This window comes from Sturnira hondurensis, unplaced genomic scaffold, assembly GCF_014824575.4.
Source record: "Sturnira hondurensis isolate 20B ecotype Veracruz unplaced genomic scaffold, ASM1482457v3 Scaffold0001872, whole genome shotgun sequence".
Lineage (NCBI taxonomy): Eukaryota > Metazoa > Chordata > Mammalia > Chiroptera > Phyllostomidae > Sturnira > Sturnira hondurensis.
Window position 1 is genome coordinate 13,016,709 of NW_028074503.1, and position 59,267 is coordinate 13,075,975.

At 43.0% G+C, this 59,267-nt stretch overlaps 1 protein-coding gene across 1 annotated transcript; it reads right to left on the reverse strand.

The window, feature by feature from the left end:
• Window positions 1–312: 312 nt before the first annotated feature.
• LOC118980123 (uncharacterized) lies at window positions 313–24,277 on the reverse strand. The gene is made up of 7 exons (XM_037036546.1): window positions 23,608–24,277; window positions 23,189–23,330; window positions 20,397–20,934; window positions 10,875–11,166; window positions 8,317–8,742; window positions 8,010–8,157; window positions 313–5,919 (listed from the first exon to the last, which is right to left on the reverse strand). The coding sequence occupies exons 1-7, from the start codon at window positions 24,010–24,012 to the stop codon at window positions 5,381–5,383; spliced, it is 2,490 nt and encodes an 829-aa protein (XP_036892441.1). The 5' UTR covers window positions 24,013–24,277; the 3' UTR covers window positions 313–5,380.
• Window positions 24,278–59,267: the final 34,990 nt, after the last annotated feature.

The window sequence follows — 59,267 nt, forward strand, 5'->3', positions numbered from 1 at the left end:
ACATTCCCAACACCAGTGTTCAGTTACTGTCGGTCTGTAAGGTACACGTGCGTGGCGTGTGGCACAGAGCAGTGGTCCCAAATGTTTTGGCACGACTGGTTTCATGGAAGACACTTTCCACAGGGCTGAGGGTCGGGAGGAGGATGGAGCTGAGGTGGTAATGCAAGGGATGGGGAGGGGGATGAAGCTTCCCTCCGAGGCCAGCCACCCACTGCTCACCTCCTGCTGTGAGCCCAGCTCCCAAGTGCAGGGTGGGGGGACCCCTGGTACACAGAGTGGTGTCACAAATGGCGGAGGTTGACAGAGGCCAAATCAGGGAAGGCCATGCTGATTTTATTAACCTATATAATGCATAAAGTGTAAGTCTAGAATTTAAAATTACAAAGGCTTCTACAAATCAGTAAGAAAATACAAATAACCTTATTAATCAGGACAGAAAACCAATTTAATTATCTTAAACAAGAAAGGGACTTTATTGGCTCACAAAATGTTAAAGTCCGGAGGTAGGGCAGGCTTTAGGCACAGCTGGACTAGGGCCTCCAGAAAAACGTTATCAGAACTCAGTTCTCTTTGAGTTTCTCCTCAAACTCCGCATGGTACAAATTCAGGCTTACACAAGTCCTTAGTTCGTGGGATCTCCGTAGAGCCTTCTTTCCAATTGTTTCCGCAGAAGTTCTGTTGACGGCTCTGTAGCCTGGCTTGAGTAACATCCCTATTCTTTCATCACTGTGGCTAGGGAGCTGCAGAACTCAGGAAGGCCAGACCTGGTCAGGTACTCACCTAAGCCACAGGGAATGGGTTCCCCACAATAAATAAGGGTTCTGTTACCAGAAGATGGGGAGAGATGCTGAACAAACAAAAACATATACCCACACGTAACCCAATAGGAAAGCAGGAAAAGGATATGAACCACCTATGGTGACACTATAAATGGCCAATACACATGAGAATAACCTCAACCTCACCATTAATCAGGGGATGCAATTAAGGGTTCTTTTTTTTCCCCTCATCAGATAGAACTATCACATGTAAGTAAGGCTATATGGGGAAATGAGCTTTTCCATACAGTTGGTAAAATATAAAGTTATGAAGGCCTATGGGAAGGCTAAAATGGGTCTATCAGAGAGCACACCTTTGATGCAACAATCCACCCTAGACAACTCCATCCTAAAGAAATATTCACACACATGCACAAATATATATGAGAAAGGTTTACTTTGGCAATGTAATAGCAAGAGAAAAAAATAAGAAAACAGTTCAGTAATGGTATTTTCATAATATTGAACCCTATTCAACCATTAAAGAAATTTAAAATCCTCATATTAAGTTTTTAAGACACACACACAAAGCAAGCTGCAGAACAATACATATTAAGATCCTATTCATGTAAAAATAGCTTTTATATGTTTATGTATATTCATATGGGTATGTATGGAAAGGGGACTAGATGAATGTACACTAAACTGCGGACAGTGGAATGTGATTGGAAATACTACGAAGGGTCTCTTTGTTCTTATACCTGTGTGTATCATTTACATTTTGTACAATGAGCTGGTAGTCATTTATACTCTTATCATTAAAAAAACTGAAATGGGCAAACACTATTCACAACAGGAAATGCAAATGACCCATAAACAAATGAAGAAATGTTCCTCCTTATTAATAATAAAAAAGGAAATAAATTTTGCCTATCGGATAGGCAAAAATATTTGAGGACACAGGATTGGTGGGCATGTAGGCCAACAGGCGGTCGTACTGTTGATGGGGTTGTAAATTGCTACAATCTTTTGGGTGGCATCTCTTAACATGCTGAATGTTCACAGTAAGACCCCCAAAATCCACTTCTATTTATCCTACAGAAGTACCCACACAGGCAGCAAAACAGATGTACAAGGATGTTAACTATACCTTTATCCATGATAAAAAACGGGAAAGAACCAAACTATCCAGGGGTCGGTTAAATGAATTAGAGTATATTCATGCAATGGAATAGTACATGTAGCCATGAAAAACAAGGTCTGTATCAAACTGGGAAGGAGAGGAGGCAAATCTCAGTGCGTGTATGGAAAATGGGCATTATGTACCTACCTCCTATGTGTGCTGTGAGGATTAAGAGTTAATCCATGCTAGAGCACTTCAAACAGTGCCTTTATAGAAACCGCAAGTGTCAGCTATCAACACATTGTCGCTTAAATCTGTATATGCCTAGTCCTGGAAGAATAACAATGCAAGTAGTTATTATTTCCGAGTAAGACTATGAGAAGGAATGTCTTTTTTTTCACTTTACATTCTGTACTATAGAAAATTTAAACAAGCATATTTAATAGTTTTCACATTGTTAACTATAAAAGATAAAAGCATCTGAGCCATAAAAGGTAAAACCTAAAATCAAGGTTTAACAGCCACCACTCATGGCATTGTGGAAAAATATACGTCCGTGGAGTTCACAGAACTAGATTTGAATTTTAGCTCTACTTGGCCACATGCAAGCCTCACGGTCTCTGAATCCTGCTTGTCTAGTCTACAAATCTAAGAGAGATAGGTACAGTCTCTAGCCCAATGCCTGGCATGCAGATTATTTCAATACATATAACCTTCCCTTCAACTTACATAAATTACTAGATGTACTGCTAAATGATCAAGTGCCAACTGGGTGTAAGCACAGGAAGCTTAAACACCAAGAACACCAGAAAGAACTTCAGCAGTAATGAGCAAAAAGCTCAGTGGCTACTGGGTTGGTAGCAGCAGTCTGCATGCCATTAACACTGACAGCTCGTTTGCCAACCACACGGATGCCACTGCTTGTCAACTACCAGATCACCACTTCATCAGAGGCCGGGCGGCCCCCAGAACTGCTGGTCAGCTGTGTGGGTATAAGCAAAGGTAGAGAGAGATGAAATCGTAAGTCACTCAAGAGTTATTTTAAATCAATTTGTCTACTGGGGACATAACCTAACCAGAGCCAGCCAGGACACAGACCACCTCCTTTTCCTGCGCCCCATCAGCCAGTCCTTTGGATCCAGCCGTTTCCCCCACAAACCCTGCCTTAGCCTCAGAATCCTTCCCAAACAACCCCCAGCTATCAGAGCTGGCAGGGCAAACACGTATCTGCCAGCTCGAATACGACTTTTTCTAAGCTCTCACATTATACCAAACATCTTTGGCATTTCAGACAAATATACCACATGAAGTTTCTTCGTATACAGGAAAGACATAAAATCTAAAAAGGCATGAAATTTCACTCACTGAGAGCTTGATCCCTTCTCATCTACTGTGATATAAGAATCCTGGCAGAATTCCAAATATGCCACCTCAAAGCCTACCTGGAAAGGAGTCAGTTATAAATAAATCATCCAATAAACTCGAGACCCTTTTATCTCAGAGCAGAGGAGTCTACGCCTTCACTGGGCACCGATGTGTTTCCTCGCAGCCACAGAGAAAACAGACCCCAAGGAAGTCCCTACATGTTCTTGTATAACTTAAAATACATTATATCATTACTACATATTTATACTTCAATAAATCTTAATCTATAAAGCACATTTCTTATAATTAATTGTTATCAGAAAACCTATAAACAAGCTCCACCTGCCTCACTTCCCCACCAGCGGGCCTTGCGTTCGTTTATCACTACGCTTTTGCACAGGCTCGTGCAAATTTCACCTTCCACTTTTAAAATTTGATCCAAGCACCAGCTATCACCCAAATCACTGGAATTGTGAAATATTTGTATTCACATGGGTCATTTTCCACACAACGGTGCCCACTATAAAAACGCCTTTTCTCAGATTCTGTATTTTAACTTCTAGAGTTTCCCACTAAACAGCAGAACCACAGTACTTGGGATTCTCAGCCAAGGAATATATAATCCTACCACTACAATGTATTCCTTTTATACATTTTTAAAAATGTGTTAAGACTTAAAATAAAAAAAAATACTTCAATCAATTCTGATAGTTAATATACTACTTGTCAATAACCTAGTTATTTTTTTAAACAAAACAACCCTTTCAACTTAACATGTGAAGTACACCCTCAATGCTAGATTGATTAGTTTTTCTTAAACCCACAAACCCCTGAACTGTGATAGAATTTTGGACTCACTACCGAAGAATGCTGGAGAGATGGCTAGCTCTGAGTCTTCCTTTCCCCCAAATACGACATCCTGGTAAGAGAAGCATGGCTCTGAGAATTTCAGAGCTCACCTCTCCCAGGACTGCTCAGACATGGGCAAGAGGCTAACTCACAAGAAACAGCTTTGTACCAATCCCCAGAAACTTACAGTGGAAGAATTACCTATCTACTCACGGCAGGGTTACAGTACCTAGCACAGTGCCTTGTCGGTAGAAAATGTTTAGTAACAAATGAATACATGGCTGCTTTGTTAGCCTGGTGTTCAACCCTCTTCTTTCACCAAAAAAATAAAACAGCAAACCTGATACTTGTTACCCACCTGGTCAGAGATTTTTCTGTACTTAACAAAAATGAAGGCAAAATAAAAATGCATTGGATCTTCAAGTCTCTTGTTTTCTAAAATCCCAGGCAGACCATTACCCTTTACATTTGCCCTTCAACACAGTCGTTCACTGCAAATTCTCCCTAGTGTTATTTCTACGTTCCTAGTTTACGAGTATTATTTACTTGGCCCACCTTCTGATGAACCATGGGAGAACATTACTTTTATTGGTGGGATGTCTTCACATTACAGACAAGATGCGCCCTTTCTGAGTTTTCTTACAGGCAGATAATTGCATTTAGATAAATTCTTAATGTACTTCAATTCTTGGATCAAAGTATTTTTCTATCTTTCCCAATCTAGGCATCCCATTCACTTTTTGATGTTTTATCACCATCACTTCTAATTTTACCTTGAAACTTTTAGCCATCCTTTATCTTCTATTTTCTGAAATGCATATCCAAATTGGGTACAAAAGAAACAGAAGAGTCAATTTTGAAAAGGTGGCTTCAGTTTTCAGACTTCAAAACTCTTATGTTGACTTTTAGTGTAGAAGGGAATGTATCCTTGCAAAGAACAGTTCAATAATCAACACAGAACTCATGTATTTGTCTACAAAAGAAAATTTGAAGAAGGGGGACAAAGAATCAAGATTATTTGGAAAAAAACAGAATATAATCATCACATGGAAGATTTAGGCTTTAACACCTGAATTAAGGTTAAAATTTCAGTTTCTATGCAGGTATGACACCATTTCTTTCAAGATGAAATAATGATGGGGGGGGGTGATAATTTTCTCTATGTCCCAGTGGATTTTCTAACATTCTCATAGGGAAACCAAACTACTATGTATCATTCCGTGTTTTTGATTTTGTCTTCATTTCTGAAGAAAAAGACCTGAGTGCTGACTTTTTAAAAAACTTCTTAGACTTTCACAACATTCAGAAGTTTTTCTGCATTGTGTCTCCGCTGATGTCTAAAAAGATTTGAGCTTTGACTATAGGACTTCCCACACTGAACGCATTCGTACGGTTTCTCCCCAGTATGGATTCTCTGATGGTTAATGAGCCCAGAATTCTGGCTGAAGGCTTTTCCACATTCAAGACATTTGTAAGGTTTTTCTCCAGTGTGGACCCTCTGGTGCTGCACAAGGATGGAGCTTCTGCTGAACGCCTTCCCACACTCGACACAGCCGTAGGGTTTCTCTCCGCTGTGGATTCTTTGATGAAGAATAAGGGCTGAGCCCTGGCTGAAGTGTTTTCCACATTCATCACATATATGCTGTTTCTTTCTGGAAGGATTCCTCTTTCTTTCAAACCTGCCCTTCGGGAAACAGGCTTCTCCATATTTAAAAATCGGAGGAACACCTATATTGAGAGTGCCAGGAACTTCATGAGATTCTACTGCTGAAGGAACCTCCTGCTTTGGAGCTAACGCTCCATTTTCAGTCCTAGCATCATCATCTGAAATAAACAGAAAATGTAAATATCACTCACTCTCTATTCTGAGAGAAAGGAACCTGCAAAAAAAAGTTTTAATAGACTTAAAAGTGAAATAGACAGCTTGCATATATCTGTAACAGTACTCTGAAAAGTGGAGTCACGGTTGCCTACCTCAAAAGAGAAAAAAATGAAATGACTGATTACGAGGCTAATGAGGTAAATAACACAATGAGGGGTTAAACAGTTAAATCTGAATAAAGTAGTAACATACATTAGTGGGTTATAGATGGAAACGAGAAAACAGAGGACAGAAAGACGGGAGATTTTAAGACTGTTGGGAAGACACTGACAGTGACGCAACTAGGTCTGGATGGAACTTTGAAAGAAAAATAAAATAAGGCTGACATAAGAAAATCATCGTAATATTCTTTTGCTTTGAAAAAGAGAAATTACATCAAAATACAATGGTGTAAAAAATAAGCAACCAGTCAGAAGGTGGCTATTTTTTAAATAAGCAAGACAAAGCAGGTCACAGCCCAGAGTCAAACACAGGAGCTATCCTGACAAAAAGGGGCTGAAGATGAGCTAGGAGCATCCTGTCTGAACTCAGGTCACGACACTTACAAATTCCATATGCCCTTCATAAATCAAAGCTTTCCTGTGAAAGAAGCTTGCCCTATTCGGTATTTCTCAGGGCACCTAGATGACTTCCTATTTCTCAGCCTTAGAAGAGTCTAGTGAGAGAAAAGCTGAATTACCAGACGAGGTACCATCCCATCTGCGGACAGCTACGTGAACAAGCCTCATTTAAGACTTTCCTGAAACATCAAGCCTTGAAAAGTCAAGACAGTTACTACAGGGTGAGCAGCAGCACTCAGGAAAGGGGTAGTGAGTAGCCTACAATAAATGGTTAGGAAAGGGATAAAGTCAGGGGAGAAGGCTGAAGAAGAGAGACTGAAGGGGTGGAGGGGACTAGTGAGACCTGGAGACTTGAAGAACAGAGGCGTGGGAAGGTTAAGTGGAGACAAGTAGCACAGTGGGTAGTAAGTTTTCGAGTGTAGAGACCAGACTGCTGAAACGAGGTACTCTAAGATAGGTGAAAAGTATTCTAAAATTCAGGCAGGGGAGTTTTCTATGCAAGAAAATGCCACCTCCAAACCAAGGATAGTGGTTTGCAAACTTGACTGCACAGAAGAATGTCCTCTGAAACATTAAAACGGCAGATTCTCAGCACATTTCAGCCCCCACGCCCGAAGTTCTGCTTTATCAGCACGCTGCCCCTCCCCCATCAACCGGGAAGATCTGCTCAGACCTCACTCTGTGACACTCCAGTTTGACCTCCAACTACCTCAAGGAATGACCCCCAAAGCGGTCTCAAATAAAACTTCACTTCAGTTCATATAATATGAAAACAGATATCCAACAGTTTTAGGAATAAACTGGGCCGTATCATAGAATACAAACAAGCGGCATTCACTGCCAATATATTGGGAAAGACTAGTCTAATTTTTCTGTCATTTAAAGCTTATTATAGCAAGGCAGCCTATTTTTGCATAAATACACAGAAAAGGTGAATAGCTTTACCCAAATATCATTTCTACAGAAACTTCTTAGAAAAAAACGCCTCTAGATAGGATATTGGAGAAAAGAAAAAATAGAAAATTTAGGAAAACTTCAGTAATAAACAACAAAGAAAACAGACTTGGAGAGGCTTCAGGTAAATTTACTGTACCAGTAAGACTAGACAGGGGACTGAAAGGACATGGAACAGATGACAAATATGCAACACTGAGTGCAAAATACAGGGACCTGCTTCCACAGCTAGGTACTGGCTCAGAGTAAGGCAAATGCCAACCAGCCTGAAATTGCGAAGTTTTCAAGAGAGAGCTGAGAGGGAAGAAAAGACTGATGTTGATAACTAGGAATAAAAGACCTGAGGTCAGCAAACCAATTTTTGTAAGAATCAAGCTCCTACAATGTGTCCAGCCTCAGGAAATCTCTCTCTCTCTCTCTCTCTCACACACACACACACACACACTAGAATAAGCACAGGGTCCTGGACATAAGGCCCACTCTTTCACCCTCCACCCATATGCAATTCTGGTCCTCACCACAGTGCCTGAGGGAATGGAGCTCCCAGGATGCCCACTTCAGCTGGTTTTCCACGGCATCAAGCTCAGAACTTGGTAATCCCTGAGCTTCTTCTTGAGAGACAATCTCCTCTACCAGCACTTCCCGTTTTCGTCGACGGAGAGAAACCTGGAAATAAGATTTGGTTCAGTTGATAGGGAATTTGATGAGAATCAGAACTAACTGCACGTAACGGAAACCAGGCAAAACATATACTGCAGCTGAGTGACTGACTCCCCTACTGCTATGCCAGTGCTTCTGACCAGGAAGTGACACAACCAGGCTCACCGGCTGTCCAGGGTCATCTAGTTCACTCTCTAAATCCTCCAGCACCGTCACTGCCTCCTCTCCATTCTCTGGATTATGCTCTCGAACCCAAGTCTGCAGCTCCTTGGGGAGGATGGCAACAAACTGCTCCAGCACTACTAGCTCCAAGATTTGTTCTTTCGTGTGTGTCTCTGGCCTGAGCCACAGACGGCAAAGTTCTCGAAGCTGGCTCACAGCCTCACGGGGCCCAGGTGAATCCTGGTACCCAAACTGCCTGAATCGCTGTCGGAACACCTCCGGGTCCGGGAGATGGTTCCAGGGAATACTTGATCCCTCTTCACCATCAGGGTCCTCCTCCAACTTCACTCTCAGAATCTTCTCCTCTTCATCTGGAGTTGGGATGATAAGTATCGAGTCTTCTTCCACTGACTGCGCAGACATCCTGATTTATAAATACTTTAAGAAAAAATAGTCAGGGCAAGCAGGATATTAGGCCTCAGGGAAATACCTCGTTTTCTTCACAGGCAGTCCTAAGACACAAAAAATTTAAAAAACATGTAAATGACCAAATATTCTAAGAATCTGGACATACACTGAGATAAAGGAAGTTAAGACATTTCTCCTTTTACTGAGTTAAAAATTCCAATCAATAAACCACCAGAAGCTGGCAATCTACAGCTCAGGGCCAAATCTTGCCTGCTGTCTGTTTCTGTATAATACTTGTATTAATAGTTTTCACATTTTTACATGGTTGAAAAAATTAAAAGAATACTTCATGACATGTGAAAATGGTATGAAATTAAAATGTCTGTGTCCCTAAATTATTTTGTTCACAGTTCACACTACCACAGCAGAGTTGAACTGTTGCCACAGAGTCGATATGGCCTGAAAAACCTAATATTCATTATCTGGCCTTTTTTTTTTTTGAAGATTTTATTTATTTACTTTTAGAGAGAGGGGAAGAGAGGGTAAGAAACATGGATGTGCCAGCAATTGGTTGCAGGCCCCCAACTGAGGACCTGATCCACAACCCAAGCACATGCCCTGACTAGGAATCAAACCATCTACCTTTCAGTGCACAGGCTGGCACTCAATCCACTGAGTCACACCAGCCAGGGTACACTACCTGGCCTTTTAGAGAAAAAGTCTGACCTATAAAAATCAACACACCCTATTTCAAAAATCAAAAAATCCAAGTAAGAACCAGCCCACCTCAATGTTTTCTAAATGCATCTGATTCTGAAACACATTACTTGCAACTCAAGATTAGTGTTCCCTGACACACTTAGGATGACACACTCAGGGAAAACAAGGATGCTTTCTTATGACCTGCTTAAAGAAAAAAAGTTTATGACAAAAAATTTTTTAGTTAAAAAAATGTTTAACAACTCCCTAAAGATATATGTGAAAAATTATTCACTTGTTCATAAACAGATAACATAATATTGAAAAAAATAGCCTCCAGTGCCATACAATAAAAATATTATCCAGTCACTCACCACAGCATAATTACATTTAAATCAGACAGGCATTAATCTTAGAAAATTCTATGAAAGGCACTCTCATAACCACCTTGACTTCTTGCAGTCATCCAAGATCTTGTTGTTACACTGATGACTCACAATTTTCCCAGCTTCTTCTAAAAGGAAGGAAACCTTGCACTATTCCTAACCATTTCCTCAGTATCTGCACAGTCATGGCCATACCACTGCTTACAACAAACACTAGAAATGGACCGTGCAGCTACCCAATGTATCTACTCAGAGCCCAGAATCTGAAAAGCAATTAATTTAAGAAAAAACTTATTATAACCCTACCAAGATGGAAACTAGGATCAGAAAAGACCTTATCAGACAGGTAATATACAGAAGTTTAAGTACGCTGGAGTGTGGCAGCCTTATACATAAAGTTTAGCCAACAGATTTGTTTGTTCTTATTCCTACCTTGTCAACGGTTTGAGCATTCTATATAAAAACATTTTCTCTTATGTTCTCATACCGCACCCGGCTCGTGGACCGTGCACGAGCTGCCCAAAGGGCAGGCCCGTGGTCCCGACAGAGTTTGCGTGGGTAGCCTCGTTCGGGTGATCTCCCTACCTCACTCCTGGAGAGTGCAGCTGCGAACCCCGCCCCGGCCCCGATTTCCTCCGTCCTCGCAGCCCTCAACCCCACGGATTTCACCAAAGGCCACCCTGGCACGTTAACAGAGGGGCCACTGGACTTCCCCCGCGGCCGATGTAACTACAAGTCCCGGTAGCTCTCGCGCATGGCCTGCCCTTCCCCACCTCCGCCCGAACGGACTCCCAGAACTCTTCGCGAGACGCCAGGGCCTGGGAATAGAACAAAACCGGCTGATGGGGGAAGGGAACGAGAAGGGTCGAGGAGGACAAGGGAAAAGAAAGACCATCGGAGTATGCAGAAAGTCCTATCTGGCCCTTCGTCAACCCCTCCGCGCGCTGCAACTGCTGGGCGCGAAGATCGCGGCCTGTACCCCGCGATGCCCGTGGACTCAAGGAAGGTCCCCACCAGGTTTCTTCGCTGGCTCCTTCCAGGCCGTCTGCAGCCCCTACCCCAGCGTACCCCGCACACCCTTTCCTCCACTCTGGCGCAAACCTCCGGCCCGGGAACCGCAGCAGCTTCACTGTGCAAGGCAGACGCACAAACGCCACTCACAAGCTGTTTCCCAGAAGCCCCCGGCGCTGGCTGCTTCCGGTCTGCGGGCCCCAGGAGGCGGAGGGAGGCGAAGCCCCGCGTTGCCGTGGAGATGTGCTCCGCGCGGGGGAAGGGCAGCCCTCCGACAATGACCGCTTTGAGCCTTGGTTTGGCCTGGTGCCTCTTTCTTTCCTCGGGTAGCCCAGCGTTCTGTGTTCCGCTTAAAAGACAAGTTAAAGAAAGAGACAATTCTGCCATTAAGATAGCCTTTATGGTTTCACAAACCCTTTCACATGCATTTTCTCATGTGATCTTCACAGTAGTCCTCTCAAAGAAGTAATAAAAGCTTATATTTATAAATGCTTAATACATGGTGCCAGGCACTGTCACCAAAGTTTACATATATTGCCATTAAATTCCACAACCCGGTGCTGTAGGAACTTTTATTATCCCCATTTCACTGCTAACGAATGCAGAATAAATAACCTGCCAAGAACTCATAACTAACAAGCGGGAAGCAGGATTTGAAACCAATGCATGACTCCAACCTTTGGCTCCCACTAGCTATGTTACAGAACTTTATTTTGATCAATTTATATAGTAGGGAAACAAGATGAGACAGGTTGGAGCTTTGGGAATAATCTCATGTTGAAGTTGTAGAATTCATGGTCATCTGACTAATTTAGACTGGCCATTTTATACTACAAAACAGCTGCTGAAGTGATCATTTAATAACGTAAATCAGACTGCTTTATTTCCTATTTAAAGCCCTGATTGGTGTGGGAGATTGGGAGATTTTCTGCACAGTGAACAGTCAGGTTACAATGTTTCTCACATAGCTGTTTCTCTCCTCTCTCCTTCTCTCCCCCTCTCTCTAAAGTAAATAAATAAATAAAATCTTAAAAAAATAAAATAAAGGCCTTCACTGGATCCCCACTGCCTTAAGTATAACATAAAAACTTACTTCTGCCTGTCCCCTACCTTCCCTCTCTGAAAGCTGCGGCTCACCTTGGTCCAGGATCCTCAGCCTCACTGACAACCTTTCCTCCTGAGAGCCTTCCCACTTTATGTAGCAGTATTAAAAGTGATTCGGTTTATTCATTTCCATGTTTTTGTTTTGTTTTGTTTTGTTTTTGGATGCCCTAGAACGGCAGGAAACGTGTCTCTCTTGTTCAACATAGTATCCCCACCTAGTCATAGCATGCTGGCAGCTGGGTTTATAGAGAACTTAACAAATATTTGTTGAATAAATGAATGGATTGTGCGGGCTTCATTGGTGCCTTTGCTAGGTCACATGTCAGGCATCAGAAACCACACAAGAGTCTGTTGTTTAAAGTAGGTCCAGTCTTCCAGAAGCACTGCAAGTTCAAGTTTTGGTTTTCTTCCTCATTCAGAAAAGCGCCCTCTACGAAGTGCCGCCAGCCTCCGCTCAATTTGTAAATGAGAGCAAGTTAGGGAGCAGCTGATGGTATATCTGCATTTGGGTCATTTTGTACTGTGACCCAAACTTTATCTCCCCAGAACTCCTGGGGAGACCCTAACTCTGGTCCTCTTCCTTCTTTCTTTCTTCATTCAGGAGGATTCAGAAGTCCAGTAGAGGATTTTTCAATCCTCTACTTGGCTACTGTCACCAATCTGCTCCGCTGCTTTTATTACCTTTCCCTCTTTGGTGACCCTAAAGGCTCTCTCAAGGCATTTTTGTTTTGTTTTACTTGAAGAGTTTTTACATGTAATTAATGTTGGAAAACAGAAAAGACCATCAAACAGAAACACTTGAGGAAGTTAAACATGTTGCAAAATTTTACAAAACCCTTGGCTGGGATTCTGTTCTGTAGTTCCTAATTCTTTCTAAGAGAGTAAGTGGAAACCACAATGAGGTTTTCCTCTTTTGAGGGCAAGGGCTGACACCTCTTTGAAACACCACCTTCCTGAGCCCCACTGTGTGGGCTCTCTTCTGAATCGTGGTCCTTGAAGCCCTCTTAAAGATCTGGTCAAGCCCCGGTCTGGTAGTTCAGTTCACTAGAGCGGCATCCACATACACCAGAATTGTGGGTCACATACAAGAGGCAACCAGTGAATGCATAGATGATGGGGGAACAGAAAATTAATTTCTCCCTCTCTCAAATACATTTTTAAAAAATAGTCAAGATAGAACATCTTGATCCTATGAGCAACCTGAGTGTAGTGAATAGCTTCATGCAGCACTAGATAACCTTGGACATATCTACACAGGCCACATAAACAAGGCTTGAACAGCAGCTGGTCTGAGTCTTGGCAGAACACCTTGTGATCCTCCCAGAATACGAGAGCACGAGGGGTTTGCAAGTAGCTGCTACAGGGCCATTTGCCACTCAGTTCCCGGTCTTCCAAGGAAGAAGACAATTTCTCATTGCTTCCTGGGTTGTGATTAGGCTTTTTGCTTCCCACCCACCCCACCCCCTTCTGTACAGCTGCAGACTATGAAAAGGCTTAGAAGCAGCATGGCATCAGCCCCTCAGCAGCAAGGCAGTCCACAATTCACAATGCAGTCCTCTGGTTCCTTTTGTTTCAGTGTGCGAGACAGAATTTCACAAGGGGCTGATACTTTTAGCTAATCTTGTTTTCACTGTCTGTGTGAATAATCTGTCTAAATCTAAAAAGGACAGATTATCATTGTTTCTTTGCTAGACAAAACTTTCAACTTTGCCTTAAAACTATCTCACTCATTGTTTTAAATAAATCTCATAAATTGTTTTAAAAAACCAAGCAAAAAAAAAATAACTAAGCAAACAAAAAACAGGTACTACAGAGGTTCCAGAGAACTAAAGATAACTAAAATGAAATCATGATTTCTTCTTTTAGCATCACCATCTCCGTAAGGAAATAGACAAGAAAAAAAAGTGTTTACAAGGCAGTGGAGAAGTACCGCAGTAGAGCAGAATGGAGTGCGTGCAGGGAACCTGAATGAGGCAGTGTGCCGAGGAGTGAGGGGGGCACTCTGAGACGGAGGAAGGGAAGCACTGGCCTTCAGATGTGGTGTTATCAGTTTNAATCTCATAAATTGTTTTAAAAAACCAAGCAAAAAAAAAATAACTAAGCAAACAAAAAACAGGTACTACAGAGGTTCCAGAGAACTAAAGATAACTAAAATGAAATCATGATTTCTTCTTTTAGCATCACCATCTCCGTAAGGAAATAGACAAGAAAAAAAAGTGTTTACAAGGCAGTGGAGAAGTACCGCAGTAGAGCGGAATGGAGTGCGTGCAGGGAACCTGAATGAGGCAGTGTGCCGAGGAGTGAGGGGGGCACGCTGAGACGGAGGAAGGGAAGCAGCGTTTCCCTTGGAAAGAGAAGCACTGGCCTTCAGATATGGTGTTATCAGTTTCACCCAATAGTCTTTTCTAGGCTTTTCTCTAACAATTATTTGGGAGTTCTCAGTCCCACTCCACAGCTTAAAAGTTTTTCCCTCTGGGAACTTTAAGTACATTGGTTAAAGATTCCATTTTATTGTAGCTGATAAGTACAGTGCCAGAATCTTTTGTTTGCAAGTGACTAAAGACCTAACTGTGGCAGACATTATTAACTTCCGATACAAAGCCCTCCCATTACTTCTAATACACCCCGAGTTTTTTTGATTTGGGAGTGGGAGGCAGGCAACACTGCTCAGCCACAGGCGGGACGTTGTGATTGAGCTGAGCCGCCCGTGACCACTGCTTCCCTTGCCAGGTACTCCCTTTGCCTCTGTGGCAGCTAGGAATAGCCATATTATTCCATTTTGGTCAATGAGGTGTAAGAGGAAGTAGTTTTGTCTTTCAAGAAATGTATCTAATTTTCCTGGTTGGGTATCTCAGTTGGTTAGAGCATGGTCCCAATATGCCAAGGTTGTAGGTTCAATCCCTGGTCAGGGTGCATACTACAACCAACCCATGATTGCATAGATGGGTGGAGCAATAAATCAATGTTTCTCTTTCTCTTTTTTCACTCCCCTTCTGCTCTCTAAAATCAATTTAAAATATTTTTAAAAGAAATGTATCTAATTCATGTATGTTGTCAAATTTATTGGCATAAAGTTATTCATAATATTTCCTTAATATCCTTTTAACATCTACAGGACCAGTAGTGATGACCCCTTTCATTCCCGAAACTGGTAATTTGTTTTGAGGTTTTTATCAATTTTGCTTAAAATTTATAAATATAATTAATCTCTCAGAGAATCAACTTTTGGCTTTATTTGCTCAATTACTTGTTCTCTATTTTATGGAGTTCTGCTCCTTTAAAAAATCAATAAACAGCAATATCACCTTTTGGGACATATACTCTGAGTTTTAATGTATGTGTAGATTTGTGACACTACCACCAAAATCATGATAGAGAACGGTTCCATCATGCCATAAAATTCCCTCCGGATGCACTCACAAGTTCCCTGCATACCTAACTGGTGGCAACCACTGATTTATAACCCATCAGGATAGTTTGACTTTTCCATAAAACAACATAAATGAAATCATAAAGTGTGCAAGCGTTTACATACCTTGCACTCAGCAAAGTGCCTTTAACTTTTCATTCAGCATATCGACTTTAAGATTCATCTGTGTGGTTGCGTATCTCGATAGTTCATTTTATTGCTGAGTAGTATTTTACTGCAAGTGCCAGTTTGTCTACCCATTTAACCATCAAAGACTAAAAGACTTTCGGGGTATGTCTGGATTTGTGCAGTTATGGAGAGCTACTTGGATATTTATGGACAGGGTTTTGCACGAACACAAGTTGTCATCTCTCGAGAGCAAGTATCTAGAAGTGGGACTGCCGGGTCACATGCTGCTATGGACTGTAGTTTGTGCTGCTTTCCCAAGTTTACATATTGAACCCTGACCCCCACTGTACTGGTGTTTGAAAATGGGCCTTTTGGGAAGTAATTATGTTTAAATGAAGTCGTGCCAGCGGGGCCCTTACGATGGGACTAGTGCCCTTAGAAGACAAGATACAGAGATAAGGGATACATTAAAATGGGGTAAATTAATAAAATATTTTTCTGATATTCCTAACATCTTTGTTGCCTAACATCTTTGTTATCTAGTCACTAGCATAATTTAATTTTTCCTGCAAATTGAGATGTTCCAGGTTCTTCCTATGCCTAGTAATTTTGCATTGTATCCTGCACATTTTGAATATTATGTTCTCAAGAGTCTGAGTATCATCTAAACCCTAAGGAGAAAGCTGATTTGTTTGTTTTAGCAGGCAGTGGCCCTAGTTAGGGTCAGGCCACAAGTTCCGATCTGCATTGTGTGGGCTGCGGTTCCAAAGGAAGTTCTGTTTTCAAATATTTCCAGTGCAATTTTTAAAAAATGAATTTCTTAGAGTGGGGAAGGGAGAGGGAAAGAGGGAGAGAAACATCAATGTGTGTTTGCTGCCACCCACTGGGCCCTGGCCAGCAAATCAGGCATGTGTCCTAGACTGGGAATCAAACCAGCAACCCTTTGAATTGCAGACTAGCACTCAACCACTGAGCCATACCAGAAAGGGCGCCTGCAGTGTACTCTGGATCTGCCCTTTGTGTATGCCACACAACGGCCAGTCTGGGTGCTGGGTGAGTCTACTCTAGCTCAGTTCTCTATGCCTGCTGTCTGCTGTTTAGGGTCAGATCCATGCATGTGCAGTTTAGAGGTGAGCAGAGGAGTTCATACACTACTTTTGGGGATCACACTTGGTCTCCCTCCTCTTTACAATAAATCCAACACTTTCTGGCTTCCCAGGGCCTCCATTACTAGTCATCCAGTTAGAAAGGTGGAGTTTCGGTTTACCTACTCTGTCGTTTACTTCCCTCAACTATGTTTGCATCCTGGTCCAAACCGTGGATGACACAGAGAATAAAGACAATGGGGACTGGCACCACGCTCCTGGGACCAAAGCTCCTATGATCAGAGCAAAGGGTTCCCTTCCAAGTACAAGGAGCTTTCCCTGTGACCTCTGCCATTGCTGTATTGCTGCCACAGGATTCCCTGGAGGCCAGATTGGCAAGGAGAGAGCCCTCTTTCACTCTGAAGGGGAGAAGACATCATGGAAGAAGTACGGATAAATTGGCGAATTCGGTTGTAGGAGGCTGTTGGAGTTGCAATCTTTCCCTGTAATGCAGGAGGTAAAAATCATAGTCATCTGCCTGTGATGAAGAAGGTGGCCAGAGGAAGGAGTATGGCAACACTGTTGGTTGACCCGACATTGTTCCCATCCCCACCCGACCAGCAGCTTTCCCTCTACGGGTTAGAAACATTTACTTTACCAGACACACAACAAGAAAACGTAGGCAAAATTTTGTGGTGGTTTCTTGGAAAGCTTTTACTTTTCCCGGTAGACAGCCACGCCCATCCCCCCTTTCCACTTTCCTCCTGTCAGGACCCCAGACGTCGCTCCTGGAGCTGGGACGGCTTTCGTGCATATCTGAGGAAGCACGCATGACGTACAGACCAAAAAAGGGTACCGTCCAGCTGCCGACTGACAGCAGCAATTCACCCTCTAGATTTCTGCAAAGTCTTATTTGCTTAAGCCACAAAAAGTAGATTTTGCTTCCCAAAGCATTCCTGCTGCAGGAAGGCTTAATTTAAGGACAGTGATGGACATGTTTTCAGAAAGAACGGCAGAGAAAGAACATCAGATTACAGATATAAATAATATTGAAGGACCAGATGAAGTGAAATTCATTTAAAAAATAAAATTTTTCACTTCAGACTATATACTATCTGTGGAAAAAAATCAATCTAACATGGTACTAATATGATGCTAACTTTTATCAAGGTTATCTCAAGTCATAGTAATTCTCCATTTAGATACAGTTTCTCCTCATCTGGAGACCTCTGTAAGTGCAAGTTAACTTCAAGTACACAGCAACACCATTTAAAGATTCATCATGTGCCCTGGTTTGAGGTGGCTCAGTGGATTGAGCACCAGCCTGTGAATGAAAGGGTCGCCAATTTGATTCCCAGTCAAGCCACATGCCTGGATTGCTGGCCAGGTCCCCAGTGGGGTGGGGGTGCACAAGAAGCAACCTCACACTGATGTTTCTCTCCCACTTCCTCCCTCCTTTCCCCTCTAAAAATAAATAAATAAAATCTCAAAAAAAACCCATTCATGTATTTAGACAATACAATTCACCTCACTCCCTGGTGTTCAGGTTACCCACAGTGCAGAGAATGCAGCTCTGCAGTTTATGACAGCACCGAGAGAACACAGACGCTTCCCTCAGATCTACTTGGTCTGGATTGTCATTTTACTCACACAGTGCCCCGGAAACCGCCTTTCCACAACTGAGCAGTAATTCACAGTACTTCACATCTCTCAGGCATTTGCTGCTATAATAGATGGCTTATTCCTCTCTTTACTTAAGACAGCAAGCACCAAATAGACTCCCTACATTTTTTAAAGATTTTATTTATTTGTTTTTAGAGAGAGAGGAGAAGGGAAGGAGGAAGAGAAGCAGAGAAACATCAATGGGTGGTCGCACTCCCTTCTGGGGACCTGGCCCGCAACCCAGGCATGTGCCCTGACTGGGAATCGAACTGGCAACACTTTGGTTGGCAGGCCTGTGCTCAATCCACTGAGCTATACCAGCCAGGGCAGACTCTCTACATTTTGAATAATGGAACATATACAAACCCCAATATATATTCATATTCCCTAGAACTATAAAATAGAATCACTGTCAGAAAATTCTACAGTTGAAATTTACATTTATTTCTCCCCCTACTCATCTTACATTTATTAATATAATGACTAAACAAAGCACAGTAATGCCACATTTGTTTCTGGAGTTAATCTCAACACTAGATATAGCTGAGTTTTCTGATAGTGAAATGTTTGTACTTCATGAGTAAACTGCTTAGATGAAGTTCACTATGAGGCCCCTCTCCTCTTTGCATTCCAGGGCTCTCACTTCTTGTTTGCCTCCCTGTTGGGTAACAGTGGCACCAATGGAAACACAATAATACATATATTCTTGTAATACACAGTATTACCAAGAACACCAGTGAAGGGAAAATTATGTTGTATACTGTCAGGATAATTTTAATAACATAAAAATCAGTCATTTTATATTTAAACAGGGGATCAGACTGAATATGGATAAAACTTCGGTGAACTCTAAATTAACTTTAGTGTTTTCATTAGTACACGAACATAGAAATCCAGGGTCTCGCTTTGTGACAGCTTGTCTAGAAACTCACCATATTAAGAACGCACAAAACCCTGAAAAAACTGTCTTGTGATGCCCAAAACATGTTCACAGCCAATTTATGCCAGAAAGAGGGCCAGGAAGAACCCTGGCGGGTCGTCATCAGCTGTTCATGGTTTTCTTCCCCAGGTAAGTCATGGGATATTTCTCTGTGGCACAGGGCACTTGCCAACATTCGCATTACCTTGGTCGGTCTCACTTGGACAGTCTTTTCTTCATCTCCCTTTTCCCTCCATATTAAGGTGATCGATCACCAACCTTACATGGGCCCTCATAGACAACCCAATTTATTACCAGAACATTCCTTATGTCTAAGCCACTCCCTGAAGACATGTTGAGTCATCTTAATGTTTTTACTGAGTTATCTACAAATTACATTGTAAAAGAGATTATTTTTTTCCTATACAGGAAATGTCTTAGTCTTATTGGTAATGTGTAGGGTCTTGTGAGTTTTCATAGAGATTAAGCTCCTTTACTCACCTACCTCCTGACAATGACCCTGAACATTTCAGCCTAGATCTTATGGAACAAACTCTTTTGGGCCTCTTCCATCCTATTCTCATATTCTGAATCTGGTAACAGAAAAAATGGGAAAAAAAATTTTTAAAGTGCTTTTATCTTTGGCCTGAGAACTCCAAATCTCAATGGTATGAAATGGAAGAGAATGTCAGTATTTTTATACTGAGTAACTCACCTTCCTTCTCAACAGGGGAAATGTACTTGTTTAAAAAGAAGTATATAGTGGTCCCTCAGTATCCGCAGAGGATTGCTTCCAGGGTCATCTACCTCCCCTTCCCCTCCCAACTCTGCAGATGTTCAAGTCCCTTATATAAAATGGGGCAGGACAATGCATAAAGTTGGCCCTCTGCACCCACAGACTCCCAACCGCAGATCAAAAATTCTGTTTTCAGTCTGCGGGTGGTACAAATCTAGGGATTCAGAGGGCCAACTGTGTACTTATTTTTCAAAATCTACATGTAAGTAGAACTGTGCAGTTCAAACTAGTGCTGTTCAAGGGTCAGCTGTACCATTTCGTCATTTGTGCTGAGTGGGACTAGCAGAAAATGTCTGAGAATTTCTTTTCAAGAGCTACCCTAGGGATGGAAATCTCAATTAAGCTTTAGAATCTTAAACATCTGAAATGACAAGGTTTTGACAAGCAAAAAACCAAACAATGCTGACATAAGGTAGCCTCTATTCCCTCCTGTGGCTTTTATGGCCATGGAAAGAAAACCAGTGCTCATTAGAACCACTGATCTACACTAAGAAGTTGTTTGTGCCTTTTGTCTTCTTCTTCTTCTGTTGAAAAAGCTCTGAGGAAATGCTTCGATTCCCTCACAACACTGATGGGACTTCTTCCTCTAGTGTGGCTTTTTCTGTGTCTGAAAAGATTGGAGCTCTGACTGAAGGCTTTCCCGCAGTCGTGGCACTTGTAAGGCTTCTCCCCGGTGTGGACTCTGCGATGCTGAATCAGGACCGCACTTCGGCTGAACGCCTTCGCACACACGTCACACGCATACGGTTTCTCTCCGCTGTGGATTCTCTGATGTAGCAGAAGGGCGGAGCTCTGACTAAAGGTTTTGCCACATTCGTCACACTTGTGTTGTTTCTTCCGAGAAGGATTTCTATGTCTTCTTTCAAACGTGTCCCTTTGTTCGCCAGTTCCTTTAGATATGAAACCCTGGGAAGCATTCATATGAACGATGTTAGAAACATCGTAATGCAGTTCTATCCCCGAAGTCTTTTGCTTTGAGGCTGATTTCACATTTACAGTCCTAGTGGCTTTATCTGAAATAATACACAGAAAAGCAAATGTCACTCATTCTCTGTTCAGAAGGAAAGAAAGGAAAATAGAAAGATCCGAATGAAACACACATGGATCACTTATTAGCTAGCATGTTTGGAAACGACCATCACAACGTGGAGGATGGCGAGCATAATGCAGACAACACTGAAATCATTGCGTGAGAGAAACTTGCAGTCTGAGGAGGCAGTCAGGTAGAAATAAGAAAAGCTCTAAGTAAAAGGCAGAACGGTGAGTCGGGTAAAAAGACATGTCAGAGGCCGAGGGAAGTCTGGACAAAAACAAAGAGCTTCAGTGAGGAGGAATTTTTGGAGAAACAGAGGAGCAGCTGGAAGAGAGGACTCAGATGTGGCAGTAGGTAGTAATAAACCGGAGTGTCAATCAACAAAACAAATTTAATAATGATAAATGAATCAATAATTAAGCAAAGGAAGGAAATGAAGAAAGCCAAGGGGTCAAAAGGAATATGGAAAATAAGGTCAGATAACACAAGTAAGGCAAAAAAAAAGCATGGTGGGAGAATACAGACTAGGATGACACCTCTAGAAATCTAGGGTAGCACAGAGTACCCACCCACAAAAACTCTCTTCTCTTCTATGTGTTTTATACTTCTAGTTGAACGGCATTATTACTGGTTTAAACAGAAATCATCTATCTTAGTACTTGTAAGAAACTCCTTCCCAAGAGACCTCAGTGACTAGGCACCACTATCACATCCTGGTGACAGGCAGCACTTGATAGCACGGAGGCCATGACCACCTGCAGAGGCTCTGATTTGACTCGGTACCACAGCAATCACGCAGCAGCCTTAAGAGATGCTTCCAGTAGCCTATCAGGATTCTGGTTTTCTCTGCCTTGAATTAAAAGATCCTGGGCCTTCTACTCTTGGTTTCAATTTCTATGCATCTATTTGCAAAGAAATCTGAAACAAAATTTATGCAAATAGAACTGCATCTATTTGCAATTTGGTTTCGAATTTCTAGTCCCAGGTAGAACCTGGTTCTGGCCAACAACAGGAGCCCAGTACCTGTCTCTGTGGCTGATCGCTTCTCCAGTCATCAGCACACACAGCTGCTGAGGCCAGATGGTTTCCCACGCCACCCTGGGCAAGCGTGGAAAGCCCCCCACTTTTCCTGCTTTTCTCCTCGTTAAAGGCAATTCCTAGACTGACAGTGCTAAGTGCTCAGTACAAGCCTCTTGGGAGTAGATGTTTTTTCAAATAAGAGTGAGAAATCTTTTCTACACGTCTCTCTAAATTTGGGGGGGGGGTTCCTGTAGTTTCTTATCAATACTCCCTTGAAGAAACTAACCTTGCTAGTGATCAGCCTCCTCTGGAACACAGGAGCAGCGGTGGGGGAGAGGGCAGTGCCCCCACAGGTGGGGTTTCCCTCTTTATCTCTGGCTCCCATTTTATCGAGGATGATCGTCTAGGTAGGGCTCTGCTCAAATGTCACCTCATCAGAGAGGCCTTCCCTACCGCTGTGTTTAATAAAAGCCTGTCCCCACTTCATTCGGCCCCCTTATCGTGCCTTGTTCCCACCCCCACCGCACTTATTTTGTAGTATCTGCAACGGAAGAACAGGTTGCTATGCCGGCCACTTCACAGCACTTCTGTAAAAATAACGCAAGGAACAACAGAGGCCAGTTTAGAACGGGAAGGGGCAGAGAGACACATTGAAAGCACTGTCAGAGGGCAAAGTCATCTCAGCTGCAAAATGGCAATTTTGATACTGGATCTCACCAGTGACTGAGCAAAAAGTCACACAGAAAATAATGCAGACTAATGGTCTTTAACTGTAACTTTGGGGTCCTCAAGAAGGACTTCAGGCCTCCTGGCAATAAAAGGGATCAGAACAAGGCCAAGTTGGAGCCCTTGTGGGCTGAAACTGTTTGTCTTGCTTCAGTCAGAGTAGCTGTCTCTTTATCTATTTTATATAAGGGAACTCCATGTTAATGTCCTTTGAGAAAAGGGTCTTGCTACTTTAAAAAGGTTTGAAAATCCTGATAGAGATGATGGCAAGAATGTTAAAAATCTGCAGATTTTATAAAATCTATGAGAAAGAAACAAGAAGAAAACACTGAGCATGTTCATTAGCACGACATACAGTGGTAGAAATTCCCACAGGAAAGAGGAGGCCCAGTGGAGATCTGAGACCTCAGGCGGGGAGCAGCTGAGAGGTGTGTGGCGGGCTGAGTCTGCCTTTGCCCTGCACCGGTGAACTAAATCCCACCCCTCACCGTCTGGTCTGGAAGGGTGGAGCTCCTGGGGTGCACACTGCAGCTGCCGCTTTGCAGGCTTCAGCGGGCCACTTGGTGACTCCTGAGTGACTGCCCACACTGCCATTTTCTCTGCAAGTATGTCTTCATTTTGTCCCAAAACCTGGAAAAAGTTAGGTTATCTGAGGCTGAAGAAAGAAATTGGGTTGGGACTTCAGGATAGAGTAAGACAGGAGACACTATGCAGCAAATATCTTGAGACACAGGAAAATAGCAGAGCATTTTCATTTTTTACCATTCTATTTTCTGGCACAGCGGGGAGTACACTTACCCGCTACACAACCAGCTGAATGGGAGCGCGGTTTGAGAGCTCTACACGCAGTGATTCGCCAGAGCTCCTGACACAGCCTCCTCACTCATCCCCATGGATGTCTTCTTACCTGCTCTGCTGGCCCATCAAACTCTTTCTCCAGCTCCTCCAGCAGAGTCACAGCTTCCTCTCCGTTCTCCGGTCGGTGCTCTCGCAGCCAGACCTGCAGCTCCTCAGGCAGGATGGCCAGGAACTGCTCCAGCACCAGCAGCTCCAGGATCTGCTTCTTCGTGTACACCTCCGGCCTCAGCCACAGACAGCAAAGCTCCCGGAGCCTGTTCAGAGCCTCCCGGGGCCCAGGGGACTCCTGGTAACCAAATTGCCTGAACTGCAGGCGAAAGGTCTCCGGGCTGCAATAGCTTCTCAAGTGGAGACTGGATTCCTGATTACAGACCTCCTCTTTCCCTTCCATTTTCAGTACTAGGGTGCTACCAGGCTCTTTCGAAGTTTGTGATAGGAATGTTGACTCAGACATTTGAACTGCGAATAGCTTAGGACTGCAAATAGCTTAGAACAGCCAGGCTTTAATTTTCAAGGAGGTGAAGCTCTTCTCGAGGATAATCCTTAAATACAATTAAAGAAAGAAGTAGAAACAAGACAAAGACAAATGCTTCTTAGAATACAACTAAGACTAGAATCAAGACTGTAGAGAAAGTACTGCTTTTAATCTTAACATACTGTATTTTGCCATGTATAAAGCACACCCATTCTTCTTGTTCACATTATACACAGGATTATTATACCTGTGGGATGTAATCATTATACTTATGTATAATGTGCACCCTTATTTTTCCCTCAAAAATTTGGGCAAAAAGGTGTACATTATACACAGCAAATATGGGTAAATCATGCTTTCAAAGAACACTTCCTTCTTTAGGTGTGGCTCAGTGGACTGAGTGCCAGCCTGCGAACCAAAGAGGTAGTTTCCCACTCAGGGCACAGGCTTGGGTTTTGGGCCAGGTCCCCAGTAGAGGGTGTGTGAGAGGCAACCACACACTGCTTTCTCTCCCCTTCTTTCTGCCTCCCTTCCCCTTTCTAAGAATAAATGAATAAAATCTTTAAAGAAAAAAGAGAGAATCAAAGAACTTCAGGTTCATATTCATCAGTAGTTCCCAATTCATACTGAAAATCATGAAAAGACTGACTAAATATCATAGCAAGAGACCAGGCAGGATTGCACAGGAGCTCCTGGAATGCAGAAATCAGGAAGGGGAGAAAAGCTATGACTCTGGGGTAGGCGCAAAGAGCCAGTAAAATTTTTCTAGCCTGCTGCAAAGAGCTCTAACAAATAGTCTGAGAGAAGTACTTCTGTATTTTTTTAAAGTTTACTAATTTTTAAAACAACACTATTTTGACATTAAAGAAACCATTAAAAAAGTAATAGCAAATCCCATCTTAATGTAGTTCTATTTTCCCCATTCACTTCTACTTCCCATCTGTAACCTCTATATTATGTATTTCACTGTGTCTCTATTGTAGAGTATTAAGGTGTTTCTAATTTTTACTATTATAAATAATGCTGAGAGGCACATTTTCATGAATATACTATTTTTCTCCTTTCAAATTATTTTCTTGGACATCCGGCCAAGACGGAGGCATAGGTGGAAACACTGTGCCTCCTCGCACAACCAAGTTTAAAGACAACAAAGTTTTAGTAACAAAAATGCAACCAAAACACAGAAAATTGAACTGCATGGAAGTCCGACAACAATGAACCATTCAGCCAGACCAGTAAGAGGGGCAGATCAGCAGTTCACCGAGTGAGGTTGCACAGGAAAAAGCAGCCAGACCCAGTGGGGGCGCAAGGCAGCTGGCTGACCATGGTCACTCAGATAAAACATGTGAAGGAGCAGGCAGTGAAACAGACCATGCAGGCCCCAGTGGCAGGAAGCAGCAGAGGGGATCGCCATTGCCCCTCTTTGACTCCGTCCCCACATGCAGCATCACAACCCAGCAACTGAGTTGCCCCGCCCTGGTGAACACCAGGTGCGAACAGACCAAAACATTATGGCTCAAGAAGAACTCAAAGCCCCAGAGCCAATAACTCTAAGCGACTGAGAAATAACCAGCCTTTCAGATGCACAGTTCAAAACACTGGTCATCAGCATGCTCACAGAGCTGGTTGATTATAGTCACAAATTACAGGAACATATGAAGGCTAAGCTAATTGAAATGAAGGGAAATGCACAGGAAACCAACAGTGATGGAAAGGAAACTGGGACTCAAATCAATGAAATGGACCAGAAGGAAGAAGGAAACATCCAACCAGAAAAGAATGAAGAAATGAGAATTCAAAAAAATGAGGAGAGGCTTAGGAACCTCCAGGACATCTTTAAACGTTCCAACATCCGAATTATAGGGGTACCAGAAGGGGGAAAGAAACAGCCACGAGTGGAAAACGTATTTGAACAAATAATAAAGGAGAACTTCCCCAGTCTGGCAAAGGAAATAGACTTCCAGGAAATCCAGGAAGCTCAGAGAGTGCCAAAGAAGTTGGACCCAAGAAGGAACACACCAAGGCACATCATAATTACATTAGCCAAGACCAAAATGAAGGAGAGAATCCTAGAAGCATCAAGGGATAAGGGGACAGTCACCTACAAAGGAGTACCCATCAGACTGTCAGCTGATTTCTCAAAAGAGACCTTACAGGAAAGAAGGGGCTGGAAAGAAGTATTCCAAGTCATGAAATCCAAAGACCTACAGCCAAGATTGCTTTATCCAGCAAAGCTTTCATTTAAAATGGAAGGACAGATAAAGTGCTTCTCAGATAAGGTCAAGTTCAAGGAGTTCATCATCACCAAGCCCTTATTATATGAAATGTTAAAGGGACTTATATAAGAAAAAGAAGACGAAAAATATGAACAGTGAAAGGACAGCACACTCACAGTTACTAACAACCACACCTAAAACAAAAGCAAACTAAGAGGACAGCTAGATCAGGAGTGGAACCATAGAAATGGAGATCACATGGAGGGTTAGAAACAGGGCAGTGGGAGGAGGAGAAGAAGGGAGAAGGTACAGAGAATACGTAGCATAGACGGTAGGTAGAAAATAGACAGTAGGTAGAAAATAGACAGGGGGGAGCACAAGAATAGTATGGGAAACAGAATCTAAAGAACTTGTGACACATGGACATAAACTAAAGGGGGGAATGGTGGGGATGGGGTGTGCTGGGGGGAGGGGAATGAAGGGGGGAAATGGGACAACTGTAATGGCATAATCAATAAAATATATAAAAAAGAAAAAAACAAATTATTTTCTTCAAGCAAGACCCAAGGCTTTGCTTATTGAGGCCAGAAGACAGTGGCAAATTCTGTCTTGCTGGTATTATTGCATAAACTGCAGAAGAGTAACAATTTACAATGCCACCAGCAACATAATCATGTATGAAAGCAGCAACTTCAAGTATCATTAGCGTGTTCTCAGGGATGGAAAGATACTTTTCTTAATATAACATTATAGAGGGTACCATTTTAATAGTACCATTTCAATGTCATCAGTTCAATGATGACAGGTATCTGGTGACTAATTAAAATAATCTTACAGGGGCCCCTATTTTTTCCTTTATGTAGCCTGTCATTTTTTCCCTCTTCACCAAGCACTGTTCTGAGCACCTTCATAAATATAAACTCATTTAAATCCTCACAAAAGCCCTGCATGGATATTTTCATCCCCATGTTGTAAATGAGAAACCAGGGCAAGCTCAGATAACGTCGGCAACGGGCCAGGGCTGGGGTCTGAACCCAGGCCATCCACATTCATTCACTGTACAGCATGGTCAAGAGGCCGGAGGCAGGAGTCCCAGCTCAGAGAAGCGGTAAACCCAGTTGATCCTGGGCTGGAATAGACTCTGGGGTGAAGACCAGAGTGGACGGAAGGGTCGAGGCCAAGTTTGGAGCCTTCGGTGGTGTTACATTGAGAGCCCCTAAACTAAAGCAGCCACTGGAAGTCGCAGGAGAGACAGCTGACGCCAAACCTGCGCCGTCTCGACAGTTGCGCTCAGATTTACACAAGAGAAGGGGGAACTACACCCCCAACACCGCAGAAGGGCGTAGAACGAACCCGGTCCCTGGAAGGGAGGCTTCGCCCAGAGCCCAGGATCCGAGGTCTCTGCAGAGAGGACCAAGTCTCACTTCCAAATCCCTCCTCCGGTGGGCCGGCTTTAAGTGGGCTGGCTACCTAAGGACCCAAAACAGTGGCCCCCTACCCCCGTGGCTCCCCTCCCCGGCCAGGACCAAACTCCGCGAGACCGCAGGGGGCGCGCGGAGCGGGGGAAGCGGAGGGGCGGTGCCAGGGGATTCACCTGAGGGGGTCGGCGCCACGCGGGAAGACAAGGGGAGGGAGTCCGCGGACGTGCGGGGACAGGCAGGAAGACAGGCAGGGAGCCGGTGGGGGCAGCGGGAACGGCTGGGAGCACGGAGGGGGAGGGGGATGGCGAGGGGTATAAAGAGGGGTGCGCGGTGGAAAGGGAGGGCGCCACCAAGTGGGTGGCGGGTGCTTCTCCCCACGGCCTGGCGGCGGAGAAGCATCCTCGGCTCTCACCTCGGGGCCCAGGAAGGACGACCCACAGTACCAGGGAGAAGCCTTGGAAGCGCGAGGCCGGTGGCTGCTTCCGGTCCTGGGGACGGGCCGGGGGCGGGGCCCGGGATGGCTGAGCGGTTGCCATGGAGACGAGGCCACGACTCCGGCTGTGGGGCGCTAATGAGCTAGAACAGGATGATAACCTACCTAGTTGCGCTCTGCCCCGCCTGGCTTGGTTGGTCCAGCGTCCACCCACAAAGTGGAAGGTCGCCTGTTGGATTCCGGGTCAGGGCACATTCCTGGGTTCTAGGCCAAGTCCCCCGCTGGAGTGCGTGGGAAAGGCAGCGGATAGCTGTTTCTCTCCCTCTCTCTAAAAAATAAAGTCTTAAAAAAATAAAACTTCCACGAGTGGGCATCCCAGCTGCGCCGCATCCTGGTTCAAATAAACCAGCATTGCTGTTTCTCAGAGTACTTTTACTTATATTATGAACTTTACTCTTTCCGAGTAAAGTTTGCCCCAATTTTACAGGAAATAAAAGCAAGGGTTCCATGGCTTGTCCATGGCCACAGAGCGGGGAGGCTCCTGTTCTTGCGCCACTTCCCCAGTAGTACCATTCCCGCTCCTGAGGTTGGTTAAGCTCGGATTGTTGACGTTTTAAGGAACAGGTTTGACCTCTTCTCCCACCCACCCAGGCTTTCTCAAGAGAACCTAATGGACTTTAAAAGGGTGAGACAGAACCTTCTTGTGCATATTTTGGTACCGATATATACGTATATATTTACCCAGAGAATCTTAAGTCAGTTTAAAAATAAACTTGGAGCCCAGTGAGCTACAAGACCACAGCTCCAAATATTGGCTTCCTCCTCCACCCACCTTCCCCCAGGGACTCTTGGAAATGTATTTAAATTTTTTAAAAATAATGTTTATTGATCCTAGAGAGAAGGGAAAGGAAAGAGAGAGACACGTCTACGTAAGAGAGAAACATCCATTGGTTGCCTCCCATACACCCCGACCAGGGGGTCAAACCCACAACCTAGGTATGTGCCCTGACCAGAATCAAACCCCCAACCTTTTTGGTGTACGAGACTGAGCCATACCTGCCACGTCCGAAATGTGTTTTTAGAAGGAAGTGGGCAGTTAGAAAGCGGAAGACAGAGGTGCTTGAAAACCACTTGCTAATTAATAAACAACAGTAATAATTTTTAAAAAACCTCTTTTGGTATGACCAAGAAAGAAGTAGATTAGTATTCTGAATAATCAGGTGGTCAAAATGACACACTCAGTGAATATAAATCAGTCTTTCCCCACTTACCCCAGCGCTTGCTCAGTGGGCCCTAAACAAGGCAGCCGCAGGGGCAGAGATGCAGGTTAGTCACAGCTGACCTGGCTAACACCACGGCTGAGTTCTTAATCTGCCGACAGCAGAGGCCAACACTAAGCCCCTCATGTGGTACCACTCCCCATGGGGACCAGCCAGCCACCTGTTGGCAAATCGATTACATTGGACCTCTTTGCCGAGGAGACAGCGATTTATCCTCACTGTAGTATGCATGTATTCTGAATATAGATTTGCCTTCCCTGAATGTAATACTTCAGCCAGCCCTGCTATCTCTGTACATATGAAATGCCTTACCCATCGTCTTGGTATTCTGCACAGCATTTCTTCTCATCAAGGAGCTCATTTCACAGCAAAAGAAATGCAGCAGTGGGTTTATGCCTGTGGAATCAACTGGTCTTGTCACATAGCCCATCACTCAGGAGCAATTGGCCTAATTGGAAGTTGGCTTACTGAAGACTTGGTGGTGGTGCCAGCTGGGAGACAACACCCCAAAACAATGGGATTCTGATTTATGGGGTAGAGCATATGCTTTGAATCTGAGACTTATATGGTGTTCTCTATCCCATAGAGAGCAGAGCACATGGATCTGGCCATTAAGGGATGGAAATGAGAGTGAGTCTTCTCGTTCTTTTTTTTTTAAGATTTTGTATTTATTTATTTTTAGAGGGGAAGGGAAGGAGAGAGGGAGAGAAATAACAATGTATGGTTGCCTCTCATGTGCCCCCTGCCGGGAACTGGCCTGCAACCCAGGCATGTACCCTGACTGGGAATCAAACCGCAATCCTTTGGTTCACAGGCCCCCGCTCAATCCACTGAGCTACACCAGCCAGGGCTCATTCTTACATTCAGTAACCCATAGACATTGAGCAGTGCTGTTGGGAAGCCATTGTCCCCAGGGGAGAAATGCTCCCACCAGCAGACACAATGGTAAGCTGAACTAGAGAGTGAGACTGCCTGCTGGACATTTTGGAGTTATGCTGTTAGACCAACTGACAAAAGAAAGAAGCTTACTCTAGGTGAGGGACTTGAACTTGGGTTTCAACTATGCAATGCGGGCAAGGAGCACTGCGTCTGAAACTCAGGGAGTTATCTGGGGTCGCCTCTTTTAGTACTTCCATGCCAATCATTAAAGGTTAATGGAAAACCACAAACATTAAAAAAAAGGCAGGACTGAACCCTTGTACCCTCTGGGAGGGGAGGTTTTGGTCACTCCTGTAGGTAAAGACCCTGACCAGCTGAATTTCTGGTGGACGGTGGGGAAAGTATGGACCTGGTGGTGGAGTGTCCACCACCAGGAAGACATAGATATCACTAAGAGCCTCCCAACAGGTCACAGAAAGATGACAGTGGTAGTTCTGTATCTTTTCTACTTGCTTATAGATGTATGTGTTTATTTTGTATGCTAACCATTTTCTTCTTCTCTCTCCTTCCCAATTGTTATTGTATGCACATATAGTTAAAAGTTAACTTTACAATTTACTCTTTAGGTCAGCGATTTTCAACCAGCGTGCTGCAAGAATTTTTAAAACATGCAATACCTGACTATTTAGTCAGAGGCACTGACCTTTTTTCCCTTAGATTGTCAAGTGAAAAATGACAACAGCCAACACAACAATAGCCATCTAATGTGACTGCCTTGTCTTAAACCACCAACAGGGTCTGCCACAAGTAGCAACCTTTCTTATTACAAAAATCTTTTATTGCAAAACCATAAGCATGTAATTCTGTAACATAACAATGTCACACTCAAGCACACCATGTGACATTTTAGGTGAAATGCTCAGAGTGCAGTCCTCCTTGTATGAGACATTCACATCTGCTACAGACCACACTCAAGCAAGCTTTACTTCTGCCAGACCCTGTAAATGGGTCATATAATAGAGTTGCATCTTACTGGTCATGTTGCATAATAAGGTTGCATCTGATTGGATAATTTTTGGTACCAGAAGCCCTTAGATAGAAGTATAGGCACCTGATTTTTTAAAAAGTCACTTTGGAGCAAAAGAGTAGGTAATTACTATTTTTTTTTTGTAAATCAGTCAAAATCATACCAATTTTTTGTCAGATTGGCAAAAATATATATTTTTGGCATGCTGCAGAATTTTAGTAATTAGTTTATGTGTTCTATGAGATGAAAAAGGTTGAAAATCTCTGTTTTAGGTGGCGGAATACTCAGTGGGATTCTGCCTGAATTTGATGAGTAATTAATGTATCTGCAGTGGCAGATATAATGACTGTTGGAACTATGTGTCTCCACGTTTTGAGAAAAGGTGAGAACTTTCCCTTTAAGACAGGTAAGTTGTATTTTGTTAGGGGAAAATTTGTTTCACTGCTACACAGAAGTTCAAAGATCTGGAAGGGCGCACATGCAGGCTGGGCAGGCAAAGCGCACTCGTAGGTATGGCTGTGCTTTTGCTCGCTCTGTTCTTTGAACCTTAACTATCTCTTCTTATGCTCTCAGTGTTGACACAGCTTGTTTCCTCCATGGAGTTTCTTTCAAATACCTTGTCCCCTTCATGTCTCACACATTTAGCACCTACTTATCCTCAGAATGTGATTTTCCTCTAGTTATTTGATGTATTATACTCCTGTCTACCAGCCCCAGCCCACTAGATCCTAAACTCTTTTAGGACTGTATCCCACTTCTTCTTGCGTTATCCATCAAAACACACACACAGCGAGTCACTGCTCAGTGAATGCCTCTTAATTAAAGAGCTGTCCTTACTCCCTTGCTGCACTGATTAATCTGCTTCTTGCTCTGAATTCATTGTTTCAATTAATACAGTGATTCCAAAACTAATTTCACTAGAGAGCACCTTTCACATTAATATGTAACCTCTCAAAACCATTTGGGAATTAAAAAAGTAACTCATCAATTTTTGCTTGATATATATATGTAGAGAGAGAGAGAGCAGTGATTTATGTAAGATTTTATTTTTGATTAACATATTGTACCATAAAACTCTTTCAAAAATATACATGGCAATGCTTATAATATGACTTTTTCCCATTACTTAGAAATAATTATGCAAGATGAATTAAAACCATATACTATAATTCCCCCCAAAATTAAAAATAGAATTACTACATAATCCAGCAGTTCCACTTATGGGTATATACCCAAAAGAATTGAAAGCAGAATCTCAAGGAGATGTTTGTACACCAGTGTTCATAGACGCATTATTCACAGTAGCATAACGGTGGAAGCCACTCAAGCAGAAATCAACAGAGGACTGGAGATGAAATGTGGCATTTATACACACACACACACACACACACACACACACACACACACAGGAATATTGCTGAGCTTTAAAAAGGAAGGCAATTCTGACATTCTACAACATGGATGAATCTTGAGGTTATCATGCTAAATGAAACAAACCAGTCACAAAAATATAAATGCGTATATGAGTGAAATCAATAAAGTTAATTTCATAGAGACAGAAAGTAGAATGGTATTCATTCACCAGGGACTGGGGGAGGGCACACGGGAGTTGTTTAGCAAACGCAAAGTTTCAGTTTTGCAAAATGGAAAGAGCTCAGGAGAAAGGCTGCACAGCCCCATGAATACACTTACTACTGAAATGCGCACATAAAGTTGGTACATTTTATGTTATATATATTTAGTCACGATTTTTTTAGAAAGTAAGTTAGATTTTTTAGTTATACAGGCTTTGGCAAAAATAGCTTACCGTTGTATTACTCTTGTATTATTATTTACTGAATATGTTCACATAATAAATGTCCAAACCTGTAAGAATTTTTATGAGTTTGTTTGAGCCAAACTCAATGACAATTGCCAGGGAGTAAAAGCTCAAGGGATTGAGAAAATGCCACAGAGAATGGCAGTTCTTCACCGTACTTTATACATTATAATGGAAGAAGGTGACATAAAGGAGTTACGTGAAATCCAGTGGTGGTAGATTAGGGGGGTGGGAGAAACCAAAGTGGGAAAATCTCTGAGACTGGATGGTAAGTAAAACGGATAGATGCATCCTTCTTTGACACCGGTGGGTACAGGACAGTGAATAGCTCATTTTCAGAGCACACAGAGGTGGTTTGCAGAACAAGATAGCAATGAGCGGTTGTGCGGTCTCGCACTCTGGTCGGGGGCTGTGCCCTGAGGAACATGGAGAAAAAGAAATTACCCTGACATTCCAAAGGTACATTATCGTGGATGATAAATTTGACTTATTAAAATTCAGAACTTCTATTTATCACAGATGGAAAACGCAAGCAAGTTTAGGACCCCAGGAGGACAGCTGTGCAACGACTGAGACAGGAGGTGATTAGTCTCACTTTGAACAGTGGCACTGAGGATAGCTGCAGTAAATTTTAAAGGTAGTGTTGCTGAAGATTCCAGAGTTGTTTAACAAGACTGAGAAGACCTTACAGTTTCAGCAGAGATTTGGGGCATCAATTTTGATAAGTAGCCAGAAAACTAAGCAAATAAGAAATGAAGCAATGTAATGATTTTCCAAGAGCAGAAACACACAAGGATGTTGCCAGAAAGAAAATACAATTACACAATACTTACTGGTTCATCGGTGAACAGTATTTGCAAAATCATAAATCCTAATAAGGTAAAGGTGATTCAGTAATAGTGTATTATAACTGTATTTAAACATAATGTGGTTATATTTACATATAGAATAATATTAAATCAAAATATAGGATAATATATAGTTAAATATAGCTATATTTCCATTGATTAGTATTATAACTATTGGATATGTTTAGAGAAGGAGGTGGCAAGAACTGACTGTTCTTTGCCCTCTTTTCCACAAGAGGGCACAAGGTGAATAAGATTTTTAAGTCAATGACTATTAATAATTACCAACTATTTCCGTTTTGGTAGAGTTGACAAACTGCTATTGTTTTGTTCTCTGTTGTTTGAAAGGATGTAGTAATATTTTAACTGGCACTAATTCTGAACACTTATATTAGAATAGTTATAATATCAACTATTGTACATGAAAAGGCGACGTGTAAACGCCTGTCTCAGGTCCGGGGCTGCCTGCGCAGATGAACGAGACATGATTCAGAGCACTCACAGTGGAGTGGCGTCACACTGAATCAGATCAGTGACCAGAAACAATACATTTGAAGGAGTACTAAGGGACCGAGGAATCTGCAGATAAGGCGTTGGGGGTGTACCTGCGGGGAGGTTGGAACGGTGGGGGGGCTCCCTGAGGGAATGTGGGGGGCACAGGGTGGCGGCCCACCCAGCAGGGATGTCAATGATGTGTGTGGATGAGTCGGTGGGGGTGCAAGAGACTGCTGGCACAGGGTGAGATCTGCTGGGGGAGCACTGCCCTGGGGGCTGTGGGAGTGCTGGGGAGAGTGCACCAAAGACCTGGGGGGGGGGTGATTCTGCCTGCCGACACTGGGCACACTCCAAGGTCTCTCTCTAAGTTCCCCAGAATCCCTTTCCAATTCACTCAGCATTTTGTGCTACTTCGCCCCTGGCAGCTTGCTTTGTTCCCTCCCTGCCTGTGATCTTCACCCACCCCATCACCAGGGTGGTCTCCAGCTGCCCGCTCTCCTCACAGAAGCCATGTGCTTGACCAGGACCTTCTAAGAAACTGGCGTTTTCCTTCCCACTTCCCTTTTATCTAAGGGTTTGTCCTCAAATATCAAGCCCAAGCTGCCTTCCTGTCTAAGACCTCTGAACTTCTCTGACTTCCCTCCCTAGCTTAGCTTATCTCTTAAGCCTCCCTGGTCTCTAGGTCTCTTCTTCTCCCGGACCCACTCTCTCCCACCATGGGATTGCCATCCTTCTTCCCCAGGGTCTCACGTCCGCTGGCCTGTCAGCCTGCCTCTGTCAGAGCCAGAGGTGCCCTGACTCTGAGAACCCACGAGGCTCACCATCATGGGCCGACGCTGCTCTCACAGCTTCTGCTCCCCCATTTGCGGCCTGCTCTTCACCCTCTGTCCTTGGCATTTCAATCTAATGCCACAAGTATTTTCGAAGCAATGGCTCTGCTCTTGGACTCTGAACTTGAAAAGTGGGAAAGGTATGCAGCACTCTGTCAGATCCGAAACCTGGTGTTATAAGACCATTTCCGCCTGAGCTTCTCTGCTGTGCAGTATAATGTGATGGAAATCACACTGGGTCAGGGGTCATAATGCACAGGGCCTCCTCCGGGGGCTGCCCTTCCTGGCTGGGGCACCTAGGGCAGGTGAATTTACCTGGTGGTTTATAGGAGACTGTTCTGCGTGGCATGGGCCCAGCTCCCATTGGGAAAGGCCAGTGGAAAGCAAGATCCAGTGCACAGGACCCATGCCCACGGATAGGTTCTCCTATGGGGAATCAGGCCTGCATTGCACCTTGGCTGCTTTGAGACTTGCTTTTTGTTAAAACTCCCTCACCCTGAATTGAGGTAGCAAACGTTTACTGGATATCTTTAAAGTGATTTCCTAAAATCTATGCTAAGCCTTCCAATGACCAGTTCAACCACTTTCCCCTTTGCATTTGCAAATATCCTTCTTCCGTGATGTAACTAGCAACATCCTCTCCTTTGTTTTCTGTAAAAGATAACCACCTAAAGTGAACCTGTGCATAGTAAATGAGGATGATCCTCACTCTAATGTGCCCAGAAAAGCAATAAAAGCTTGTCAAGGCAAGGGTCAGCACTCTCCCTTTGAGAGAGTGGCCACGCTGTCCCTTTTCCTCTGCAGGACTCAGTAGTCCGTGTCACGGACTCCACGAGCCAGGGTCCGCATCAGTGGTTCTCAGTTTCCTCACCTATAAAATGATGCTAATGGTGGTAGGTACCTCATAGGAGTGTCCTGAGAGGTAATTGAGGAAATAAATACTTGATGTCAGGTTTCCTAAGGGTCTAGGAAACACTGAGAAATGAAGCTATTGTTGTTACTAGCACTACCACTGTTATTTCTTCACCTATAAAACTCAGTCAGGGTTGCCAGCAGAGCCCTGAATGGTCCCCAAGAGGCTCCCCAAGCTCTTTTCTCGGAGTTTGTCAGATACGACTTATTGTACGTTCTGCTCCTGCTTTATGACCCAGCTCTTACAGCTTCCCTAACCTGTTTTTCTCATCTGGCCATCCCTACCTGACCCCAGCCTTGCAGCACCTTGGTGAACAGTTCTTTTCTGCTTCAAATGGCAAGTGGTTTCCATTCTGGGTGCAGTGGCTTCGCCATCTGTGGTGGGGGGGCAGCCCCAGACGAGTGGGCACACAGGCCAAACTAGAGGAGTCATTGCCACCTCTGCTCACATTCAGGTTTCTGGGGATGCATAGGTCAAAGGACACCGTATTGGTTGCCATGACAAACTACCTGGTGTAGAAAAATATATTTCAATTCTGGAGCAAAATCTCGTACAGCCTGCAATAAGGCCCCCTTCCTGGGCCTAAGGAGAGAGCACCGAAACTTCACTGATGAGTTAAACTGACTAGGTTGCCCGGCCCCGTTTAGGACCACTCCATTTCCTGGCTTTTTGCTGCCTTCCTGCCTCAGAACAGCAGCAGCCATGGCCAGCTCTTCACTCGCTACATGTGCAACCAGGTGTGGCAGGACTGGAAAACGGGGCTGGAGAGGCCCCAGTTCGGGCTGCAGGGCAGGTGCTGCATTCCCACGTGACGGCCAACACTACCTCACAGAGGAAGTTTCTAGAACTGGTTCTGTGACTCCAGGTGACCTCCTACCTCTGGCCTAGAAAAGAGGTTCAAAAGGCCAGGGGGCGGAAAGCTGGAGATGAGAAGGGATTGTGGAGAGAGCTGCTGGTACACTGGTCCTGGTCTGTGCTGTGGAGGGAGGCAGCAGGGTGGGGGCAGGGCTCCCACTGTTTGCAGGGGCCCAGGGAACATGTTCCCCAAGGACGAGGCCTGGGCCACTCCAGTGAGAACGCTGGCATAGGGTGGTTTTATATCCCAACCAAGAAGGCTACCTGGCCAGCAGAGCCCGACAGCAGAGTGAGTTCTGAGACGCCATAGTACGCACGCAAGCTGAGGAAGGTGTCTTGAGTGAGCAGCTGAGAAGAGATCCCGGAGACTAGGCGCCTCCAAAAACCCCATCGAAGTGCCTGGGGAGGAAAGTGCTTGCTTCTCATTAGTGGTACAGCAGTGACAGGAGGAGGGTGGAGAGGACCAGGTCAGCTTCCGGCTAAAGTCACTGTGGAATGAGGAGGTCATAGAAGCTGGTAACAAGCAGGTTCACGCCCATTCTTGAACTTCCAGGGAGCTCAGCTTCAGACAGGGCTGAGGCCAGATCATCCCGGAATTCCAACTCGTGAGGACTTTCCTGCTTGCCTTCACCACCCCACCCTGGGTGGGGTCAGAGACTACCGCAAGGGATGGAAGGAAGGTCAAGAAATGGGCTGGAGGAAAAAGAGAATTGTTTCAGGACCTTTGCCCCTGTGGGTGTCTTGGCAGAGGAGGGGAAAGCCAGCCCAAATGTGAAGTTTAAAGTTTATTATTATTATTATTATTATTATTATTAGTGTTAGACACCACAGTTACCAGAAAAATTTTAGGAGCTGCCCGAGTGTTTCTCCACAGGGCAGGGAAGAACTGGCTCCACCTCAGGGAAATAAAGGATGTCCTCCGACCCCATCTCCATCAGGCTGTCAATTCATGCCAGAGTTAGTTCAGTGGGGTGGCCATGAGAAGTGATAGCCGCTGTGTGCAGGGTCCCAAACCCGGGAGGGTTCCTGCCCCACCATGAGCAGCAGAGGGTTCTCACTTCCCCCAGAAGCATGGGTCTCTGCAGAGCTTGAAGTGGGGGGGAGAGTAGAGGAGAAAGGGAGGCTGTGAAGTAGACTGCTCAGAGGGAGGGGTGTGAACTTGTCCAAGGAGTGCGATGCGTCGGCTGGCAGGGCTGGTGCTCATCTGAGATTTGTAGAAGAATCTTCCTGCCTCTGACATCCCCATTTTCTGGGCTCCTGCTCTGCAGGTCTGATGGCTGGATGTCCTGGTTAACAAGCACTGGAGGTTCACCCCAGTGGAGAGAAAGGGTATCAGAAGGCAAGTGGTGACATGCCAGGCCACTTATCATCTTAGCTCAGGAAGAAAATGACACGCTGGCCCTGCAGACCATGCCCTGTGGTCCAGGCATTGAACTGAGATTCTATACAGAGAGGAACCATAGGAGATGGAGGTGCCAAGCAAGTTTTTAAAGGCCGTGCATTCATTTGCAAAAGTAAGATCTGGAGTTAGGCAGTGAGCAGCTGAGGTGTTGTGGAGGGAGAGGATGGTCGTTGAGATGATGAAAGACAGAAGCCAGAGCGTGGTGGCTCATCCTTGGTACAGAAGCAACAGGAGGTGGGTGGAGAGGACCAGATCAGTTACATGCTAACCTCACTGTGGGATGAGGTAGAAGGTAGAAGTTGGTCACAAGCAGGTTCATGCCCATCCTTGGGTCACGAACTTTAAGGAGGCTCAACTTCAAGGGAGGAGAAGTGGATTAGAAGTGGATTTGGGTAGTTGGAATGACTGGAATGCTGCTGTGTAATATCCAGTTATTAAGCTCTAGTTTTTTAAGCACACACACACATGCACACACACAGCCTGGACCATTACAAGGCCCCAGTCCAGGACACACTGGCCCCCACAACCCCACCATTGATGCCCTCCAAGGGCTCCTGAGATGGGATGTGCTACAGAGTGGGAGAGAGGGATGGCCTCTAAGGTGTTTTCTCTCTCTTCTTTCTCCTTTATTTGGAGCAGAGAATTGTTCGTCTGGTACAGGGTCTGGCAAGGAGCCACATCAGTGCCCCCAAGTGGCTCTCTGTGGCTAATGGGGTGGCTAAGGTTGGGGTGAATGGCCAAAGCCCTACCAGTACCACCGCCCCTCCTGTAGGAATTTACAGACAAACTTCAGTTCACAAATACTGAGTGCTCATGGCAGGTGGAGTGCTTTGCTGGATGGCCTGAGGAACAAGCCTTCTCTTCAGAAAGCCTACAGACTGGCTGAAGAAAGAAGGTTTGTATGAGCCACAGCAGAAGGAAGTATGAACAACCAGATGATCTTGTGCAAGGGGCAAGCACGAGGTGGTGGAAGAGTTCCTGGAAAAGGCAGCTGCAAGCTCTGCTGGAAAGGAGGGTCAGGTCATAGCAGGAAGAGAGATTTCCAGGCTGAGACTGGCAATTGGACACAGTCATGGCTAATAGGTCCTGGGGTTCAAACCAGCAGCCATAGAAGGGCTCTGTCCTTTGACCCTCCTCTGTATATATATAAACACGTGTACAAAGCAAACTGAAACAAACTCATGTGAATGGTTCTTCCCCCCAGGGGAGAAAGTTTCAACATATAAATTGTACTCCTCATAGCACTTCAAGACAGCAAAGCCTTGCTCAGCATTCCAGGTAGATATATTGCTCTGTGCTTGCATGCAGTACCAGATATTATAATTCATCCGTGGGAACATCTTGCCTTGTGTACTTTACATTTCTCCTACTCAGGATCCACAGAACTGACTCACCAGTGTTTAGGCACCACGTCTGGAAGCGGCAGGCATGTCCTCAGCATCCCCACTCTCCTCCAGCTGCCTTAATTCTCCCCAGCAATCTGCTGAGGGTCTAGTTCAAGGCCTGGCACACTCTCCTGACCTACACAGCCTTCTTTCTTCGTCCCCAGCTCTCTCTCACCAGTGGGGTCATCAAGGCCACAGGAGCCCACGGGTTCTCCTGGAAGAAGAGAGGAGTGAGGACAAGGCCACCGGGACCATCAACAAAACTGGGAGGGAGTGAAAGGAGGGAGCAGAAAGAAAGTGTAGCAGTTCCGGAGAAGTAGGGGACCAGAAGGGGGTGGGTCTTTAGTATCAGATGCTGTCCCTGCAAGCTGGACCAGAACTGAGGGGCAATTTCAAGAGCTGTTGAAAGATGCTTAGGAAGGCTGGGGGTGGGGTATAGAAAAGAGATTGCAATCAAGCCAGGTGTGAAGAAATGGAAGGAGTAAGTGCTGACATTTCTTTCAAGAAGTCTAGCTGAGAAAGAGCAGGGAGAGATGAAGCAATAACTAACTGCAAGGAAGGTGTTTTTATGATGGGCAAGGTTTGGCCATGACAAAAAGCCCGCCTTTTGTTTCAGTGCTCCTTGGTTGTGTAGTATGTTAAAGCCAACATGCTAACTAGTCCGTCTGTAGCTGGGGACGCTCAAAGAATTCTGCCTCCAATAAGACCAGGATGGCACCCCAGTCACATACGTACCAGTGCCAGTGGTTCTCGCCCAAGTTCCACCCAGACCATCTGGGCTCGGGAGTGGACAGCATCTGGATTGTTTAGAAACACTACAAGTTGATGGCAAAAAATAAAATCTGAAATTTAAAAATTCCAGAATGAGGAAAGAGAAGACAACAACTCAGAAAAATCTTCATGGGATTGAAAATTATTTTTAAAAATTTAGCAACATCTAAGAGTTAACTACCACATTTTGTCATGTAGAATGCACACCCATGTTCTCGTGCACATCATCCATGGCATTTCCATGGTATGTAATCCTTATACGCATGTATAATGCACATCCTTATTTTCCCCTAAAAATCTTGGGCAAAAATGCACATTATACATAGCAAAATACAGTATGTTGGATTGTAAAACACCCAAACCCCCAGAACTTGAAGAAGTTTACATAGAGCCAGGAGTCGTATGCATGTCCCAGGGGACTGGTGGATGTGGTGACGCCGGTTGGACTAGAGAGGCCAGCTCTCCACGGTCAGGGTGTGTCTGATGACTAGGGACACCGTCAGCAGTTCATAGACACGTGCTGCTCACACCAGCTTCCAAGGCAAAGGGGACCTGGAGTCTGGCACTTGCTGGTTACAGGCGAAGGAGGTTAACTCAGTAAAAAATGAGCATGTTTTATACAATAAAAGCTCCTGAGGAAGGATTTCAATAGATGATGACTGTCTTGGTTAAAATGTGATCAAGTGACACCATGCTTCAAAAAACTAAAATTAAAATGGAATAGAATGGTTTAACTGCTAAACTAAAGCACATACATTATGTTTTAAATAAAGAAGCCGCAGAATTCTGCTCCTAACAGACACCATATTTACCCTCCTACCCAAAACAACCAAGGGAAAAGGAAAGAAAAGGAAAATAGACCAAAATATATGAAACAATGGTTTTCAAGAGATGTTACTGGGGAGGGGACTGGGTGGGAGCAGGCCTGCCTAAGGCCAGCTGGCAGTGTGTGGGTCCTTGACTTCATGCAGGAAAGATTTCACAACACAAGGTGATTTTGAGAGGACGTGTCTTAAAGCTGGGGACAGTGAAACAAGGAAGGGCCTAGGATAGAATCAACAGGCGAGAGCCTAGGCGGGGCTGCTTTGGCTCACGGAGAAGTCAGAAAACAGAGGGCCTGGGAGACAGATTCAGGGGCTTGGCTCCAGAAAAGCCGCCACCGCTCATTCCTCCCCTGGTTGTAAGTCTCGTGGGGTCCCTTGGAGTTTGGGAGATGCATGCCTGTGGGGGAGTGAGGAGGGAATGGAAACAGGCAGGTATGCTCCAGGGGGGAAGAATGTACCCTGAGTCCTTCATCTTACAGGTTTTTAAAGCCTGGGACTTTAGGAGCAGTCTTACAGGAGGGTCTCAACAGACTACTGATCAGCTTTTCCAGGGGTGCCCTTTCGGGTTCTGGTCTCCACTGATTGGTCAGTGCCAGGGCAGGGGGTCTAAACAGCAGGACCAGCTACATGCCAGGGGAGGACGGCCACCCTGGCTCAGTCTTGCCCGTCGCTAGGCACTGGGAACTTTCTGCCCTGGTGACCTTCTGTATCTGGCTGTAAATTACTCAGCCACTTTGTTCAGCTCTCTGTCTCAGTTTCCCCATTCCACTCGCCAATGAAGTTTCCTAGCTTCTTACTAACCTGCCTCAGAGAGACTGGGTATCAGGCAACAACCAGGACAGCGATCCCCAAGATAAGGAAAACAAGTAATTGCCCCAGTTCACAGCTTTGAGAGTTTTCAGGTGACAGTACAGGGAATGGGATTCAAACAGAGCAAGACCCAAGTACATGCTGCCTACAAGAAACTCATTTGAGTTTTAGGATGGAATAGAGATTATTAAATAGAGACATTGAAAAGCAAATGGGTAGCTGCCAGGAACTAGGGGAGAGAAAATGAGAAAAGACTGATTAATGAGTACGAGGTTTTCTTCTGGGGTGATAAAAGCATTTTGGAACTAAATAGATGTAGTGATTGTGTAATACTGTGAACGTACTAAATGCCACTGAGTCATACACTTTAAACTGGTTATTTTGATGTTACAAGAATTTCACCTAAAAAAAAACCCAACCTGGCATACTAAGGAACAAAGCAATGTAAATAACAACCAGAAGAAACAAGAGACACACAGGAGATCTACAGAGTGAAGGCATAAAACTCAGACTTTAAAATAAGTATGCTTGCTGCGTTCATTGAGAGACGAAAGATGAGACTGAATATTCTGACAGAGAAATGGGAACTACGAAAAAGGGAAACTCTAGAACTGTCAGCACAACAATCAAAATTAGCAATTCAGCCCTGGCTGGCGTAGCTCAGTGGATTGAGCACGGGCCTGAGAATAAAAGGATCGCGGTTCGATTCCCAGTCAGGGCACATGCCTGGGTTGCAGGCCAGTTCCCAGCAGGGGACGCACAAGAGGCAACCATTCATTGATGTTTCTCTCCTTCTCTCCTTCCCTTCCCCTCTAAAAGATAAATTTAAAAAAAGATGCATTGGAAAAAAAATTAGCAACTCAGCTATGGGTTTAACAGCAGAATAGGTAGCTGAAGAGAGAATTAACGGAATTTTGATGGATCAGAGACAATATCCAGAATATTGTATTGGGAGATGAAAAGATAAAAAAAAAGAAAACCAAAAGTGAAGATATGAGAGAAAGAAGTTACAGAAAGAAGTGCCCTGAGGAGAGAATGCATGGGATAGAAGCAGTATTTGAAGAATTAAGAGTTGAGAGTTTTCAAACATTGATTAAAGATATTAAGCCATAAATTTGTAGTTGACTTCTAAGCAGAAACAATGGAATCTGGAAGAAAACGGAAAGATACCTTCAAAAAGCTAAAAGAAAATAACTATCAGCCAATAGATGGCAGAGATAAGTGCTCTAGCCATTCAGAAGTGGGACATTTACGTAGGATGAGAGAGATACAACAGGATCATAGCAGATGGGTGAGGACTGAGCGGGCCCAGGCAGGGGGTCAGGAAATCCCAAGGTCTGCTGGTGGAACAATGAGTCAGTCTGTTTGGATGAAGCCAAGCAACATTACTAGCCCTGTGACTAGAAACTGGGTTAGAAAGTGTCAGCAGGAGCAAGGTGGTGAATGATCTCATCCTACAAGTGAGGGGAAATAGGGGAGCTGTTTTGTAGCATCCCTGACTTGTTTCTAGGTAGGACACACTACTAAACGGCTTTAGCACTATCCTGATGTAGGTATAAATCATGCTGTCTCTTGCTACATTACTGTGAGTGAAATGAAATTAAGGGAAGTGCCAGCTTCAGCAGGCACTGAACTTTCAATCTTTTGAGAGGGAATATTATTGTATGACCATTTTTAAAGAATCCAATTGCAACCATCTTATTTCCTCTTTGATTTATTTCTCTGGAGCCATAGTGAAACAGTAGATTAGAAATGGAAGGGAAAATAAGGAAGTTCCCTTTCAAAGTTTTTTCCCCATGGATGACCTTTTAAATTATTTTCTCCCTTTCTAAGCACTAACTTCTTAAAGTGTTGCCATTCCATCCACATGCATTTATGGAAATCTTCCTGTATTTCATGTTTGACAGCTTTATAGAAATAAAATTCTTGTACAAGATGCCGCAAACATTTAAAGTGCACAAATTGGTAAGCTGTAACGTATGGATGAAACTATGAGACCATCACCAATATCAAATAGTGGAAAAATTTGTCATCCCCTCAAATTTCCTTATGCACTTTTGGAGATTTGGGCACACTTTTTCTTTATGCAGTGTGATTGCTTCCTGTCACTATAGATAGATTTGTTTGCATTTTCTAAAAGTTTTTTATTGTTCAATTACAGTTGTCCCCATTTCCCCCCCATTACTCTTCCCTGCCCTACCCACCCCCACCTTCCACTTTCAGGTCTCCCCCTCCCCATTGTCTTTGTCCATGGGTCCTTTATACACGTTCCTTGACTTGACCCTTCCCCTTTTATATCTTGTTATCCTCCCCCTTCCCCTCTGCATTTTCAAAAAAAATTTTAATAAGTGGACACACAAAGTAGGTATTTTTTCTGGGGTGTGTGGCTTGTTTCACTTATTTTGAGATTCACCCATCCTGTAGCATGAATTAACAGCTTGTTCCTTTTCATTGCTGAGTAGTATTCCATCATATGGATACACCATAATTTGTTTATCCATTCACTTTTTAGTGGACAATTGGTTGTTTTCAGTTTGGGGTTACTGTAATTAAAGCTGCCATAAAGTTTGTGTAAAAATCGTTTTGTGCACATGTTTTGTTTACCATTAGGTAAATACATAATAGTGAAAGGGTTTGGTTATACAGTAGGTAGGTATGTTTAAATTTTTAACAAACTGCCAAACTGTTTTTCAGAATGTTTGTCCCATTTTACATTCCCACAAGTGTTCCATTTTCTTCGTATTCTCCCCAGTAATTGGTATGGTCAGTCTTGGTGATTTTTTCCATTCTAATCAATGTGTAGAGGTAGCTCATGATTTTAATTTGCATTTCCCTAATTAATTTGCCAGAAGTGTTGGGTATCTTTTCATGTGCTTATTTGCCAACTTTCAAATATTCAATTTTTCAAATATTGTGGGGGGGGTTCCAGAGATCTTTTATTATTGAGTCCTAATATAATTCCATTTCTGATTTGCAATGTACCATTGAGTATTGCTTTTTTTTAGAATCTGGCAGTTGAACATTTACATGTAATGTGATTATTGATTGGTCATATTTAAGTCTTATATTTTGATATTTGTTTCCTGTTTGTCCCATTTGTTATTTGTTCCTTTCATCTGTCTCTTTTTTTGCCTTCTTTAGAATTGAGTACTTTTTATGATTCCATCTTATCCCATTTGTTGCCTTAGTCACTATAACTCTTTGTTATATTATTTTAGTCCTTGTTTTAGGGTTGACAATATACATCTTTAATGTCTCAGATTATGTCATACTACTTCATGTATATTATAAGGCCCTTACAACAGTATAGTTCCATTGCTCCTCTCCACATCTTTGTGCTGGAGTCGATTATCTTATAAGATGATTTAAAGGATTAAAAAGTTCTTTATATTTACCCCTATAATTACTGCTTTTGATGTTCTTCATTCCTTTGAGTAAATGCAGTTTTCCATTTGTTATTATTGTCTTTTTTTGTAATGGACTCCCTTAAACATTTTTTTAGTATGAGTGATAGTGATGGATTCTTTCAGTTTTTGTTTATCTGGAAAAGCCTTTACTTTGCTTTCTTTTTTGAAAGGTGTTTTTGTTGAGTAAAGAATTTTAGGTTGACAGAGTTTTCCCCAATACTTTGAAGATGTTACTATACTGCCTTCTACCTTGATTTTTTCCAATGAGAAATCTGTCATTTTTTTGTCTTCAGTAATGTCCTTTTTTTCCTTCCAGCTACTTTTAAGATTTTGTCTTAATCATTGGCTTTGAGAAATTTGATATGATGTGACTTGGTGTAATTTCTACTTCTTTTGTGCTTGGATTTTATTGTTTCTTAGATCTGTGGGTCGATAATTTGTATCAAATTCAGAACGATTTTTTTACAGGTATTTTTTCTGCCCATCCCATCTGTCTGCTCTTTTTCGGGGGCTCCAGTTGTGTGTGTGTTTGACCACTTGCGGCTCTGCCACAGTTTGCTGATGTTCTGTTTACTTATTTCAGTCTTTTTCCTCTCTGTTTCATTTTGGATAGTCTCTGTCTCTGTGTCTTCAAGTTCATGCATTTTTTCTTATTTAATATCTAGTGGTTACTTTAGTGTTTTTGTTATACATCTTTAACTTATTACAACTAACCATCAAATGATATTACATTGCTTCACATATAGTTTAAGAACCCCACAAATCTTTACTTACATTTCTCCCCTCCTTGCAGTTACGGCATCCATTTTATACATTTTTTATAAATCACACAACACAGTGATGTTATTTTTGTTAAATCATCAATTATTTTACAAAGAGATGTAAATACTAATACATGCATACTAAAATCTTTGTTTTGTACCAATCTCGGCCTATGGATAGTGATGCTAACAGCTAGAAATGCCTGGGGACACCCCCCGGGCCCACAGTGAACTTCCCGCCGACACCTCTGTTTTTTGGAACCAATGTTGTGGCTGGATTGGCCCTGGATTGGTTCTTGTTATGACTACAAGAGGCTCTCATCAATAGTCGTCAGGAAGTTTTGAAAGACGGGCTTCTTACAAGTTCTGGAGGTACCATGGGACACCTGGGGCGACACAGCGATGTCACAGGTATAGAGAGAGACGAGCATTGACCTTGGGTTCTGCTTTTACTGGTGCCAAGTGTAGGGGGCCTAAGGTTTCCAAGTGTTCACTCTTCAGTGGTGAATTTAAAACGTAAAACTGAACATTGAAGACAAGCAGCCAAACCATCAGTTGTCTGAATCAGCCAGCTGTCTATAAGCGGGCTCTTTATCTAGTCCTGTGGCTGGCAATGTGTTTATTCGTAATAGCTAGCTATGAAGTAGATGTTTCAGCAATCAAGAGCTTAATTTGGGCACATGCATTGCAGTTTAAAAAGTATCAGGTCCGCTCTGGCTGGTGTAGCTCAGTGGATTGAGTGTGGGCCTGTGAATCACACGATTGCGGTTCGATTCCCAGTCAGGGCACATGCCTGGGTTGCAGGCCAGTTCCCAGCAGGGGGCGCACAAGAGGCAACCATACATTGATGTTTCTCTCCTTCTCTCCTTCCTTTCCTCTCTAAAGATAAATGAATAAAATCTTTAAAAAAATAAATAAAAAGTATCAGGTCCTTAACACTACACTCATATATTTACCCACGTATTTAAAGTTTGTGGTGCTTTTTGTTCCTTTGTGTAGATCCAGATGTACCGCTGACATTTCCCTTGTTCCGGGAGGATGTCCTTTAACATTTTTCACTGTGCAGGTCTGACGTTGCACCTTCGTTTCCCCTCATTTTTGAGAGATATTTTCATTGGGAACAGAAGGTTGAAATTTCTTCTTTTCGTCCTATAAAGGTACTCCATGTCTCCTTGTTTACACTGTTCCCATGAGAAACCTACTGTTCTCACCTTTGTCTGTCTGTACATAGCATCCTTCTACCCCCCGCCCCAGCTACCTTTAAGATTTTCTTGTCACTGTTTTTTTTGTCTCTTTCATGTTTCTTACGCATGGGAACCATTGAGTTTCTTGAATTGTGGATTTATAGTTTGCAAAAAAATTAGGAAAAATACCGGCCATGATTTATTCAAACATCTTTTTTGACCTTCCATCCTCTTCTCTCATGTGAAGAATCCATTCAGATGTTCAGTTGCCTAAAGTTTTTTTCGCAGTTTGCTGAGGCTCTTTTTCTCTGCCAGATCTGAACAGAGTCCAGTGCATTTCTCATTTCATACCTTTTAGTTTGCACTTCTGGAAGTTTGATTTAAGTCTTGTAAAAATATTTGTCTCACCCTGACCAGCGTGGCTCAGTTGGTTGGGCATTGTCCCACAAGATGAAAGGTCGCTGGTTCGATTCTCAGTCGGGGCACATGCCTGGGTGTAGGTTTGGTCCCTGGTTGGGAAGCATACAAGAGGCAACTGATAGATGTTTCTCTCTTTCTTTCTCCCTCCCTCCTCTTCTCTCTAAAAATAAAGCCTTCAAAAATAAATATTTTTCTCTATTTAATTATCTGAATGTATAGAATATAGTTAAAATAATTGTCTTAATCTCTTCAGTCATCCTAACAGCTGTGTTAGTTCTGGATCAGTTTCAATTGATTGATGATTCTTCTTATCGTGAATTGTATTTCCTTGATTCTTTCAATGCCTGGTGACCATTGTTTTGATGCCGGGCATTGTAAATTTTACCTTGTGGGTGCTGGATATTTTTTTGTTCTGAGAATATTCTTGAGGTTCATTCTGGAATGCAGCCAAGTTTCTTAGAAAACGATTGATCCTTTCATGACTTACTTTCGTGATTCTAGTAGGTCCAGAGTAGTGTTTTGTCTCAGGCTAATTATTCCCCATCACTGAGGCAAGGCCTTCCTGGGTATTCTACTCAATGCCCTGTGAATTGTGAGTTTTGCCAATCTGGCTGGGTGTCAGTGCCAGGCACTGGTCTCCAGTCCATTCAGATCGTTTTCCCCGTAGTCTTAGGTCGTTTCTTCTCACTCCTGAGCTGGTCTCTGCAGATCTCTGGGACTCTCTCTCTCTGTCCTAGACACTTCAGCCACCTTGATGTCCTTGTGACTCTCAGCTCTGACTCCTGTACTCAAGGGAAACTGCCGAATGCTGCCCCGGTAAAAAAAAGATTGTTTTTGTTTTGAATGCTGCTCCCTGAACTGCAGTCTGGAAACTCGCTCAAGGCAGTAAGCTAGGCAGTCACAGGGCTCACCTTGTTTGTTTCTGGTCTCTCAGGATTAATGTTCATTGTTGGCTGATGTCCAATGTCTTTAAACCTGTTGTTTCATATACAGCGGGTCCTCGACTAATGTCCTTCTGTTCAACATTCCTTTGTCACAATATTGATGAGAGGCTGTAGGGAGTTAACTTTTGTTTGTATCAATTAGCCTATGGTAAAATTGGTTTTGTTATTTCACTTAAAGTTGCACAACCTACTGAAGGTGTTTAAGTGAGGATGTACTATATTGTATCTTGGTTTGTTTATTGGTATATTTGAGGGAGGAGTGTCAAACTTGGTCCTTGCCAATCCATCTCAAGTGTAAGCAGATTTATCTTCCTTTATTTTCTCAATTTGAGATTTTTAAATAATCTCCATAAACATATTGGGTATTCTTGTATTATGTCTTTGAGTGTTTTCTTCTCTGTTTTTTCTTTCCAAAGCTTTTGTTATTTGGATGTTGAATCTCCTGGAGTAATCCCCTAATTTAATTCTTTTTTTCTTCTGCTTCTCTCTTTCTGTCATCTCTCTGTCTGCATATCTATCTCTATTCTACTTTCTTGGAAACTTCTTTAACTTTATCTTTTCTATATTCTGCTGAATTTTTACTTTAAAAGTTTTTTTAAAATTTATTTTTAGATAGAAGGGAAGGGAGGGAGAAAGAGGGAAAGAAATATCAATGTATGAGAGAAACATCAATCGGTTGCCTCCTGCAGGCCCCCGACCAGGGACCGGCCAATAACCCAGGCATGCGCTCTGAACAGAATCAAACGGCAGCCTTTCACTTTGTGGAAAGACGCCCAACCCACTGAGCCACACCAGCCAGGGCTCTGCTGAATTTTAAACTTCTGCTATCATATTTTAAATTTCAAAGAAATTGCTCATGTTGTTAATGCTTCTTTTTATAGCCTCCTATTCTTATTTAATAAATGTGATATCTATCTAGAGTATTAATTATATTTTTAACATAGTATTCTGCCCTCTGCACTGTCTTTCTTTCCAAATTTCATTTTTCTATTTGTTTACTTGACTTCCAGACTTAATGTTAAAGGCTTTCTTCTATTGTCAGGCTATTCATGGTTTCTCATTCATATTTATTTTTAAAAATATTTTATTTATTTATTTCTAGAGAGAGGGGAAGGGAGGGCTTAAAACACTGATGCCTGAGAGATCCATTGTCACCTCGCACAAGCCCCTAATCAGGGCCTGGTCTATAACCCAGGCATGTGCTGTAGATGGGGAATCGATGGGGAATCGATCCAGCGACCTTAAGTTTGCAGGCCAGCACTCAGTCCACGGAGCCACACCAGCCAGGACGTTACATTTAAAAGGAGACACTTAAAAAGAAGTTGGAAGTTCTTGCCTATTTACACTTCAGTAAACATATTTACATAATGTAAACTTTATGAATTATGTACTCATCCTTATATTCCTTATTCCAAAGTGTGTTCCTGTATTTATTTCTCTTTTTGCTAGAATTATTCCTCCAAGATTTCCCTAAAAAAGATTGTTTTTGTCTAGTAAAACTCTATGAGACTCTGTCCTGAGAATATCTTTATTTGATCTTCATATATAAACAGTAATATAGCTAGATGTAAAATTTTAGTTTAAAGCACTTTTTCCTGCAACATTTTCAAACCACAATTCCACAAATCCTCTCACATTAATAGTTGCTGTTGACAAGCTTGATGTCCATCTGGTTCCAGTTTGTCTGTAGGTTCTCTGTCTCACACGCAGTGCCATCATTTTCTATTCCTAAATATCCTCAGTGCAGCCAGGATACCAGATTCCTCTCCAGAGAAGGCTGGTGACTCCGTGTGATTAAACCCTCGCGGCAGCTGGGGCTGTGCAGGGCTCAGCTCTAGACGTGCAGGGCCAGCCACTGGCCACCCTGCACGATAGGTTCTGCAGCCGAGGGGAACATCCACCCCCAAAACCATGGGCGTCTCCAAATCCCTTATCAGTTTGTCCTGAGCGAACTTACTGTGAAGTATCAAGTTCCCAGTGGCAAGTCCAGGGTGGAGTCATGTGCTCCCGGAGTCCCAGGTGGAGCTGGGTTCTACCTAGTAAAAATGGAGACCCCTGCCTTTGTGTCCCTCCCCAGGCTTTCGCAGAGATGTGTTTGCAGAGATGTTCGGCTTGGCCCAGCGAGGTCTCCGGAGTCAGACAACGAGCTTTCGGTGCCTGAGGAGCACAGAGATGCCAGCAGCAGAGGGGAGCCTTTGAGAAAGAAATACTGAGAGAACACCATCAGGGACAGTGTGTGTGTGTGTGTGTGTGTGTGTGTACACGAGCTCACTTTTAGATAAAAATATATGGTTCGGCCAAGGGTTCTCTTTTTAAAAAAAAATTTTAAAGATTTTTGTTTATCTATCCTTAGAGAGAAAGGAAGGGAGAGAAGGAGAGAAATATCAATGTATGGTTGCTTCTAGTGAGTTCCCTGCTGGGAACTGGCCTGCAACCCAGGCATGTGCCCTGACTGGGATTGAACCATGATCATGTGGTTCACAGACCCGAGCTCAATCCACTGAGCTACACCAGCCAGGGCCCCAAGGGTTCTCTCTTTGTCTGAAGTAAACTTGAGAACTTTTGCTTGCTCTTACTCTCACCAAGCTCAGATAGGTACAAGAGGACTGATGAGGTTTCCATTCACGAGGAAATCCAGCATCCTCTGCCATCCCCAGTACACTTGCTCATGTGTCCTCCTAGCCGAAGTTTACTTTAAAAATGGAGTGTAGACACGGTTTTAGCTCAGTTTTTCCCATCTGAGGGAAGACTTTTTGCTGGTTAAGGTATTGGGATTAGTCATCTTAATAGGCAAGCTACTGTGTCAGGGAGGCCGTGAGAGGAATTCAACCCACCACTGCTGACTCTGAAGGGGGCCCTGAGGGAGGGAAGCAGCAGCCTGTAGAAGGTGACAACCCTCAGCCTACAGCCAGCTCCCCAACCTAAGATCATGAAGAACCGAATTCTGCCCACCACCCAAATAAGCGGGAAATGGACTCTCCCCTAGCACCTCCAAGAAGGGGCGCAGCCCACCCGCACCTCGATTTAGCTCCGCGAGATGCGTATGTGAGACTCTGACCCCCAAAGCCATGAGATCGTGTATCTGTACTGTTTTAGCCATAAAGTCTGAGGGAATTTGTTACAGCAGTAGTACAACACTACCACAGGGCCCTACAATAATATCAAAGAACAGTCGACAAGTAGAGATGGCTGTGATACCCTGGGAAGGTGACTCTGATGTACACAGTTCCCAGCATCACCATGTTCTCGAATACTGATGCCAAGGAGCAGGAACATACTCACACACCACAGACTGTAAGATGCACCCTTGCTTTATAGATGTTAAAATGTAAACAAAAATATTGATTTGAGAATCAGTTAAATCAGAATTGATTAAATGTATTTGATTAGAATTGATTAAATGTTACGCAAGCCTAAGGGCCAAATCAAAACCTGAAGAAGCGAGGCAGAGAGGTGTGGGGTGACTTGTGGGGTGGTAGGCCTTAAGGATGGCATGCCCACCTGCCCCCCACCCCTGTAAGTCCCCTGGCCCTGCCCTCCCTGCTCCGACTGTTAGAACCCCCGACATCTTTTCACCCAGAGGAGGAAGACAGTAATACTGCATCTTTTGTATGCATTGGATTTACTGTCTTCTCAGAAGATGGTCAGAAGTCCAGGGGTGTGTCACCTGGCTAAAATAAAGGTGTGGGTAGAACTTCATTCCTTTCTGAAAGCACTAGGCACGAATCTGTTTCCTTGTCTTTTCTAGTTTCTAAAGTTGGCCCGTATTCATTGGCTCCTGGCTCCATCTTCAAATCCAGAAATGTTGCGTTGCTCTGACCATTTTTCTTTGGGGGGGGGGGCATGGGGGTAATATCTCCCGTTCTGACTCTTTCTTCTGCCTCTCTTTCCAGTTTTAAGGACCCTTGAGATTCTCCTAGGTCCACCTGTATACTACAGGATAATCTCCTTGCTTTAAGGTCAGCTGACTAGCAAACTTAATTTTACCTGCAGCCTTAATTCTGCTTTGCCATGTGACATAACAGAGTCCCAGGTCCCAGGGGAGCGACTCTGGGGAGCCATTACTTGGTCTGCCACGAGCTAGCTCCCTCCTCAGTCCCTTACTCCTGGGCCTTACGTATGGACATATGTTTGGGGGCAGGAGCCAGGAGAAGCAAATTCAGAACAGTATCTGTAAAACCACGAGAGACGGGATTCAAGTTCTTCAGAGGACGCTTCAGGGGAACGGTTTCCAGTATTCCTATAATGAGGAAACAAAATGCAAACATCTCAGAAACCGAGGAACTCCTTTGCATGATCTGCCAGCCGAGGCTGTATTTAGTGTGTGTTTGGAGAAGAAGGATGGTTGTAAGACCCTTCTCTTTTCTCTCTAAACAGAGATTTAGTCACGATAGAAAAAGTTGTTGTGGAACTTGCTGAATTGTATCATAGTGAATATGAGTACGATATTTGAGCACAGGGCAAATTAGAGCAAGCAAAACACTGGGGCACACTCACAACTCTTTTTACCTGAATTTAAGTTTAAAACAAAATTGTGACAATGACATAGATTGTGCTCCTTAATTGTATTTGCTCAGCTTCAAAAGAAAGGTGGGTCCTGCCTTGCTCCTGTGCAGACTTTGTTCAGCAAGCCGTCAACCATCCAGGACTGGCAGAAGAACCTCAGACATGCACCAGCTCCTTTCCCAGGGACTTGGGAGTGAGGCCCTGTTGAGCGCTGCATGGGCACCTGGGATCCTGCCCTCATCGCCTACTGTGTGCTCAGGATCGACCTTCCCAGGGTTCCTTCCGATTCTGCCAAGAATGTCTTTGATAGAAAGAGAGTGAGTGGAAAACAGCTCAAATGAGGTTTAACCCCAGGAGTTTTACAGTGTTGGCGTGCTGGGTTGGTGTGCTCTGTGACTTTTTAAGAGCCTGTCTTTGAATTTCAAGTACTTTTCAGGACTATTCCTGAACCTGGGACTCTAGGGAGGTTGGAGAGGTGGGAAAACAAGTGGAAGCCCTCTGTGAGCCTGTACTCTGTTGCCATTTATCACAAAACCCTTCCTTCTTGCCCTGACTGGTGTGGCTTGGGTGGGCATTGTCCTGCAAAGCAAAAGGTCACCAGTTTGATTCCCAGTCAGGACACATGCCTGGGTTGTGGGTTTGGTTGCTCACTGGAGAATATGAGAAGCAACCAATTGATGTATCTTTCTCACTTCGATGTTCCTTTCCCTCTCTTTCTTTCTCCCTTCTCCTCTCTCTAAAAATAGATAAATAAAATCTTTTTTTTTTAAAAAGGCTTCCTTCTCTTTTCTGTGTGTTGTAGAGTGGTGACAAAATCTAAAAGATCTCACTCTTTGCTTCAAAAGAAAATACAGAAGAAGGAAGAGAAAGAGAAGGAGTCAGCTCATCTTTGGGGAAAACTCTAGGTCTGTAACAACAACAAATATCAATTGTGGTGTGTGGCCTCAGCCGTCCTGAAAGAAATCCAGGCCACATTAAAATCCAGGGAATTTGCAATGGCGGCATTTGTGGTGGCTTGCAGATTTCCACTGGCGATTTCTTTAAAGCCAAAGAATTATAATTAAAATAAAAACGGATCCAATTATATCTGCCTCCTGTCTGAAAGGATGTAGCTGGTAATGAGAATCACATGTCTTAGCTGCAGTTCCTTCTATTTCCAAGCAAGTTGTCCCATGAGAGAAATTCCTGCTTTTCAGCAAAGCTCAGTAAACCACTCTTCTCCTTCCTCCTTGGCTACTGTGGTTTTTCACTGGTTTTTAATAGTCTCAGCAATGGAGCTCAGTCATAGTAGAAGCTCTCATTTCTCTCTTCTTACTTCTATTTATATGGCAGGTCAGGGTGACACAATATATCTTTTTTTGTTTCAAAGAGACAGAGATCAGAAGAGTAGGAGGACTCTCTCTTAACCAGCCCAGATGCACCCTTCCAGGTGAGGTTGCTCAGGCCATTGCCACCTGGGATATTGTGAGGGTGTGAAGAGTTGGGGTAGGTGACCCAGGGGAGGAGAGGAGGTTTCTAGGTGGCCAGGGGAATTCAGTCTTGGAGAGAATTTTACCCACCGAATGAGTGAGGTTCAGATAACATGGTGGCCATCAATGTGCCTTGAGAACAGCAGAGGATGTTATTGGAGCAGAGTACAATAGTTGCCAGGAATAGATTACGTAACAGTGTTGCTCTTACCGTCATCACTACAGCCTCTCACAGTAGCTTTGGTCTGCTCAGTACAGATCCATTTCAGCACAGCAGGGCATCCCAACATCCTTCCAGAAAGCCCTCGAAGCAAGAATAGGTGCTGAGCCTCTAGTGCCCAGTTGTTACAAACATTTACAGACAAGTCTTGTGTAGACATATATTTTTGTAGCCTTATTAGTAACTTAAATATCTTCTTGGTGAAATAGCTATTAAAAATCTTTTGCCCATTTTTAATTGTTCTTTGATTTATTATTGAATTGTAAAAGTTCTTTATATATTCTAGAAACAAATTATTTTCCAGACATAGACTTACAAATATTTTCTCATAGACTGTGGTTCATCTTTTTATTTTTTAGTGGTACCTTTTGAAGAGCAAAAGTTTTTAATTTTTTAAAATATTTTATTTATTTATTTTCAGAGAGAGGGGAAGGGAAGAAGAGAGGGAGAGAAACATCAATGTGTGGTTGCCTCTCATGTGTTCCCCACTGGGAACTGGCCTGCAACCCAGGCATGCGCCCTGACCGGGAACCGAACCCTGATCCCTTGCTTCACAGGCCTGCTCCCAATCCACTAAGCTACACCAGCCAGGGCCAAAAGTTTTTAATTTTGATGTAGTCCAGTTTATTAATGACTTCTTGTGGTGTCATACTGTGCTGGATGTTTCATATCTAAGAACTCTAACCTAAACTAACCTAAGGTCACCAAGATTTCTACAATGTTTTCTTCTAGTAGTTTTATAGTTTTTCTTCTTCTTTTTAAGCCTACGATTCATTTTGGGTTAACTTTTGTGTATGTTGTGAAGGGTCTAAGTTCATGGTTCTGCATATGGATATCCAACTATCCCAGCAACATTTGTTGAAGACCATTCTTTTTCCACTGAACTGGTACCTTAGTTAAAAATCAATTGACTTTAAATATATGGATTTATTTCTGACCTTTCAATTCTGCTCCATTAATCTATATGTCTTCATTACTGTGGCTTTGTAGTAACTTTTACAAGTGTTGAGTCCTTCAAATTTGTTGTTTTAAAAATTATTTTGGCTCTTTTAGGTCTTTTGCATTTTCATGTATATTTTAGGGTTGTCTTGTCAGTTATCACAAGAAATTTGGCTGGGATTTTGATAGGGATTCTGTTAGCCAATTTAAGGAGCACTGCCATCTTAATAAAATTGTTTCTTTTAATCCATGAAGATAGAATACATCTACATTTATTTAGATCTTTAATTTCTCTCATGCTTTGTACTTTTCAGTGTACAAGGCTTGCATTTAAGTTCCAGTTACCTCTAACTCTTTTATTCTTTTGGACCTTATTAATTGAGTTTTAGACTGTTCATTGTAATTACAAAAGAAGAATTGATACTTTGTTTATTGATCTTTTATTCTGACATTTTCTACATACTGGATTGTGCTTTCTGTGATTTAAAAGTTTTATTTTTATTTTCTAATTCACATGTAACACACTTGGTTGATCCTTCTTGTCCTGTTGTACTGGATTGACTCTCCAGTATAACACCGAATAAGACTTGTGAGAGTAGACATCCTTTTGCTTTCAATCTACTTGTGTCTTTGAATTGAAAGTGTGTGTCTTGCAGACAACACAGTTGGCTTTGCCTTTTTATCCAGCCTGACAATGTCTGACTTCTGATTGTAATATTTATTCGGTTCACATTTAGTGTAATTATTCATGTGGTTGGATTTATATGTATCTTTTTGACATTTGTTTTTTAACTTTCCTAATGTATCTTTGTTCTTATATTATTCTTTTTAATGTTAAACAAATAATTTTGTATTTTAATTCCTTCATTTATTTTTAAACTATATTGTTGAGTTACTTGCTCTAGAAACCATAGTATGCATTTTAACATATCACAACCTACCTGGGTTGATACTAACTTAGTCCAGTAAAATATAGCAACTTTGTTCCAACATTACTTCATTTTCTCCCTACCACACCCTCACTTTTGTGCCATTAGTATCATATATATTAACACATATATATGTTATAAACCCCCAAATACACTTATTTTATATAAACTTGTGCCATTTAAAGAAATAATAGAATAAAAGAAAAAATGTATATAGTCATTGCCTTTTATAATTACCTACATTTTAACCATTTCTTCTTTTTCCCATGGTTAATTTTTATTTTTATTTATTTAAACTTATTTTATTTTATTTTTTAAAGATTTTATTTATTTATTTTTAGAGAGAGGGGAAGGGAGGGAGAAAGGGAGAGAGAAACATTAATGTGTGGTTGCTTCTCAAGTGGCCTCCACTGGGGACCTGGCCCACAACCCAGACACATGCCCTGACTGAAAATCGAACTGGCGACCCTTTGGTTCACAGCCTGCACTCAATCCACTGAGCTATACCAGCCAGGGCTATTTAAACTTATTTTTAAAATAATTTAACTTATTTATAATTTACTTTTATTTTACATTTATTTTTAATTTACTACTCTTAAATTTCACCATTAACTACTATTGACTGTAAGCCTAGAGTTTTGAAGTGAACGGGTGGACTAATGGTTTTAAGGATTTGATATATTAGACATTGAAGAATAACACAGGCGGATCTAGAGGGTGGTAAAATCCATTTAGTGGCACAACTAAACCAGGGACAAAACAAACAAAACTTCCGGTTGCAATTGCAGGAAAAATACATCCAAGACTGAACTGAGGTCCTTGATTGCTGTCGGAATCTCCCCGTGACTTCAGACTTCTGTCTTTGTCAGCATACAAAACCACTTAGTTGTATAAAGTCCGTATTAATCAGGAGAAACAGTAGCAACAGGACGTACTGGACAGTGGGAGTGGCCAGTCTGAAGCAAGCAGGGCTGGCTGGAGGGTGTGAATTTGGCTTGTCGCTGCAGCGCAATGTCAGGAGTGTCTAACGGGAGAAGAGTAGGTCGCAAAAGTCTAGAGGCAGAATCGTTAATGCACTCCTCAAAAAACTTTGTTCCAAACCGGTTCCTAGGATGTTTTCTCAAACAGGGGCATTTTAACCATTTTTAGTCTCTGTTTCTTCTTGTGGATTCAAATGACCAATTGGAGTAACTTTCTTTCATCCTGAAGAACTTCCTTCAGTATTTTTTGTAAGGCCTGTCTGCTAGCATCACATTATCTCAGTCTTTGTTTACCTGAGAATGTATTGATTTCACTTTCATTTTTTGAAGGATCATTTTGCTGGATATAGAATTCTTGGCTGACAATTGTTTCTTTCAGTACTTGGAATATGTTATTCCACTGCTTTCTGGTCTCCATCATCTCTGAAGAGATTGGGCCATTATTTGTATTGTTCTCTAGATGATTAGTTTTCCTCTTGCTGCTTTCAAGACGTCCTCTTTGTTTCTGCCACCCAGAGTTTGATGCGACTGAGTAAAGATCTTTGTGTTCTTTCTGCTTGGGATTCATGAATTCATAGATTGGTGCTTTCATGAAAACTTTGAGAAGTTTTCACACATTATTTCTTTAAAAAATTTTCTTGCCTTTTCTCTCTCCTCTTATTCTGGGACTCCCATTATGTAGTTGATATGCTTAATATTGTTCAACATGTCTCTGAAATTTTGTTCATTTTTCTTTGATCTTTTTTCTCTTTATTCTTCAAGTTGGATAACAATCTATTAATCCATCTTCAAATTCATTGATTCCTTCTGATATCTCAAATTTATTGTATCTTTCAAATCTAGAATTTGCATTTGGTGCTTTTTAAAAATTACATTATTTTTATTGATATTCCTTCTTGTTTTTTTTATTTTTTTATTTTTCAATTTTTTTATTTAATTATTTTTCAAGTACAGTTTTCTGTCTATTACTCCCATCCCATCCCACCCCCCATCCTCCCCCCTCCCTCCCATTTCCACCCTTCTCAGTTGTTGTCCATGTATCCTTTATATAGGTTCCTCTAAATCCCTCCCTTATTTCCCCTGAAATTCCCTCCCCTCTCCCCTCTGGTCACTGTCAGCCTGTTCTCTATTTCAGTGTCTTTGGTTATATTTTGCTTGCTTGTTTGCTTTGTTGTTTAGCTTCCTGTTAGAGGTGAGATCATATGGTATTTGTCCTTCAACACCTGGCTTATTTCACTCAGCATAATGCTTTCCAGTTCCATCCATG

Bases quoted from the DNA above. Each gene is read 5' to 3' on its own strand.
- LOC118980123 (XM_037036546.1), bottom strand. From the start codon at position 24,012: ATGTCTGAGTCAACATTCCTATCACAAACTTCGAAAGAGCCTGGTAGC. The intron at 20,935-23,188 runs GTGAGGGGTGGG...GTATTATTTCAG, and splicing joins CCACCCTTCCAGACCAGACG to ATAAAGCCACTAGGACTGTA. The intron at 5,920-8,009 runs GTGAGGACCAGA...TGTTTATTTCAG, and splicing joins CCATTCCCTCAGGCACTGTG to ATGATGATGCTAGGACTGAA.